Here is a 66,848-nt window from a genome sequence, read left to right on the forward strand (position 1 = left end):
ACAGACAAATTACCTCTCATCAACATGCAAAATATTCCTTTGCCGGGGCTCCAGATGCGATAACCCGGCACCATCATCATCATCATCATCACGTATCTATACGTGGGTATACATTTGCGTGTTGGCAGACGTACAAAAGAGCCACACACAGACTAACGCAAGACACACTCGCACACACACAAAACATAGGTATAATTACGGCTAATCGCTCTCCCCCTCTTATCTTTGATACGGACTCTCTCTGTGGTAATGATGAAAAGTCGTGAGTTCAAAAGTGACGAATCACCCTCAAAAAGCCGAGCTTTATTACCAGACATAATGGATGAGATTGCCTGTGATTTTTCATTTCTTTATACCTTCTTCTTACTTTTCTTCTTCTTTTTGTTCTTCGTTGACCAGTTGATTCAATTAAAGCGCACCAAACAATACCATTCCATCTATAAACGGAGAAAAGAGTTCCAAAAAATGAAGGGAAGGCATATAACGAAGCAGAAGTGGAGCTTCGAGGTCGGCGTTCCAAATTTTTTTTATTTTTTATTTTTTTTAAAGATAGACATTTGTAATCATTATTTGGCTAGAAACTTACACACATTTAACCAAGACAATGTTAAACGAAGAGCGAAGCGAGACGAAACAGCTACAATCATGTGGATGGCTTCCAGCTGGCTGGTGTTCGCACTAATTCGATTATGAGGCGATACAACCCACCTGACAGCTATTTGAAGAAGTGAAGTTCACTTAACTTTATATCCAGAGACAACTTGGAGAAGTTGCAAATGAAACAAATGCGGCAGTTGAGCCGTCGAAAGCTAAAAAAAAAAAAAAAAAGGAACAATGCATTGAAATTGTTTTGTAGTTGTTGTTTTTTTTTTGGGGGGGGAGGGGGTTTAAATATAGTCTCTAATTATCTTCTGTTGGCATTTACAAAACTTTGTAAAAAAAAATTGTTCAAAACTCTTTTGGCTGGTGAATTTTCGTCGGCAGGTGAACAAGTTACAAAGATGGCTGCGCGGCAGGTGTGAAACTGATGCATTTACGTGGATCCACCCTCGTAAAAAGAAAAGGAAAAATGTTATTAATCAAGTGACGGCCATTTATAAGGGGGAGAGGCAAAAGAGCAAAAGGTTTCCCAAAAAAATGCCCACTAATTTCGACACGAATTAATTGGAGGGCAGAGTGTTTTAGGTCGGTTGATAAATGGGACATGTTCCTTTAAGCTGCGTGTATGTTTTTCAGAAAAAGATTTTTTTTTTTTTTTTTCTTGCCACAAAGCATTCCGTGAACGTCCTGAAACAATTTAGTTCAAAATTATTGAGTTAATGTAATTCTTCGGGTTTTTCACTTCATGACGAGAAAGTATCAGATAAAATGAAGCCGATTAAACATGAATTTTCGGCCAGTTATTTGACATGTTTCGGAAGCGATGTGAAAAACGCAAATGGCATTTCCGTTTGCGCCCACCATCTTCTTACATTCCAAAGTGGTGGCGAATAGAAGTAAAGGCAAATGCGAAGGAAGGTCGCCTGTATACTCTTACACAAAACACAAGAGGCATTCCTGCATGGCCAAGTAGGCAGACCATCTTCTTAAATAGAATCAAATTTTCAGTCGGTTAAAGGTTAAAGCCTCGTAAAAAGATATTATACAACAGTTTTCTTCTTTCTTGTTGTATATCAATTCTTGTGGTGCCCTCTTCTTCCAGCCCTGTCGACGTTGACGATAAAAACTCGTCGCACATAATGCCCACTTTTGACTTCGTCTCCTTCAAAAGCATAGAGAGGAGCAGGCAAACTGAGCCAAACATCTCTTCACATCAATGAGCGCGATCCTCAAGTTCATCGGTGCTTATCTAAATCAACCTTCAGGAATGATAATAAGCGCACTATTTTGCGTGTTGTTTTTATATCTTGTGGCTAGGACGCTAACGCTTTCAATCGATTGAATGTGTGCCGTTGTGCGTTGAAGATAAAAAAGAGAAAAGGGTATAGCGACAGGAAGAAAAAAAAAAAGACGAGAGGGTACTAGGGTTCTAGCAACCGGAGACGCACGGACACCGGCCATTGTTCCCAGCTCGACGACGAACGACATGATGGCGGCTTACAAAAGCTCCATTATAATAATAACAATCAAAAAAGATGAAACAAAAGAAATTCGAAGAGAAGTTTTGGGAGGGTTAGACTCTTCCATCCGATTATTATGTGAATGTACGCCACCCCTCCAGCCCTTCTGTTCCTGGACGGCTATTGAAAAGGACACTGGATAGGTCGGTTGTCGTCATCGTGAGCGCGTACAACAGCTTTTCTTTATTCCGATGAGAAGGAGGAAAAAAAAAAAAAAAAAAGAGGAATATTTATAAGAGAAGAGGGAGCTACTTATTTCACCGGCCGGATCGGATATCCCCCCCCTTCACCCTCGATTGCCGCATCTCCGATGAGAAGCTCCCCATCATTCTTCCGTACGCTTTGTATGGCGCACGTAAGAGAATTTTGACGGAGAAGTCCTACATAGATTTGAAAATTTCCCTTTGGAGTTTTGAATAACACAACAATAGACCAAGATACGAATAAAATGGATTGACGGGGTTCTCTTTGAATTCCGAAAGCCCTTGGCTGCTCTTTGAGCCCATATTCGCTTGATTCAGAAGATGAACAGGAAGAACCTCTTTTACAAAAGTGAAAACCCAATTTGAAAAAAAAAAATTATAATAAATAAAAGTAGGCCTCTAATAAATATAAGGAATGACGATTAAAGTACGTCCAGGACATCTGGCTCGAGCATTCTCAAAATGGCTCGACCAATTCAAAATTGTCGGGTATACAAAAAGCCTGCGATTATCGTTCCAAACTCCGTCAACGATTCTTCCAAAGAAAGCAGTTTCAACTTTCAAGCTGGTCTTCACACGCTATAGAGTTTGCTCATATTTTCGAAGCTTGTCGAATGCTCGTCAGTGGCAAACTTGCAATTTATGTCAAAGCAAACATTGATGAGAAATAAATGAAACCGTAAATGTATCCGTGAACAGCGTGTGTCCAAAAGTCCTGTCGTATATGGATGTACAAATAGGTTAGTTTACCTGACCAGTTCACCTGCCAGCCAGTCCTATTCAACCCTATCCTCTTACCTTGACACACACACACACTCACACACACAAAAGTAATAACCGGAAACTTGTTAATCCTTCAAGTTGTGGTCAATTATCTGCTTAAGAAAACAAAGATGCTGCTGCACAAATAGCTGCACATCAGGATAAGCTATAAGAAGACTGAAGGTGATAGAAGGGGCAGAATCCATTGACGAACTAACAGAGCAGATGTCCTCTTCCATGAATCAATAGGGTATCTTCTTATTGTGCTCATTGCTGTTGTTGTTGTAGAAGACAAGGAAGTGTTGAATGCTGATCTATTGTTTCATTCAATGCTTGAAAAAAAGAAAGGGAAACGTACTCAATCCTCTCTTCCATCACAAACAACACCTTTCAAAATACTTCCATGTACGGAAGGGGGCAAAAAGGATGTGACAAAAAAACAAAACAGAGAAAAACAAGAATAACAAAAATAACAAACAAGTTTATTTTCCGATTGTTATGGTGGGAAGATGCACTTTATTTTTTCTTTCTTTCTCAGACGATGACTATTAAGAATAGAGAAATTGCAAACTTGGGTCCGAAAGGTATCCCTGCTGTTAGGATTTATTCAAACTCGAGTTTGTGCTTGTCCCATGGTTTGCGATAACGACTAAGATGCGGAAAAAAAAAAGAAATTAATTAGGCTGTGACTCCCTACCGAAGCTTTGTATTAATACGTTACTCTACGCGTACGAGTCCATCTTTTTTGGCAGCAATGACAACAACAACAACAGCAACAACAATAGGAACACAAGTAAAACAGCAACAGCGTTCACCCGTTATTCCCCACAAGTGGAAAGGCGTCGCCACAATGTCGAGCTGTAACAATAAAAACACTTGGATAGATTAATAAAAAGAAAATATACATGCAAGTGCACAGTAAGTTTTGACTGTATTGAAACAATTTCGTTGTTACGCTCAGCTTTACAAACAACCTAACGGATGTTGGGTGAATCGTCAAAAAAAGTGGAAAGAGGTGGACGAAGGCAGTGCGCGTTGCGCATTCCACGAGAGACAAACAATGGATCGCTTGATTAGGCCCTCAAGCGCAGAAAGAGACGCGGGAAAAAAAAATCGATTCGATTCGATGTGGTTTGAGAGAAGAAAAAAAAAAGGAAAAAGGAAAAAAAAAAAAAAAGAACAATCAATGTTGTTGATGGAACTTTTTCTTTCATAACACAACATCTCCCCGTTTTCGGTTACATCTTCATCGCGCCCAAATGAACAGCCAAACACCTGTTGAATGCTGCAACAACACGTCCGCGTTGTTGTGGGATATTTTTAAGATGACAATTCAAGATGCCGCGCCCCGTCGATTCAGTTAGGGAGTGGGCTGCCTCACTGAATCGTCGCTAATTATTCGACTCTCGTTCAAAAAGATCGTGACTGGCAAACTCTGGACAACAGTCATTTAGTCTGGTACGTCGAAGATGTTTTCTTCCTGTAAAGATTGCTGCACTCTTACTTCAACAAAACACGAGAAAATTCTCAGAAATCGCTCACCCACTATTTAACTTTGTCCGAACCTCCATAGTGTAGTAGGTACGTCTTTAGTGCGCTACCTTATATACAATTCCAGGTTTAACTGCCACTTTTGGGGGAATCCTCTTGACGATAATACAAAAGAAAAAATAAAATCATCGCATCGTTAAAGTGAAGTCTGAAAGTGAAATATTTAGCGAATGTTGCACAAGAAAAATGCGGACCAAAGATATTTCTATGAAGATCCAGTGGGTCGCGCGACAGGCCTGTTTGGAGCTCGGAAAATAGGTCATGACATTCTTCAAGTAATTCTGTGAAAAACACCTCCGTATGGAGCTTACACATCAGTGTCGTCAAAGAGTCAGATGATTTATCGCGCTGACTGCGCTATTTCACTCCCCCTTACAGTTCTTAACTTTTCTTTTTCATTTTCTTTTAAAGCAGACATACATAGGTTAAGTGAAATACTAACAGAGCAACGGCTCTCTTCCCCTACCTACCCCCTCTACCCAGAAATCTATTTCGTATCAGTAAGAATCTATGTAATCATTGGAGTGCGAATGACGCCCACCGTATAGTGGTGACCGCATACCTGCTTCCCATTCATTCGTAACACATTCCAGTGGTCATCCGATACGAGTTGGCATAGGATTCCATTATCCGTATCTTTTCCATCAATGATTCAAAAATATATTATTATTGCAAAGCCTCTTACCTGAAAGGTCGTCTTTCATTTAGATTACACTGAAATTTCCCGATAGGGATTTTCTATCAAAGTTGTCAACCTTTTTAGAATTTCCCGCTAGATGGCGTCTCACTAGATGGCGTGTTATTTTGATGGCTTCTCGATTATCGCGGCGATTTTCTATTATATGTGTCATCTTCAAAATCGCCAAAATCGATGTCATCTTTTAGGCGACATAAAGATACGTACGATTGCCAAGTTTTTGCTACGATCGGCTTGATCTAGACTCGTTCAAGAGTGTAAAGTGACAAACAGCGACATCTAGTTTTACATATCTTAACGGGAATGGTTTCTTTCACGTCCCCCATAGGTGGTGTTGTTATTTTGGTTGGTTATTTTTGTTGTCGGCTGAAGGGTGAATTTTCTATGATGTATGATTAGATTCAAAATTCAACGAGATATCACAATCACAAAAATACACTTTTTTTTCATTTGCGACTTCTACTTTTTGAGTAATAAATTACAATTAAAAAGGTATTTGCGCTATAACTACTTCGCTTGCGTTTTATTAAAAAACGACATAGTTAACAGGAAAACTAATATTCAAGCCGAAATCAGCGTTGTATTTCGAGTATAACGCGTGTGTTTTCATTGAATTCTAAGAGATGTCGATTTTTGTGGATTTTGACGAAAATAAGAAGGCTTTCCCACTTTTTAATTTTTTCTAAATTTTAGATTTTGTATAAAATACATGATTTTTATTTTTAATTTAACCACAATCACGACACGCAAGTTTTATTTAACGTGAGGCTTATAGTTTTTAAAATAAACGTTTAAAACGAAGCGGCAGTGCTGGCGCGCCAGCAATGCGTTGGTCCTATTTATTTAAAAAAAACTGGCTTGATGAGAAAACAAATAGTTTACCCGCATTCAGCGTTAAATTATGATCTTAACGTGCAATTTTTAACTGTCCCACGTGAACAGATCTGTTTTCAGGTTGTGACTATAGAATTTGATCAAGTTTTGAATTTCATGCTTTCGATTTGGAACGTCTCACTATCGGAAATACAAATCTCAAATAAAAAGGACCTGATTTTCGTGATCCTCACATGCGATTTCGGTCTAAGGACGTCTGAATAGTGTTTGGTTATCTAAAACGTACATTTTGGCTTTATGAGACAAAATTCAAGCTCTCTTCGCTCATTTCAGGCACTCCTCCATTTTTACGGTACTACTCCAGAGAAGGAACTATAGTTGAAATCCTTCGTCTCGGAGCAGTAGCACGACATTTAGTTGAACAACAATATCTAGACAAAAGCTGCATGGCCTTACTTGTTAACTTTTATTTGATCACTGAACGTCGACATTATTTATTATGCACACTTTGTATGTTCCGTAATGACTCTTGTTGCATTGCTCAGTCAAGCGACATTCTTTTCAATTCTGGTAGCCTTCATCTATTCTCCTTACGAGATCCGGCAGTTGACAGATGAGGTATAATTTGTAATCATACTGATTTAGGTAATCAAAATCGTAAACGTGCCAGCATCCTTGAACAGTTTGTCCTTCACGGAAGTCTTTGACGATTAAAAAAAGACGATCTCTGATACAACCTGTGTTCTTTGCGGCGTCGCTTTCCTGACGTTTAGCCTCGCGAATCATTTCATTATAGTATTCGATTGTTCCGCAGAAATTTTCGTACTCGCTCGCATTATTGGCGTTACGGTCGATATGCGTTCGAATCTGTAGCTCTTCAATGTCCAATAGCGTTTTTGTATCATCTGCCCAGTGAACTTTGGTTGGATCCTCGGATGAAACATTAAAATAGCCGCCGCTCCAGATAAGTGTTCGTCTCTGTGGGTCCCCATTGTCTTCTCCGAATATCTCAAAGGAATGACGCTCTACGATCTTGTTGATCTCAGTATCACGTGCTAACGTAACAGGGGACAGCATTTGAGCTCCAGGAGCGAAGTTTTGACAGGTCTCAACAGCAACCCTGTAGGAAGCTCGGCCGGAAAAAATTGCAAACTCGTTTGCCAATACTTCGTTGTTTGCCTCCTGCCGAAAATCTCCGATGACCTTACGTTCAAACCTAAAAGGAAGACTGGTTGTTGAAACTTGGCAGACAAAATTAAATTCGAGATGTTCTGTTTCGTAAATCAGTGAGCTGTATAGTTGCCAGCAGCCTTTTTTCTTAGATGACCGATAGTCTTTGACCACGTAAATCAGAGTATTGGTGATTGCTCCTTTCTCTTTTAGTTCGCTCATTGAAATTTGAAGAATTTCACTTGCCTGATTGGGATTGCAGAAATTTTGATGCCATTCGGATACACTGGTGTCATCAATCCAGCGCATTCGATTGATTCCGTCAAGCTCCAAGTCTATGTATCCACCAGTCCACAACTGCTTTCTGAATCCAGTGAAAATATTATCGTCATCTGCAAACAGCTGATTATAGAGATCCTCGATACGCTTGTTAAACAGTTTTTCTTGTTTTTCAGACTGTATGGTCGACAGATTGCCACCTCCACCAGGTAGGGATCCACACACCTTCTGAGCTTTCGAAAAGGACATTCTGCTGGCATAGAAATAATATCTATAGTTGGGTGAAATTTGCAAGTCCTCTGCTAAGAAAGTATGACCCGTTGTACGGTTTGCTATGCAACGCAGAGGTACTGCATTAGAGCTCGGTGTTGTTTCTTGTTCTTTTCTCACTGCAGAATCATTAAAAAAGAAAACTCCAATAACGATGAGTGCAATCAGGAACACGATGCTGCAAACAACGCCGATAGTTACATTCCGATTCCATTCAGGATGGTTCCTTATATGAGAACGATGATGGACTCCATCCTGGAACACATAGCTATTCCCTGGACGACGTGTATGCTTATTGGGAATTGTTTCTTCGACCATCGTGTTCAAGAGCAGTGTGCGGAAGCAGAGTTAGCAATGAATCGGAAATGCCTCATATGTGTCGAAATTAATGTCAGAGTACCTAATGGTTTCCAAATTTTACAGGCTTTTTCATTTGAGAATAACAACTAACTACGAGCCTGATGTCTGCGTTAAAAACAATGTTGACAGCAGATTATAACCCACAAAGTTCATTCGGTATAACTGACTTTCGAATAGTCATAAGAACCAAACGTGGTGTGTTCGTTGTTGAAAACTGTTAGCGACACATTTCACCGTTGCTTAAAAAAACATGATTTTTCTGTTGCCATGCCTAAAGAGTAAAAACGTCTGTAAACTTGCAAAGAATACACGTGTAACATGATGTACTGCACGAAATTTGCAAGTCTCCTAGATTGCAACTACTGCTGCGAAATTTCTCGTTATTAATTGAACTGAAAGTTTTGCTAATTCATTCATTAAATGTAGCTTAATACATTGTTTACGTTTTACGTACCCAAACAAGTCAAGTTGTTCAGCAACGCCTCTAGCGACAGCAACAGGAAACTTCAAGTTACAGCGGGATTTTAAATAATAAAATTTCAACATAAGCATGTTGATTAAAGTTTAACTTCAAGATAGCCTACCAAAATATTGATGGAATAAGACAATAAGTGATAACCTTTCATGTAGGTACTGAATAGTGAGCAATTATCAGTTTGAATTGGCACGGTGACGGTGTGGATGCATTCAGTAGAAAAACGTCGATGACGGGTTTTGTTAAATGACAATTTATTGTACGATCTCATTCGAGTTTGTTCCGCGCGGAACACAATCCAGCTCATCTTGACTTTTGCCGGCCCTTCCTGAAATAAAGTGACTGGGTATAGGGCAAAATCATCGTGTTACAACATGTTTCAGAATAAAGATGTCTGTAGGAGGTAAGGGGAGAGCAGATGATGACGAAATGTTTTTATGGGAGTACTGTACGAAACACGCCATTAGATAATAGCTAAAGAATCCACAGAAAATTACAGGCTAGTCTAAATCAATTTACCGGTGTTAATAGATAGATTAGGGTAAACAGATTACGAGATAGAGAAGAGATGTCGTAAGAATGGTAACACAATGAGGCAAAAGCATACAACGATGTCGTTGAGCAACACACACGATAAATGTGACAAGCGCATACACATAATAAAAAAAGGTTTTTTAATCAATTATTAACGTTGGTCATCATTTCTAAGCCGAAAACATTGCAATTAAAACCATACACTATCATTATGAAAGAAAAGCTACGTGACGTCCACTTGAAATAGAAATGACGCGGTCGAGTTAACTTTCGACTTTGGCGCTAACAATTGCACCAGAAATGATTCTGGTATACGTTTCATTTCCTTTCGTATTCAACCGTCTCTTGCAATACACACAAACACACACAAAACTAAACAACAAAAAAAGTGAAATAAAATTAAAGGAAAAACGAGATTACCAAGTGGTGCAAGGTCAGAAGTCCAATAATAGCGGCAATGTTTGGAAAAGGACAAGACAAACGGAGGAAGCAATTTGAAAAGAAAAATGAGACTGGAGAGCACTGATGCGTCAAAGTTGGCAATGTACAAGGGGGCGGGGGATGTGTACACTGGCACATTTGAATGGAGAGGCAGTGGTTAATGAAATACATGGAAATGAATTACTACACTCTCAAAACTAATGCACTTCACGGTAGTTTGGCCAACCCGATGTGCCTGCAGCAGACTTGTCTTTTTAGTTCATCAATATTTTGTAACTTTTACTTACTACCTGGTAACTAAAAAATTGCAAATACCTCTGTCAAGGATGGAGTCGACAACACAGATGGCCAGATGGTTCATAAATAATTGGCCAAGGCGTCGTACAGGAAGGCATACTGCATTGGGTACTCCACCATACGAGTCCTCTGCGAGCGCAGTTTTCTGACTGTGCTGAAAACATCGACGTACTCTTCTGTTTTAGCTTGTTCGATCAGAATGCATAAGGCGGCCATGATTGAGCTACGAATGTTGCCAGTGCTGCAATGGATGCAGGCCGATCCGGGCTGGAGTTGCCGAGCACGAGCGGCAATGGTTTCCGTAGCGACTGTTACAAAGTGGCTGGTCTGTTGTGGTGCCGGAACAGTGTCATCTTCAAGACCATTTGTGCAGCGTCCCCATCCGAGATACTGAATTTGCGTTGTCCGGATCTCTTCCCGCGTTTTGCTGCTTCGGACGATAAAGTCACGCTGAATGTAGCCCGGCAAAGTGACAGTGGAGACATGTTTAACAACGATATGATCGTGAGTGACTTCTTGATCATCATCAGGCCAATATTGTGGACAGCAAGAGCTGTCTGATGCATCGCCCATTTCTGACAGCATGACTATGACTACAATATTGTGCTCCAGCACCATTCGCCAGAAATCACGCTGGGTCGAGTCCATGGGATCCTGAGTTAGGATGAAAGACTCGGAATTGTCGTATCCTTCGATAAACGACGCGTTTATATAAGTTGAATAATCTCGCCCAGCTACTGGGGTCAGAATGACACGATTTCGATCGAACGGGATGGCAGATTCATAACGGTTCTTGGCACGGTTTTCTTCAGATGATGCTACACTCATCGGTTTGCGATCGTCAAATGGCTGTTCAAGCCTATCAAACTCCTCTTCGAGCAGGGATTTAGTCCGGCCTTCCGTTTTCATTCGCAAGTTAATCAGCGCGTTCTGGTATAAGATATAGAAATTTGTAAGAACCTGACAACTTGATGTACTGTAAATAGTGCAAAGAAATACCTGAAAACTTGCTACGGCAATCTCCGTATTCCCAAACTGCACCCATTCCATGAGCGTTCGGTATACAAAAATGTATTGCCGAAGCGATTGGACCAAGAAATTACGCTGATGACGGAGATCGCACACCGTGTTCAATACGGAAATAGAGCCTTCTTCCTCGATCTGCTGAATCAAATGATCAATGGCCACCAAAGTACCCGTTCGCCCTACACCAGCACTACAATGAATTAGAATTGGCCCTCTGTCCGTACTGTAATCTTCGTTCAAACGGCGTAGAAAACGTAAAATTCCCATGGCATGTTCTGGTGCCTGGAAATCTTTCCAGACTAGATAGTGGTATTGAAATACAGGACGAACTTCACGTTCCATAATGCCCAATTCCGGGTCGGTAGGGGTGCCGACTTTTGGTCGCGAAACCTGATACGAAAATTATCGATTAGAACATTCCGTACGCATCTGACACGATAACAATGACAAACCTGTAACTCTCTCACAACGTATTCCGAATAGCGCTTTTCTTTTACATGAATCACACGGATATCGCCAAAAGTCTTGTCTCCTCGAGGACTTTTAAGTGTACCGATCACCGTTTGTTGTTGGATGTCGACGGTGCTGCCGTTGGATGGCGAGTGCGTGGTTCCACCATTCGATTGCGTCTCGGCCACCGGATCAACATAGAGTGGTTCGGGAGTAGATGCATTTCTTGAGGGGTCAGGATCTGGCCAATACTGAAAGCACTTGGTCTTGTTGTACTCTTCTACGTTGGTAAGCATGACGATAATTTCTACACGTTGTTCCCATGCCATGCGCCAGAAGTCAAACACAGTTCCTTCCATCGGTCCTTGTGCGCAAACGAACTTCTTTCGCTCTTTGTAACCCATGACGAAGTTTGCGTTAATATATTCAGAATGCGTACCTCCGTTAATGGTGTTCAACTTAACTCGTGTCTGGTCATACGCTAGCATAAAAAAAAAAAATAGTTAAAAAGTTAGAGCTTAACGTTTAGCAGAATTCATGCGATTTTCGACAAATATATGCAGCGCTTACCTTTAATATCAGGATACCGATTCTTGGGCATGTTCTCCCTTGCATCCGAAGCTCGTGTTGTACGATCAGCGAATCGCTCGGGTAAGAGTTCATATTCGTGCTGAAAGCCATAATCAGCATTCTGATGCCGATCCATGTATGCTTGAAGTATTTCCTGTTTAGGTATTGGGGCTGCGGATGTACTAGGAGGTGATACTAGTAAATGGCGACCGTCACGAAAACGACTCCATAGATGACGACACGAACTACTCAGCGACATTTCAACTCCTTCACTTTGAGCAACATGTTTGGAGTAACGACGTAAGAAGAAGAGACTGCTGACAATCAACAGCAGGACAAATGCCAGCCCGCACAAAATCCCCAGAGCAACCATAAGCACAACAGAGCGATCGGCTGCTTGGTAAGAGGGGATCGGTTTCGGAGTCATGGGTGCTGCATACTGACTGTAGACGCTTTCAACCTGCCCACGGATACTCGGAGAAAATAGCTGCAAAAATTTCAAGTATTCTGAGGTTAGCACACGTTGATATTGTAATGGCAATCAATGAGAGTACCCGAACAAACAATGTATAGTTGCTCTCTGGAACCAAGGCTCCATCGTCAGACAGCACCTCAAGGTTAATCATATTAGAAGGCGAATCTCGGGAGGAGCTCCTTTCAACACGGTCCAATTTGTCTTCGTCATCTAGCTCTTCTAATTGAACCTCTGCTTCAGAAACCTTCGGCCACTGAATGACAGAGCATGATTTGCAAGGTGGATTTCTTTTATCGATGCGACTGCCATCACCCAAAGAAACATAGTCAGAAGGAAGCCGATCGTAATCAAACAATTCGGCTATATATGCTCCGGCTCCCTGCCTATGAACTTCTTCGTACGTCGACAGCGGCAGAAGATGCGGCTCTGGCAGCGAAGTAAGTAGCTTGCCCTCTAACATTTTAACTACCACAACGGAGTAGCAGCAAATGGGGCCTTTTCTCTGTGATATCTTGGGAAGGCTAGTCCGTAGGCCCCACCTCTCAGCCCTTTGGTAACGCGTCAACGCAAGCCCACCTAAGTTCTCTTTATCCGGAATGGAAGGTGGCATTTGGCACGTGGCGTGTGATGCCTGTCCATGTTGTATTCTTGTTTCGGCTTTTACTTGGACACTGTAGTTTGTATTTGGAGGAATGTCATCAAAGAGCGCTGTAAATTTCGTGCCATCCACGTTCTGGGTCATGGGACCAAAGTCGTCCCGTTGATGTTGATTTAGCTCGTTCAAGTAGTGTGCAACTCCGCTTAAACTTACCTATAAAAAATACAAGTTCTAGTTAGCGGGAAAAAACAAAAAACTAGTTATATCCACTTCAATGGTACAAACCGAGAAATGGATGAGTTGTCCATTTGGATGAGCTGGAGCTTCCCAAGTGACGGTAACGAAATATCGATTTCCATTCCGGTCACACAGCATCTTTACGTTACGGGGAGGGGAAGGCTTGCCATCGATGGTCTTGTCCTTGACGGGCTCAGAGAAGTTTCCACAATGACCAGTGTACCTATGACATGCCTTGACCTTGAATAAGTACATGGTAGCTGGCTTCAGATTGGTAAAAAGGTGGACAGGTGAACCATCTGCTGCCGGTATTCGGATGATTGTATCTTTGCCTCCTTCGGTATCTTTGTAGGATGACACATAATATCCGATGAGATGGCGAATTTCCTCTGGTGGTGCGGTCCAACCGAGTGTGAACGAATTTGATGTTGAACCTTTAATGTCAACTACGGGGGTGTACTCGGCTTCTGCGGATATGGTCCTAACAGCCTCTTTATATTTATCAGGGTGACTTCTACCCATCATGTTTTCTGCTTCGATTTGGATATGATATGCTACATCGGGCTCGAGATCATTGATCACCAAACTTGTTGCCGATACATTTGGTGCAATACGGCTATACTGCCAGCTCTCTTCACCATCCTTCAAATACTTAATTTGATAACTGCGAATCGGAAGATTACCATTGTTTAGAGTCCAATTAAGGTAGATACTACCATTTCCGACTCCTAATGCAAAATCTACCGCCACTTCAGGTTTAGTTTGGACGAAAAGGATTACGGGTTTGCTCTCCATTCCGGCTTTATTAGTAGCATGGCATACGTAAGTGCCATTATCAGAACGTCCGACATTTTCAAATTCTATCTTGGACGAAACCGACGTTCCCTCTTGCAGGTGGGTTACATTAAGTTTCTGCGAAGTCGATTTAATTTCAACTCCATTTAAAGTCCACGATATGTTGGGTGCTGGGTATCCATTAGCCGAGCAATATAACGAAGCAAACGAGCTAATATTCACTGTTGCATCTTTTGTCAGGTTGATCTTTGGAACAACTGGAAAGAGTATTTGGACACTTTTCTCAGATTCTTGTACACCATTCTGGTCTCTATCAATAGACACCTGGCATGTCAAATTCCCAAAATTGGAAATGTCACAGGGAAGCATTAGGTAGTATATGGCAGATCCATTAAAGTCTTCAGTGGATTTAAATTTTTCTTCATTCACTTCCTTGCCGTTGAGTAGCCAGGTTGCTCTGATTCCACTTGTTTCATGGTGCTGTGCAAATTTTGCTTCACATGTCACAGTTAATGGACAGTCGCTGGAAAATTTGAGGTTTTCCACAGTCAAGCAGTCTGCAGGAAAAATAAATTCATCTATTATCTTCAGTGACAAAAGGTTGGAAAAGGACTCACCTGCAGAACAAATAATTCCGACAATGACTATGAATACAACAGTACAGGAAACCAATTTTGAGATTCCTGAAGATTCATCTGAAGTAAGAAATGACGGTTTCATTCTGGTCTTGATTTTGCCCATATTTGCAGTAGCTCCAATCAGCTAGATGCAGCTGACCAAGTTACTCCTGCATAGCAACAACAAAATCAATGATCAGAATCCCATAAAAACTGTCAAAAGTTTACACTATGTTTGATCAAGATGAAACAATAGACACCAATTTCACTTTTACGCCGGCTTTCCAGTTCTAAGCCCACTATGTACAAGTTGAGTTCAGGTGGATTCAAGACTATAGAGGCCAAGCTAAGTAGCTAATGTCATTAAAAAGCGGCAGAACAAATAAGAATGGGAGGCAAATCAGAGAACAACTTACGTGACAATATTTAGTACTTCAAATGCGGGCACAATCATCAAATGTCAAAACTGTTTCATTTGATGCTGACGATTATCCCACAATTCTTGCTAGAGGGAGAAGCAAAAACGCAAAAAAACGAAATAAATTGAGGACGCCATGGTAAGAGTTAGCCACCTAGCGATCAAACCGGAAAGAATGTTTTTGCCAAATTCCAGCCGGCTTTTTTCGGCGACGCACACGGTTGTATGTTTATTAATACAATGTAATACATTCCTTATTTGTGTTTACTGCGACGCAGTTACTACATCTTGGGCGAAATTATTCGGCACCCTAACCGTCCTGATACCGATGGATGTTTCAAGACCTTGAACCTTGAATTGCCATTGTGTTTATGTCTCTACTTTTATTCTGTTATTAGGCCGTCCACACTGCCACATTTTGGCATTCTTGCGTAGTTTTGTTGCATGTAAGTACACGTAAAACAAATCATCAAAGTTATTTCTCATCCGACTAACGTAGGACCTAGAAAGCCAAAATCCTGGTGGCGAAAGTGATCACAATAACCACATAATTATTTATCCGACACACGGGGAAAATCTGCGTTAGAGTGTTACTAAACCAAGCCGTAACTTCCACGACGAATACAAAATACAACTTCACAAGAAAAATATGGATTCATTGTTTCAGCATTACGGAAAGACGACAAGAATCTATGATTTGAAATTTCTTCTATATTTAAGAATGATAAAACTTTATCCGCGTTCTCAACAATATAGTTCATAGGTCATAGTTCTGATAATAGATTCTGTAAGCATTTTAAGAAAAAAAAGAAGGGAAGTAAACTCTTTAAAAGCCTACAAAACCTCGAATAGTTATGTAGAAGCTAATGATGGAGGAACCTTTACAATTTAATCATAAATTGCGTGCTTACCTTTTAGTAGTGGAAAATGACATAGTATTATTCTACGATCATGAAGATTGCTGAATGTCCCTGGAAACGTCCCTGGAAACGCAGCTTGATATTAGGTCTGTTTATGTTAATGCATGTTTTTTTCAATTGAATTACTGGTCTGAGAGACCGATACGCTATGCTGTCATTTGTATACATCCGCACTGTGATGAGTGTGATCCTTCAACATCCCGGGCGGCTGGCTGTAACTGTGTTCGGAACTAGAAAAGCACATGGCTGCCACCCTTCTTCCCGTCACTTTTCAGATTGAACAAACAAAAATCGAAGACGGAAACCACAGTCCGCATGGCCTACGATGTTTATCAGGAAACGTGTAGCCTGCGCTCATTCTCTGAATGTTTACGCAATTCCGCCTCTAAATGTTGTATAAATATAGAACGGATGCTGGTGCAGGACCATAATGCCATGTCGTTGAAGGCGGACTTGATGTCGATTTCATACAATTATGTTGCTACATTTTATGCAAAGTAAAACCTGCTTCAACCATGGCACGTTGAAGCAAGATAACTTTCCATGATAAGGTTGAAGGTTAAAAGTAGAAAAAAATAAAATAAAATATTCATCTCGTTATTACGAAACAACTCCACGAAACCCACCCAAGAATGTTGGAACGCTATAGTTTGACAAAGTATACTGCTAATTTGCGCCTTGTTCACGTTGCCAATGCCAATCGTAAAAAGAAAATGAATCACAGGGACTTGAACAATTTTATTCGTGACGGCAGAAAAACAGGTAGGCGCTGGATATAAGTCATTCGTTTCTGAGTCAGATAATTTCGTCACGTCCCGGAAACGAGAAGGCGGTTAAATTTGTGGTACTCGATTGTCCTTGGACGTTCTCGAAGGGCTTATTTGACATGAGCTTATTAGGTATACAGTATGAGTTACAACACCCGTTGCAGACATATATCATAGTTACCAGAATATACGCCCCGTTCCCTTCCAAAGATTGTCGAGACATCGAAATAAACAATCATTGTCTTTCCAAAGTCTGATTGAAAAAAAAATATACATACATAAATTGTAATTCCAAAAACCATGTAGAGCCTAGTCTTCGTGGATATCTTGGGTATGTTGAGACAACACAATAGTATTTAAGAACCATTGCTCTGTTTTCTTTAAAATTTTAGAATTTGCCCGTCATATCATATTGGGCCTTGCCTAACAGATCATCCCTGCTGAAAATGTTCAGCGCTGGATGAGTGAACGGGATGAGCGAAAGAGTCCGGTTGAAGGTAATTTGGTGACTAAAAAGAGAAAACAACAAAACGAAGAAAATGTAAAATCAACTCTATATATCAACGTAAAATAAACCACATTTACTTGATACAATGCAATAGTTCCACTTTATCTAGATGATCTTCTACACGATCTTCGACGGATAGCAATCTCCAGTTGCTAGATAAAGAAGACGGCGTAAAATCAAAAATCTCCGACCACCGATTAGCGATTTTCGCATTCAGTCTGGCATTAGCAAAGTCATCTTTTGGGTACCAAGTTTAATGGATTTAGTTTATGAACAAAAGCCCTTAAAGTAATCGGGCTTTCAGATTACCACGCTGTCCCGGATAGTCGAGCGAAATGCATTGAAACTTCATCGCGTAAGACACCTCGATGCTTGGTTGACTGGCACAGAAAATATAGCAGGTTATTTCGTTACAATCTCGGGTTCGAAGTTGTCCACAAGTCGTCACTACGAAACACTCGCTGCAGCTCCTCAAGAAAACGCTGCAGTATAAACCAAAAATTTTTTATTACGTTGGTCCTTATATTTGATTTGCTGAAAACAATTTATGATAGATCAATACCTGCCTCTAACAGGCCCCAGAATGATTTTGCAATCTATGCAATCATCGACAAAGACGCTATCAAACGACCCTGTGACGAGAATTAAGGATCGCTTGCATCCCTCAATCGTAAACTGTTGTCCTTGGTTGACGAGGGTTCGACAAATGAATTGACCGTTCAGATTTTCTAATCGAAATTGGCTCGCATCAGTGTCTGTTTTTCTATCCCTATGTTTTGAAACAAACATTCACGTCGTGGTCATGTAAATACAGTAAAATACTAGCGTAAAAAATGTTCAAACATTGTCTAGAAAACCAAACTAACCAAGAATAAACGGGCGGATGAATCGGAATCGAATTACCATGACGTATTGGGATTGTTACGTTGTTGGCATAATCGTCACACCGACTGCTGATCCAGTTGTGAATTAAGTTGAACACGTTACCCATAATAAAGCGTCGATTTGTCAACAACAACGAGGCCGGAACGCCGTCCAAAAAGAACGGATGTCATTGTGTTGAAGAAGCCGTTGTGGTTGCCTAGCTACCCGAATTCCCACCCACCTATCGACCCATACGGAGGCTAGAGGTATACAATTGGAAGCCTTTTATTTCGAATTTCACGTAAACTAATTCACTTATTCATAGTCTTATAATTGTTTGGGAGGATGGGCACTGTAATCTAAGGACCAGAACGAAAGACTTTTATGAAAAAGACCTAAATGAAAAAATACCTTTTCTTTGTTTGAATTTTTACAACGCGAACGTTAGAATTAAGAAGAGGGAAAAGAAAGAATTAAAAAAGAATGAAACACCGATGCGTTGAGCATCACTAGGAGCCATTGTAGTGCTTGTAGTTTTTGTCACTGTAGTAGGTGTCGCTGTAGCCGAACTACTGGTCGTTGTAGGACTCTGCGTTGATGTAGAAGATGTCTGTACAGTAGATGCTACTGTGCTGGTTCTTGTGGTGGTAACAGTTGACGGAACGGTAGTGGTGGTAATCGGTGGGGGCTCCGACCCAGTAAGATAAACCATAGGTGCAGTGTAAGATTGAAACCCCTAAATCAGCAAATGATACGTAATATACGTCAATGAATTGCATTGCTAAATATTTGTTGTAATCAATCTTCATATTTATGTCCTAGGCGTACCGTTGTACTTCCCGAACTAATTGTGAAATAAATCGTAGGAGGTGAAGGTCCAACTCGTTGCATTCTGACGGTCACCGTTTGTGTCTCGTATGGCTTCGCAGGTGTTAAGGTTCCGCCGACAATGTCACTATCTTTGACCAATACAGCCGACGTAGGAATACTTCCTTTATCGTCGATGATGTCACTAGGATAACTGCTATAAGCCAGCCTGTACGACGCAACGGAATCTGCCAAGAAATTAGGCAGATTAAAGTCGTTCGTTGCACTGTTGAGATTAGGTACTAAACTCGTATACCATTTTTGCCGTAGCTATTTTGAGGAGCAGTCCATTTGAATGTAACATTATCGTTAACCGAATGGACGTAATCGATCATAAAATCCATAATACGAAGTGGTTTCTCCTACAAATAGATCGTAATAGGATGTTTCATTTAAAAAAAACCTAAAAAACTAGAGAACAAAAGTTTACCTCGTAAAAATTCGCGGCCTGTACTTGAAGATTTTTAATATAGGGATACCAACGCTGGAAAGAGGTGGTAGAACCTCCTTCGGTGAACGACGGATCTTCAGCTACACCGAAAATTATATTCGTAGAATGTTAATGGAAAAATCACGTTTGATATTAATGCGCTAGGTCTACTCTGATCGATGGGCATGGAGCGACCCGAAGGAGGGTTGAATGGCGCAAGTGGATCGTTTCTTCGAAAACCGTCCAATCGAACAGAAATGCGGTAGTTGCCGTTGGAAGGACTTGTTGGTGGCCTGTAGAATCCTGAATAGATCCCGTCTCTCTCAAGTAAATCAGGATCTGATTTTAAAAAATGTCACGTTAACAGAGAAAAAGGAATTGTGGCTTCTACGAGATCACAACGACGTACAAAGACCGTCGTCACGCAAAGAGATGTTCTCTGTGATTCCAGTTGGTCCGTGAATCATGGCAACGGCAGACTTTAGTGCGCGAGAAGCCATGTAGCCTTTACGAACTGAAGCGTAGACCAGGAAAGACGTATCTTCGTTAACAGCAGCCATGTTAAGAACACCTTTAAAGTTGATGAAACAAAAAACAATTGAGAAATTCTTTTTTTAAGTTGTTGAAACAAGACAAAGTCATACCGTTATTTCCGCTGGTGTAGACTTCAACCTCGACAACCCGAGTTTCGGCTTGGCCTCCTCCGCCAACGTGAACGGCAACATTGTTACCCAGAACTTCAATAGCCTCCACATAGCCTGTCATTTCAGCTCCAGACGTGCTAACCGAATATGTGGCAGTCACGCTTTTTGTTAGCTACTCAGAAGAGAAGAACCTTTAGAACTTTTTTCCCGCGGATTGCACTTTGAAAAATTCTCATTACCGGTGTTAGTTGAAATGTGTGAACTTTGTATTTTTTATCCCAACTCAAATACAATTGCTTGTGTTCTTGTGACAGCAATGTATAGGTCGTGCCATCCGTGTTGTTAACACTGATTTCGTAGTCACTGGTTCGTGAAACGGGCACGAAAAAATGCAATTCTATCACGCTATCCAAGTAGTCTACAGTGTAAAATCCCCGGAAAGGTTTTGAAGCAAGAGTCGTGAACTGATCACGCACAAGCTGTAAAAATAAGAATAAATGGTCATTGATGGGAGTATACCTCATAATAAGCTGTTGGTTTTGCATTTTACTTGTATTCTTCGGTTTTGATACCGCGACTCCCCGGTGAGCTCAAGAGTCTTATTAATTGCACTTGAGAAAACGGACTGATAGTTCGTAGAATCGGCAGGAAAATGGGTTCCACCAGACATTAACGTGCTCCTGACGAGCACATTATTACTGCCGAATTCGAACGTTACCAGGCGTGCACTGCGTGAATTAAGTAAGTGAGTAGCCTCGCATTCCACGTTCATTTGTTGTTCTCCGGTGATATCGTTCAGTTTAACCAGCAGGGCGATTGACCCCGACAAATGAGTGAACTCGGTCAAAATATCACCGACGTCCAGAATTGCTTTCTCTAATAACAAGCCTTGCCCAGCTGATCTAGTCAATGCTGTCACCTTATTAACCAGAATTTGCTCGTTTTCAGACACCTAATTTGTAACAAAATGCGATTTTTAAAAATGTATGAAATATAATGTTCAATTCGATATTTATTTTTCAGCCTTACCAATACGGGAGATTGTATTTCAGTTAGATATCCACCTAAACGACCATTCGAGGTAACGGTAGATCCGCCCATAGTTGCGATGCCTACAAAAGATCTGGGACTGAGCGCCGCTAGTTGTGGAATCATCCTTCGCGCTATTTCTGTTTTGATGTTATTGAACACAGTCTAAAATAAAACGGATTCACGTTAGGGTGGCATATTCCACTTATTCTTCCGTTAACAAAATACATTATCGGCTAAAGTGTGATTAGACGTGTCCAGGACTATGTAAACTGCTTGCGATGCACGGACTAGATAACTGAATTGCGGTGTCGTGGGGGTGTTACTAGCCAGAGGACTCAGGTTGCTGAAATCGGGATTCTTTGTAATGACCGTTTTGGTACTCCGATTGCGACACCAGTAGTTTTGCTTGTTCGGAGCTGCTCGGTCGTGATTATTTTCATCGGAAAACTTGGAAACCTAAGGAATAACAAATCTTAAAATTTAAGACGAAAAAATGAAAAGAATTTCTTATACCGTAGGTAGAAATGGCATAAACATCAAGGATGATGACGGTCCAGTTGTGGCAGTCATATCGGCGATGAATCTGCATTTGAGATCAGCACCTGGCGCATCTGAGGTATTTGGATAAGTACAATCTCCTCCCGTCCTACGCGTCAACGAGAAACCCGTCAATAACGTTATCTGAGGTGCAATTATTTTGATGACGTGACTCACGCATTCTTGTAAGATCCCTCTATCTTGCTGTCGTTGGAGCCTGTAAGCTGCCATTCGCCTCGAGGATTTAAGTAGGTGTAGGGAAATTTGGCACCTAGGTCGCTAAAAGTCTCCGGAATTCCATGTTCATCATGAACTCCGTATCGGTAATGGGCGAATTCGTGAAGTATTACCTTAGCTATTGTAAATTGATAATCAAATCAAAAGAACGCGAATTTTTATTTTTATCGATTTTAGACTAGATGTTACTCCGTTTGTTATAATTTTAAGCTGAATCAGTCATGAATATATACCTTACGATCTGATAGCCATGAATACATGTTTAAACGTAACAACCTTGAGTGGCTTAATCTTAAATAATTTACAATCGTCTCCAAAACCCACCAGCTATATAGCTTACCTTTATCGCCATACTTGGCAACAGTTGCGCCATTGACGTCGAGGAAAAACTGGGGCGGCGCAATGATGTATTCACCTGGCTGGCCACACATTTTAGAATTGTAGGACCGTGCTGGTTGGATCAGAGATTGCGCTTCATTTTTTGTGGTTTCGATTCGCATATCAGCGTTCAAGTAATTATGCCTTAACGTTCCGATATTAAAATAAATTTTCATCATTCCATTCAAATTGATCAAACATTTTTTACTTGGATGTCGCCGTGACTTGGGTGCCACTGAGAATACTGATCCATGAACTCGGCACTAAAATGTTGACTTTTTGGAAGTAGAGCATGTTATCGGTCGCGTCAAAAAGCATTCTAGACGTAGATGTCAATGTCGCCTGTTTTTAATGGAAAAAAAAGTTAAACAGCTTCCTAGTAAACTCGTCTAATTAAGAGTTAAAACAGCAAAATCACTTTGAGAGCGTCAAGGAAGGGAAGTCGTTGATCGTCTGCCATATCCATTGCATCCTCAGAGATTGCAACGGTGAATTCGTAACCGTTTCTGTCCAAGCTGATGGCTGCGCTCGTTCCCAACAAGATCCCCAAAACGAAAAATGCGACAGCCAATCGAATCGTTGTTAACGACCTGGCCGACATGGTGTTCTGTGGTAAAATTTTAAAAATAATTAAAAAAACCTGAAAGAAGACACAATAAGGTCTATTCTGTACTGTCACCGAGAATAAACTAAAATGATTTCAGCTCAGTTTGCGGCTTTTACACTTGAGCTTGGCTGTAAAAATAAAAATAATAATGTTCTCATTTGACCACCTCCTATACAGCTGCAAGATAAGATGGAAGAATGGTATTCGTATCAAAATCCAGTGGATCGACGGTTAAGCTTTGTCTCAAGATGTCTGACTAATATTGTTCAACCTTTTGAGATAATCAAGGGACTGACTTGAAATAGAAAAGGCGATGAAATGTGCTGGAAGAGCATCTCTATTACCAGACTTATAGGCCATAAGCTTATTTGTGTTCTTTTTGAACCATTTTAATCGGATGACGCACTAAAAGACGTTTTGCAATATCGTTCTTTTCACTTTTAAGGATATAAGCCTGTCGTAAATCCCACAATCCAAAATCCGCATTCATAGGGTAAATAAGATTTGTTCGGGTATTTTACTTTATCCTGAACTTACAGTGCATGCAAGCGCAGGCATAGTCAGAAAATTTGCGTAATTATTTAGTGTTGCAATGTTTGCAAACACCGAAATGATCCAATTTAAAGAACAAACTTGTATGTAAACGACTCTTCATTTGTCATGTGGTAAAAGGATAGAATGCTGCGATAGCGTTTCAGTGTTGATGCTTGTGGATGTTTGACTCACTGGTATGATCTCGACAGCAGGATTAGGCGCTGACTTATGAAAACGAAAGCTTATTCTTTTGCGTCACTTCTTGTCGACCACCTGCTGATAAGTTGGCTCATTTGTATTTCAATTGTGTGCCGTCCGTTGTGAAAGAAGGGTGACGCAAGTGCTAGGAGACCAAGGGTCCAATAAAAATATGAGAAGCGAACTACTAAACAAGCATTACATTGCATATGAACAAGGCTGTAATAGGTTTTACTTGCCACCAGCTGCACATTTTGCCGAGGTGTCTACAGCACATTATCGCACACATCCTTTGAACAGCTCTCACCTGTTGCGTCCTTGGAAATTAAAATAATAAAAAAAAAAACTCAGCCAAGTTAACATTATTTGTATAAGCCAGGCGGTTGGTCATGTATACGCGATGAGTAATTATTTTCTTTTGTCGGCGTTTTGTTCATCATGACGCCATGTTATAATCTCCTGCAATGACACCGAAAAACTTCCTACGGTATCTCAACAGCTTCGTATTTCCGGATTTTTCTAACAACAAATGTACAATAAAAAGAAACTGTTATCGCGTAATGATGGTGTATTGTTGAGTACGTTCGTTTGACACTCATCGACTCGGAGAGAAAATGAAAATACCATATCGGCCAAGCCAATCCAGCCTTCTTTTCTCCACTTTCCTGCCAGTGCGACGTTACAAAAGATGATGAGAAATCAAACGTATTTCGCAAACGAGTTTTCAAAAACAATCAAAGGAGAGAGGAGTGGGAGAGACGGAGCAGGCATTCAGGGAAGAGGCATACATTCAACATTATTCAAAATGATGTTTCCAAAATGCACCCGATTTCTGAAAATTAAGTTCGAAATTCTTTTTGTTTTGTTTTCTTCGAACAGGGATGAATAAACTTTAACAATTTGTTTTTTTTTTTCCTATTTTCTCTCCTCCTTCATCGAAATCAATAAAAAACAAGTCGCCTAACTATCACAGCAATGAACCCTCGGATAGTTTGAGCTGGTGTTTTTTTTTTCTGGGATATAAGAACAGATTAGTTTCCCCTTACTATGAATTAAAAAAAAAATGATTTGGCGTTTAGAAACAATTATCCAGAATTTCAACTAAGCCTTCGTACTAACACAATAGAAAGACAAAATTCTAGAAGAGATGATACAAGAAGACAAAAGAACGCGTGTCCGCAGCATCGGAACGCGATGGCACTTCTTATAATAAGTCGTTCAATAATTGGCAACATTCAGAATTATTATTATTTTTTTTTTGTTTTTGTTTCAAAATTGGGGAAGATCCCTCAGGTATTTCCTGTTGATTGGAACATCCGCACTGTCTCTGGCGCACGATAACGCTAAGCTTATAGAAACGCGTCGGACTTTCCTACCTAATACAGGTGAAAGATTGAACCGTCAAGTCAAGGCACGTCAATGTACAACGTAACACACTAAACAAGATACATTTTGAACAATCTTCACCCACGCCAAAGCAAATATTAAAAAAAAAAAAAGAAAAACCGATGATTTTAAAACAACAAATGCAGGCAAACGAGGAGATGAAACTAACGTAAGTTATACGCTATTATCAACGAAAAAAAAGCAACAACGGGGGAAGAAAAAAAAGGAAATCTTCTAGCATTAGCTAGAATCGAATACGTGATCCAATTTAAACAGTTTCTGAAGAAATTAGAAAGAAAGTTTGGACTTGAAACTAAAAAATATGGCCATAATTACAAACGAATCGTTGTAATTTAGCAAGAAAAGAACATCAAAAATTAGGCTGAATCAAAGACAACGCAAAAGAAGGTAAATGAATGGAAGACGCAGGACTTTGTTGTTGATAAGGCTATGGCAATAAAGGAAAAAAAAAACTGGTTCAATCCCCCCCTCCCCTTTCCCTGTCTGAGCGAACGAATCCAATTCAAAGTAAAAACAACCAACTAAACAACCATTTAAAAAACAGAGTAGGATATGACGATCTGATAAATCAAGATTCAGACGGAGAAGATGAAACGGACCGTGTCCTTGCGGAAGTTGTCTCTTCATTTTTATCGCCCATTTCAGCTTCTTCGTTTCCTTCTTCTTCTTCCTTTTTTACAACAGATTTCGATTTGTCGTCTGTATCCTCCTGATCGGCACAACTCGTATCGTCTTTGGGCTCCTCTTTAACCTTTTCTCGCTCTTTCCGATGATTACTGAGGTGTATATGAGGTCCTGGAGTAAATAATGGCGACCGCAACGGATTGGAGAAGGATAGCGGTGCAGTGAAGGGGAACGCCGGAACAGGGAAAGTAAAATGAGAAGGCGATAAAGATGGGAGAGCAGATGAGCTTGGGAAGGCACTAAGCAATGCGGCCGAAGAAGGTGGCCCTTCGCTTCCACTCTCCCCGCTCGCGCTTCCGGAAGAACCTTTACTATTGATGGGATAACGAGGGCTACTGGCGACGGCCAAAGGGCTGAGCGAGCTCCAAAAATGAAGTTGAGCCGTATTCAGGGCATGACTGTGCGGGTGAGGCAACGGCGTAGCCATCGGAATAAATGGAGAGGGGTAGTTTGGAAAAAGACTAGGTGACGGAAGTGGAGCTGGGAAGTTGCTGAAGAATGGCGTTTGCAGCGAGGGTGAATGAGGAGGTTTACTCATGGTGGCGTGATTGTGCGACGACATTGATGGTGATGAAGACGGAGCTGGCGAATGTAAGGTAGATGGTGATAATGAAGAACACGGTGAAGAGCTCAGTGGACTGGAAACGGGCGGCATATTTCCACCTCGGAAGTGTGAAAGAGACGAATCGGGAAGAACTAATGGCCGTGGTTTAGGTCTAGCTTTTGGCCGAGATAACCGATTGCCAGCGAAATCGTTGCTCGCCTCCTTGTACAAGAAATAAACAAACACAAAAAAAAAAACATTTTAGCTAACGACATAACTAATCTAAAAAGCAACCTTTACCGAATGGCTAGTGAGGCGACTCTGTGAAGCAGTTGTAGTGTTTTTCATGCTTAAATCTGTGGCTTCGGTTTGTTCGCTTTTGACCCGCTTCATACGATCCATTTCTGCGTTTTCCGCGTCATTCGCTGCACGCTTGACCTTCTTGTCATCAGCCGTATCGGCACTTAGATTGAGTGGCACAGTTGCATCTCTGTCAGCTCTTTCATTAGAGTTCTGTCCACCATCCGGGAAAGCTGCTTTTTCAAAAATCAGCAAAAATTTTTAGTGGTATAAATAACAATTCCCCGTTTGTCATACTAACCAGAACTGATGGCACTACTTTGACGAGCAGATGTTAAATCTTCACTATTTTTCTTGGCCGAATCTTTGACATCACATGATTTGGCGTCTGACAGTTTGGAACTTAGATTTAGTCCGTAATCAGATGGCAGTGTGTAGGCAGGTAGCGATGGGTTAACAACATGAACACTATTGTTGTTATTGAACTGTAGAGGCGCTGTAGTAGAGGTGGGTCGAACTAACCCGGGGACTTCTCCGCTTGATGCATACGCTAACAGAATAATAATATATACATTTTCGGTTCAAGAAATGGCGTGGTAACATGATCACTTTACCTAATCTAGCAATGGACTGCATTCCCATTCCATTGAGATAGTACCCCGGTAGGCCGATGGCTTGTGGGCTTGATGAACATACTTTCTCTGCATGTTGTTTGTTGCTATCACGAAAAGCAGCAGCGTTCTCTTCTTCTTCCTGCTTCTCCGATTTCATTATCATCCGATTCGCCAATGACGGCGAGGAATATGATAACTTGTCTGCTTTCATCACTTCCGGATATGACACAAATCTAATTTTTTAAAAAGAATTACATTTACGGTAGATTGTACAGCACGGGTACGAGGGTAATCAAGTGGCATGTTTTACAATGAGGTTAGTGACACTTAATTTCCTGTTGACAATTCAGAATGCGCAGCTTCTCTAGATTCAATTCCAAACGTGTAACAACACACGCACACCGAAAAGTACAAAATTTACTTTGAAAATTTACCTGTAGACAAATTTTTGGCCCATGACTTTTCGGATGATGTTTTTGTCATAATAATATCTAAGAGCTCTGCTTAATTTGTCGTAGTTCATGTTCGCCTTGTTTTTACGCTGACCCCATAAGCGGGCAACAGCTTCGGCGTCTAGTAGTTTGAATTCCCCTTCTTCTCCTGTCCATGATATGAGATGAGCATGCTGTGATCCACCCAACAATAACTCCAGAAGAAACTGCCATAATGTCACATTGGAGTCTGATGATATTGCACCACTTCCACTGCTAAGCGGGTTCAAGCCACTACTTTGGCTCATTGCATTTGAAGCACCTGGAAAACCTGTAAACAATAGCACTCTATTAACACTGTTTGTAATAATATTCTTTGAGTACCATTTAGTGATCAATAATCCTCAAAACCAAACTTCACCTGATGCCTGTTTGGAAGTATTGATACAACATTGCAGACAACACAGACACACATGTGCAACGGAAAGCTAAACAGGACTAAGCGGAAAGATTGAATTGGGCAAATTCTTAGATGGAGAGACAAGAAAGAAAAAAGAAAAAGAGAGAGAGGACAGACTGGTTGGATCCTGAATGAAAGCTAAATCTTTCAAGTGCCTGAGGACATCAATAAGTTTCATTTAAAGACCCATCCATGACTGTAGTAATTGGCTCAATAGGTCCCTTCCTGCCAAAATGAATCACACAGGAAAACCCGACAGTTGAAAGATAAATAAAAAGACTCAGTCTTGGATAGAATATTTGGAATAAGAGAAATTTGTCTTCAACTATGTCTAGTTTCCTGTCACATACCTAACAAGGCCTCACCAGCTGAAACATCTTCGTCTTCAGCCTCTTCAACTCTCATCTCAGCACCTAGGATAACCGACACGGTGCCTAAATTGATTTTTGCTTGGGAAAGTAAAGCAGCTTCTCTTATAATAGTAGACGATGGAAAAAAGATTCAAGTGAGGCACAAACGAATAAAGAAGCACACAAGCTCATCACTCATGGCAACAAATAATGCTATGATGAGAATCGGAACACGCACAAAGTAGACGAACTCCTTTTGATAGGCTTTTAATGAATACAACGAAACATTCCAAATGATGAAGACTCACTGAAATCCCTTTCGGACGTAATATTTACAATTTTTTAATGAGCGGAAAAAGTAAAGAAAACGACATCGAGTTGAAGAACGACACCTGCTTTTCAGGCTGAAGGCTTTCAGTCCTCAACCAAAACGCTGAATACAGCAGCGACACCTATGTGCCGTAAAGAGAACCAAAGTGAAAAAACGCTAAGAAGGAAATGCAGGATACAGCATAGCACGCTGTGACAATCGCTTTACAAACTTTATAAGAAAACAAAAATAAATAAATAAAATAAAATAATATATATACATAGAGGCTTGAAGTTGCTTTTAGTACATTGAATTTTGACTTGAATTTTTTTAAATAATGCATTAATCCATAACGCTTACATTTTCCCGTCTCACACAGTTCGGTTCTTACCCGCGTTATTTCCTGAAAGGAGAAAGTTTCCTGATCAACAGGTTCCGTTGTTTGTCGCTTGCGAAGACAGGCAACAAGTAAAGCAATGCACGTCCTTGCCTTTTGAAGAACACCGTTAGACAAGCAGAGCTTCAACAACAAGCAGGGAAATAGAATAAATATGGATCATGGTTGCTGCCATGACGAATAAGTCTGAACTTGCGCAGATGTTATCAAGTGACCAGAACATATAGATATTATGTAAATAAAAGCTGTTTTGTGAGAGAAAAGTGTCCTGTTGATGTCGAGCGACACGACGCCTATGTCACATGTAGTATCATTTGTGTTCAACATCATGAAAATCAATATCAGTCAGGTTACAGCAGCCAAGCCTGTGCGGCGCGTGTCTGCGATATCTCCCTAGAATCCTATCAAAGCATTATACTAGTAGTATCCCACGCATTATCCCATCACAAAACTTTACCAAACTCCGTTTATTGAACCAAGTGATTAAACATGAATTAGCAAATCGTAAGCTATAAGGCGATATTGATTGATGCCCTTATGGCAATGACCTTTTGCACGTACTACTTACTACTGGACTGCAGTTGGGTAGAATCCAAAGCATATAGGATGACAGCTCTTAATATTCGATAGTCACACATTTAGTCTTTAGATATTCGTTCAAGGCTTCCTCTCCTGTGCGAGAAATAGGGGAAAACCAAAAGCGCATTACCAGCATATGCTAACTTCAGTCATACTTGTATACATCGTAATACCCAAGTCTTTTCCGAATCCAGATTGTTTGAAACCGCCAAATGGAGCTGCAACGTCTGTTTTGTTATAAGTATTGACGAACACGGTACCTGCCTGCAGCTTTTCCGTGACGTAAAGAGCTTTGCTTAGATCTCGCGTGATTACACCAGAAGCTAAACCGTATTCGGATGCGTTGGCACGACGTAAAACACTATCCACATCACTATGAAAAAGAAAAAGAAATCAAGTACTAGACAACTAAAACTGCTAGCTTGCAAAATAAATAAATAAATAAATAAAAATCCAAATACCCGCTCTCGAATGGAGAGATGATCATTACAGGTCCAAATGATTCCTCTTTGGCAACGTACATATGATCTTGCACGTCAGTGAAAACAGTTGGGAGAAAGAAAAAGCCCGGCCGGTCTGCGCGTTTGCCTCCAGTGACTAATGTTGCTCCTTCTTTCACGCCGATATCGCAATACTCGATCAACTTGTCCAAATGCGCTTTGTGATTCTGGGGGCCATGTTGAGTTCCACGATCCAGCGGATCACCGATAGACTGTCATGAAGCAAAGAGATCCTAATTTTTTTGTTGAATTTGTTTTATCGGTTGGCTACAGACCATTTTGCCTATCTCGATCAGAACTCGTTTAACAAACTCATCGTGGATGGGCTTTTCGACAAACAAGCGGCCTGCTGCAATACAGTTTTCACCTTTGTTGAAAAATACGCTACTCATGCCCTGAAAAAAAAAAAAAAATTATACTTAAACATTTTTTGTCTTCCTTCATTTCTGTACAGGCCAATTTACCAAACGAACAGCTCGATCGATGTCACAGTCGGAGAAAATTATGAAAGGGGATTTGCCACCCAATTCTAATGAAGTCTTTTTTAAATTGGAATCAGCACAAGCTCGCATCACAATTTTGCCTGTTTCTGTGCTTCCCGTGAAACCCAGTTTACGCACCACTGGATGTTCGGCCAATGCTTGTCCGATAATACTTCCTGGAGGCGAAAACCAATTCAATCTACGAACCAATATTGTTGCTAAACAGCGTAATTTACCTTTCCCGGTAACAATGTTGATAACACCAGGAGGAATTCCAGCTCTGGCAGCCAACTCGGCGAACTTCAAAGCTGTTAAAGGGCAAACTTCTGCTGGTTTATGAACCACTGTGTTTCCAGCTGCCAAGCATGCTGCCATTTTCCACGAAAGCATCATCAGCGGGTAGCTGAAAGTAGTAGAGCTTATTATTACTGTTATCATAATGCGGTTCAGTTTTACTCACTTCCAAGGCGTAACTAAGCCACAAACACTGAATATGAAATGAAGAATTAGCTTTATAAATGACAATCCTGTTTAACGTGTGCAATCAAAGAGAAACAAACCCGATAGGCTCTCGTCTGGTGAAGGTAAAATTCTTGTTAGGGCGCGCATTGTTTACTGGGATAGTAGAACCATGAATTTTATCACACCAACCTAAAATTATTGAATATTTTATACATCGAATTTTTTTACCTCTCGATGTAAATAAGCGCATATTTAGTTAATTACCTGCGAAATAGCGCCATGTATCGATGGACATGCCAACGTGGGTTTTCAAAGCTAACGTGTACACGGCTCCTGAATCAATTGATTCAATAGTGGCTAGTTCTTCTTTGTGCTCTTCCATCAGGTCAGCCAATCTAGAAACAATTTTCTTTCATCAGTTTCTTTTTAAATGTAATTCTCAGTCAAGATGTTTACTTAAAAAGAAGTCGTCCACGGTCCCTGGCGTTCATTTTCCCCCATTCACCTTCTTCAAATGCCATTCGAGCAGCTTCCACAGCTTTTTGGACATCTTCAATTCCACCGCTAGATACCTGAAACGTGTAATAAACATGAGCTTGTAATTGCCAAAGTGAGCTAAATAAAGGAGACATTTCCTACTTGGCAAATGACGGACTCGTCCGTCGGATTAATGATCGCCGTTGTTTTTCCGCTGGCGGCATCCATGAATTTCCCGTTAATAAATTGCTGATGGGGAAATCGAATTTCTCTATTGTTAACTGTCATCACAATAGCATCGTATTCGACTTTCCCCGAACCATCGGATCCATCTCCTCGGAGTTTGGAGATAACACACTGGATAAGCTCGTTAAATTTCGTTGCCATAAAAACATCTTCGTTTTGCAAGGTGACACCAATTTTGTCCTTCAGCTCTTCGACTAGACGTACGACATCCATGGAACCGGCTCCAGCAGCGAAGAAGTCGGTCTCATCGCTCACGTCAGCGCTTAAAATGCTTTTCCACACTTGACGGATGATTTCCTGTTTGGCTTTTTCATCTTCCGTCAACTCCACAGCCGCTGAAGAGGAACTTTCAGCTTGGCGGCCATAATTGGCGGCTTTCATCACTTTTCCTTCAGCACTTATACGTTGCACGTTTACCTAATGTCAAATGAAAACAAGGTTTAGGATCTAATTCATTTTCAATTTACTATTATCCGCATTACCCATTTGCCGTCTTGGCCTGGTATAAGCAATCCATTCTCCCATTGTATCCCAGGTTTATCGTTTCCTTGAAAATAAACCGATCGTCCAGTGGGTATGGAGGAATCTTTAAACAGTTGGGAACCGTAAAGACGGATTTCTTGCCAGGCCGTCGATTCTGTTGGTTCCTCCAAAGAGACGCAAGTCCAAGCACCTGGTGAACTGTCCAAACCGCGAATAAAATTGTGCAACTGTTGGCCACTTAGTCGCCATTGCACCTGCAAGCCAGAATATAATCGTCAGAAAAGAGCTTTATCTTTCTTCGTTTTAATATGCGCGGGTGAGCTGCTTACCTGTTGAAGATCTTTCTTGTTAAGCGCAGGGTCGTAAGTCGCTCCATCGACCGGTTGCTGAAGTACTGGGGCTGTACCCAACGCGATCAATTCAACGGCGTCAACCTATCGATTGACACAGGAAAGTTGCTATTTATTAGCATAAAATTCGTTCGGTTTTTCGCAGCTGTTTCAAAAAAAATAATCTGAGGTAAATTTTTTCTTCTGGCTATAGATTGTGAAGCCGTTAAAAAAAATCGCCACAACCTGCTTGACATTTTAAGCGAAACGCTATCTCTAAAAACTCTATTAACTTCTTCTTTGTAGTTTACCATGCACGGAATGGAAAAGTTTTATGGTCATTACGGAGAAGTTACTTTCCAATCGTGCACTGCAGGGTGTACTGTATGACCAACAACGATGGGATGACTTTTTTTTTAGGGGAAAATATAATAGAACTTATGATCCTTCGTCAAATTAAAAAAGATAAGTAAACAAACAAACAAATGAACTAAAGTACTAAAAAATCTAATAAAATTAGAACAAAATTGTTAAGGTCATTGCTCTGAGTTTAAGTTCAACAACCTATAAGCAAGTTTCAAGTTTACCGTAGCTTTGATTCCTTCTGGATACATGAATCTCTTGTACAATGAATCGAGGGTATCGTCTTCGAGGACATCGCATTCCCTTTGAAGTAGAACAGGTCCCGTGTCAAGTCCCTTTAAAGGAACGAAATAAAACAAATAGCAATATTATTGCCTTTCCAGTCCAACTGATTTACGGGTCATTACATCGTCAGCCCAGAAAATAGACAACCCTGCTTTGGCATCTCCTTCGATCAGAGTCCTATGAAAATCAACATTTTGCATAGAATATTAGATAGTAAAAGTGAATCGCAAACAATTTGGTACAGGAATGTGGCTCACCAAGCAATTGCGTTAGCACCGCGGTGACGCGGAAGGATAGAAGGGTGATAAACGATACTCTTGTATTGCGGATAGTCAATTACTTCCATCGGAATGAATTGTGAGCAAAAAGGAAGAACATTAAGATTGGCCCCAACCGATTTGTATTGCTCCAGCACCTCTGGAATGATTTGACCTTTTTGTCTCCAAGCCTTGAACTTGAAAGTAGGCACAACATCTTGACTAGCAATCGTCGCTGTAAAATCAGATATTTTTAAAAGATTAGTTAAACTCTCATATTGCTAGATAAGCCATGACAAGAGGAACAAAAGTAGGATGCATTTTACAACTCACAAAAAGCTAAAAACATTTGCCTCCCCGACGGGGAATTGAACCCCGGTCTCCCGCGTGACAGGCGGGGATACTGACCACTATACTATCGAGGACGTACAAAATATCTTCTAAAGTATCAAGAAATAATGCTGGAAGAAAATTAGATAAACATTTTTGTTTGAACACTAACGTCTAATTTTTTTTTTTTTTCTTGATTACCGAATCGAAAAATACTATTTCATTATGTGTTTTCATCATTTCATCTCTTCCTACTTTAAGAACAGCGTATCGAAACAGTCATGTATATTACCAAGAGGGTCCTCTTTGCTTCCCTGATCAGGGATAGTGAAAACGCCGACTATGTGATGTCCATTACTTTTGATTGCTTTGTAAACTTCGACAGCGAAGAGACTCTGGCCGATGATGGCAACGCGTAAGGTTTCTTTTCCCTGAGAAGTAAAAGAACAGGAAGGAACAGTAAGCGTTAAAAAAAGAACAGCACAAGTTCATACCGGTATATACTAGATATTCCTGGTTTGGAGTTTCATCCCTTCAGGCTTTTACCCTCGTTTTCCCCCTCAAGAATATGGCTGAACCCTATGGCCCAAGCTAAAATCTCTCAAACCGACTAGTGCCGGACGATTTTTTTGTTTTATTTGTTTATTTTTTTGTTTGTTACCCAAGATAAAATTTCCGTAGATTATGGATGATAAAATATTATTATTACTGTCTAATTTTTAAATAGTTTTAGATTTTTTGTAGTTGAAGAATTCCGTATTCAATGAAAACGCGATATAGATAAGAATCAACGTCCCATTGGAAATGACACACCTAACTCCCCGACATGGATTAACATTAACTACACAAGCAAGTATCTACGTATTTGGCCGGCAGTAGATCCGTTCCTCTGCTACTGCGCAATTGGCTAGCTTTAAATTTCCTTAGTAACAGACATGGCTAGAAAGAAAACAAATTTACTTACAGGTTTGTTGTCGCTCATGGTAGAAATGTGACAGCTATTGGTTTCTTTACTTGGAAAATCAAGGTATCAAATTATTACGAATTTACGTGAGTCTTTCTCCAGGAGACTTGGCAGAAACCGATGAACCGCTTCACGATATCTGTGGTATCTCTATAGGTCCCGGTACACGGGTGCAGGCACATGTCATGTCAGGAAGAAAAAGAAAAGAAAAACGCTTCTACAATAACATTTTCGCCATCTGACGGTCGCAGAAAAAGCTCTTATCTTTTTTTTTTTTTTTTTTATGTGGGCCGACAGATAGTCGTCTTAGTTTTGTAAATGTAAATGAAAAATTTATCAGTTATGATTTCGCAGCAGTAAAATAAAGTATTCTGAAGGAAAATCAAACGTAAACCATGATTATAGCAATATCGTTTTATATATCGCTCATAGCCTCGATGCAAAACACGGAAGTTTAAATTTAAACGGGGAATAATCCAACCACCTGAGCAGCAATTAATTTGTTAAAAGAAAAATTGTAAACTCAACAACGTCAAACACGTTCTGCGACCCTTGCTTAAGAATGAAAACAGGTTTTGACGAGCCCTTTTTCACTCCATTTTCTCCAAGGACCTACACAACTTGAAAGAATATATCACTTAACAGCTTCCAAAAGACCATATATGGAACCTCACACCCAATGGCCTGGAGAAGGTCACTTCGAAGTTTGGGACTCGGTCGGGGATTCCTCAAGCTGTGTAAGTCCATAACCCTAAAATAGGTCACGCATTCAATAAGATGATTCTCTTAGGTAAATAACATTTGGAATGGATACGAAAAAACTAAAAAAAAATCAAAGATCTAAATAAAGGGAGAAAGCCTGAGGCTCCCTGCCTGAAGATTCACCATGCTCTCTGCATTATAGCTGTCTTCGTTACCTAAACACAACTTCACCTGAACAGAGGAAAGCTACCTTAATTTGCATTGAATATAAGGGTCTTCCCAGTCCCCACGGGCAAGGGCATGTACGTAGGACTATCCGAAGCTTGGCGTTGTAAAGTTTGTAGGTCACCTATAAAAGAAAATCACGTTTTAGCTACCAATTTTAATTCATAATTTTAGACAACGCATTTCCTCTTCAAAGTGAAATTTTTAACAAAATCAATTTCTTAGAAAATGTGGAGTTAAGTGGTTTTGGTTGTTTTCGTAAAATCGGGTGTTACCCGGAAGTTGCTTTTTATTATACCCGTTGAAATGCGCCGTCACGTGAAACCACAACCACGTTTTGAAAATTCCTTTACATGAAATATCTGAAGCTCCACCGTTGTTTTTGTATAATTAATTTAATATTTTGTGATGAAGGCCCAAGCTGACCCAAGCTAAAAATATGATGAATTAAAACGCAAATTCACGGGCACATAGCGACAAAAGGGAAAACAAAAAAGTAAAAATAGTCAATAAAATATTTTGCATAACGAAAACAATCAAGGAAGATCTCAAGGGCGTTACAACCTTTTCAGGAGGAAAATTGAACAAAGCATTTTTATAACCACTAGTTTTGGCACGTTGAATGTAGACAAGGCCACGTAGGTTACGCATAAATTTTGAGATAATCGTATACAAAAATTTAATTTGAATTGAATTAGTTTAAAAGTGACGACAAATATTGTCCGTTTTGTAAAAATGGAATTAAACAGCTTGTGAACGAATTAGTCAAAAATCAGATAAGACTTTAATCACCGGTCTACGTATATTAGCCCTTATTCCGTTGCAAACGAATGGGTTTTCCACTTTCTTCTTTCGCAAATACACCAACAAAAACTTTCGTGTCCTGGAGAAAAAAAGCTGCAATCCGTCATAACTCTCAGATGTTTGACGTAACAGTTACGCTTTTTTTTACGCCACATGTGCGTCGGAGCAACAACCTTAAAAATGGGCGGTTAACCATTAGAAAATCTTTTCTTTATTTCTGCAACAAACTACTCAGTTCCACGTCTGCTAACACTTGTCCTTGTCCTTGGAAAATTACTCGAGTAATATTGCCGTGCAAGCGAATGTATTAAATGTAAAAGGAAAGCAATTGTTCAATCAAGCAATGAAAAACTATGCTTTCTTTTTCTAGAAATGCTCGATTACATTATCAGATTGAGAAAATTGATTGAAAAGAAACACGACATAGTCTACCACAATTTCGGTACTGAAAAGTCACCAACAATTTGGCTGAATTTAGATCGATGCTGAAACCGTATAATCGACATACCTGACGCGACTGTTGGTTTACGTATCGATTTCTCTAAGCCCTACGAAAAGCATTTTAAAATAGTTCCATCACGATTTATTTTTTAATATTTGTTTTTTAACGTACCTGCACCAGATTATTTTTCCTGCTCCATAAATATACTTTCCCGCTGAAAATTTATAAAGTTAAGGGGATTCCTCTAAGGTAAATATTCAAAGCTGCTGCCGTTGACGTGTGACATTTCGATGCCTGCATTCAGACGCATTGACGAAGCTTTTTTTCGAGTCTGATGTTACAGCATACCTGACATACGTATGGATAGAAATGCACTGACCTTTGATCTGTCAGAGCAGCTTATGAATACGTAATTGCGTGTTACTTGCCATAATAATTACTGTATACAAACGTTGAATTCCATTTTGGCAATGAATATCGACTGCACATTTAGGAACGCAAAACATCTACGATTTTTTGGCTCTTCATTGAATTTTTTTAAAGTTCGTACAAAATAACAGAACTGGCATTGGCTTTCCTTGCAATCCAAAGATCTTGTAAAAAAATGTATAATTTCTCTGGCAAGTGCCATCGGCACATCGCATAAAAGGGAATCCAATTCTCGTCCATGAGTCTCCTGTCGCCATCGGTGGAAATTCTGGTTCGCTTTTCAATTATATTGCCATGATCATGTTTCCTGTCAATCGGTTTACAATAGAAATCCGGTCATTCGACGATATCTCAAGTTGGCGATGCTTACGTTAGAAATTATACAACTGACACTATAGGCTACCGATGGCCCTAAAAATTTATTCATTGATTGCATTTGCCGAGAAAACTAGTGAGCAGCATCTCGATTCTCCATCATTAAGGCAATAAATTGATACAAAGAGAAAGGAAACGAGATCGATTGTCAAGTAGTCTAAAATCCAATGAGTTTTTTTTTTTATGTTTCAAAGAAAGTTGCAAAAACATTAAAATAAAAGGAGTTGTTGTGCCAATAAGAAAGTGGCCCATCCATGGACCAAATTCTGTCTTAGATTTTTCTTGAAATTCTGAGAAATCTTTTTCATTTGTCTTTCTGGACTGTTCTGTGCTCTCCAAGGGTTAGTAACCCTCCGCCTGTGATATGGATTTTCATCAAAACTGAGCATTCCAACCGCAGGGTCTTACAGGGACAACGGAGGCTACCGGAGGGTATAGAAAAGGATCACGGACTTTACAATGCCACGGTTTTTCCCATTTTTTTCTCCTATCCCATGGGCACGCGACTTACCCGATCTTCAGGTAGTTTGACTCTGATGATTCCACGGATATAACCTATTATCACTTGGGGACCTTTTGACATTGATTTTGTAACGTCTACGAGTTTTTAATTGGTTGGCAGATTTCTCGGCCTTAAATTTAACGCATGGGACATGGGAAAAGTATATGGCGTTCATGAGTAGGAAAAATTCTAAAAATGGAATTATAGAGAATTCTTGATCATGTCAAACTGCCTGAAATTATTTGTAACAATTTTCTAAAGAAGAACTTAAAATACGACGAGTCTCCGAAAAATGGGTGATGTCACAATTGCGCATTTCGCATCTAATTTTTGACCTACCAAACAGGCCAAAGCCTTGAAGATGAACGATTCATTCGCAACGATCATGTCGTAAACGTTTTCACTAATAGTTTCTCGCCGCTGAAAACATGGAAAACTGGTGCTTGGTTGACACGAAAATACTTTTTGCCTTAATAAAGATTCAGCATCAATCCGCCATAATAGACAACCGGGTTTCTCGAGCTGTTTTTACCGCCACCATGAAATCGTCTGCACGAGTGCACAAGCCGTGCGAAACCACCCGCCTACAGACAACCGTCTTTTTCGTTACTTTCTTCTCTTTTTTGACTACTTATTTTGAAAAGATTTCCCAAAGAAAAAAAAATTGCCTTGTCCGTGTCAACGACCGATTCCCGTTATTTCTTAAAATAGAAATCGTTTGAATAATACTGTCAGCAGGTTTTCCGGCATTATCTATTAGCTGGTGTTCATTCTCGTTTGTATTGCACGCCACTGTTATCTGATGGCAGGTACCACTTGAAATCGTGCTCATTTGACTTTTTAGGTATACTGTCCATAGGACTGCGAGCCGTGCCCCTCCATTTGTGGGCGTTGCTCTATTTCTACTCTTTTTTTAGTCTTGATGCTTGGGATACTTTATGTGCTATAATGCAGCCTGTTGTTGTGTTCTCCGGTTCAGTCAAAAGTTGACAATGATGGCTTCTTAGCTTGAATTGACTCAATTCAAAGTTGGTTGTATGTACAACCTGAGGATATTCACTAAAATTACTCATCAAAATTCAAATGCAAGTTTAACAATTTTTCTGTGCACCACATTCACCGTTTGACAGTTGAAACCCCAACGCTTCGACGTTTTCACCATTTCGCTATACCGTCTGATATAACGGTTGTGAAAACCCCACCTAAAAATGAGTGCTTTGGAAGTGATTGGTCTACTCTTTTGCCTATATTTATTGTGGAGCATTGTCAGTGCCTTGTTCAACTTGCTATACACGTGCTACTTGGGGAATGCACTAGGCCGTTCTATCAACGTCAAGAAACTAGGCTCATGGGCCGGTGAGTTCATTGCCCCCGACCCTCACATTTCCTCTTTAGTCATAGTTGCACACCTGTCTGTGGGTCACAACGGTAGTTTTCTATTTCCTGCTGAAGAAGACTAAAACAGCAAAATAGGTCTATCTTGGCTCCCTTCCATTACATCCAGGTAAAAGTGCCGTACTGCACTGAAGTTTCCGTTTTGCTGCGGTTACGAAATGCAGAAGATTCGGGTCGCCGTCTGCACCAGCAGGGTTTCTCCACAAACTCTTTACCTACTTTTTTTTTCTGACCTATATTACACTAATAGTTCCAAGATAATATCTTCGCCGTGGAGGAAGAAGACGCTATCTCTTTATAGAACCATATGTCTTGCCTATAAAATCAAACGATTCTTAAACTTTTTTTCTTCTTTATTTTAGTTGTCACGGGAGCCACAGATGGAATTGGTAGAGCATACGCCGAGGAGGTAAAAACAATTCTAATCGTTGCAAAGTTTCAATCGGTAATAAAAAAATTTTGCATTTTCAGTTGGCCAGAAAAGGTTTAAATATCGTGCTGATAAGTCGGTCACTCTTCAAGCTTCAAAATGTTGCTCGTGAAATAGGTAAGTTCTGGATGCCTTTCTCAACAATTTTACCTTAAATCCCACCCCACCTTTCCACCCCCTTGTACGATCCCTTTAAACAATACGAGGGGAAGAAAACGCTAGCAGCGAGCAGACGGGGAGTCTCGAGTATAGTGGAAAAGCAGGTCATTTAAACCGGACTGAGAGGGCAATGACCCAGTCCTCGGAAAAGAAGAATGAGGAAAAACGTTTGGCAGCAAACGAATGAAAAAAAAAAAAAAAAAAACTAAAATCATAAAAAAAAAACTCTAAATTTTATAAATTGCATATTGTGAGACATGGCCAACAGTCTAACACAAATCTGTTTCATAGTATGTCACGATCCGACTATTCGCTGGCCTCGTTCGTTCATCGTTTCTTGTTAGTCGTCTCTTAACTGGTTTTTGTTGATTGTCCCTATACAGAAACCCAGTATGCAGTTAAAACCCGAGTGATTGATGTTGATTTTACGGGTGGACGAGAAATCTACGATCGCATTAGTGCCCAGATTCAAGATTTGGATGTTGGTGTGTTGGTCAACAATGTAGGCATGTCCTACAATTATCCAGAATTTCTCTGCTATCTACCTGACGCGGCAGCCCTCTGCACACGTCTGATGCACTGCAATATATTGTCCGTCACGGGTATGACACTCCTCTTACTGCCCAAAATGGCAGAAAAACGTAAAGGCCTTATCCTTAACGTCTCATCCGCCTCGGCTGTCCTACCTTCGCCTCTACTCTCCATGTACTCCAGCACAAAGGTAAAGGATGTTTAGAAAGTATCACAGTTGGCTCTGCGCCAGTACCACCACTGTTAGCCTATTGACCTTTATCAGCAAACCGCATTTTCCTATTTTGTATCAAGGAAATGCATTTTGGTGAATGAGGAAGTTTAATGATAACAATATTGTTAGGAACATGCTATCGGTATTGAAAGCTACATTGCAAAGCTCGTACAAGCTATTTGATCGTTGTTTGCCCTTAGCTCCGAGTTATTACGTTAGGCCTAGAATATTAAACGTTAAAATTACTTTACAATATATAAGAAAATTGGAAACGTGTTGACGTATAAAACCGTCCGTATCGATTTCCAAATGACTGCTCCGTACGAACGATATGGACATTAAAATATGCATAGACCTTCAATTATCCCTGGAGTATTTCACATCTTATGACGTAATGCCTTTGAAAATGAATGTTGTTTTTTTATGCAATGAAACGTCAAGGACCAAGCAGGTTTTTGCGGTGAAACCTTGAAATTTTCAACTTGTTTCGATATATCTTCAGGCAAAAAAACAAACAAACTGGCTTTACGAGACTTTGCAAACAGCTGCGTGTAGAAACCACACGCCGGGTAGTCTTGCATTTGTGGGGCCTGGGGATGTTCTAGATGAGTGGTCAGTTTGATTTTCTACTTATATATTTTTGAAACTTCTTATAAAACAGGCTTTCGTCGAGAAATTCAGCCGCGATCTGTCCTTAGAGACTCGACACTTTGGTGTGACGGTGCAATGCGTGCTGCCTAGTTTCGTGTCCACAAATATGAGTAAATTCAAGTCCAGTCTGACCGTACCCAGTCCCACCCAGTTTGTCCGTGGTCACATGAAAACACTCGGTCTTGAAGTATCTTCCCCTGGATATTGGGTGCATAAGATTCAGGTATTCTAGTTGTGTTTTCTGAAGAAACCTTGGAGTCAATTTATTTAATTATTTCTCATTTGATTTGTATCTATAGATCGGCTTTTACAACGTAGCGCTAAGCTTTTTCCGACCGGTCGTTGAACGCATCGCTTGGTATGGTCTCTTTTCCATCCGCACGCGAGCTGTCAGACGCCAACAGAGACTCAAGATGGCGGAAGTAAATTCCGATAAATTACGTAGCGGCACAAATGGTGTAGGAGTCCAGCCGGTGCATTAAAGTATTTTGTTTTTTTCATTCAATGCTTCTTCATCAGAAAGAAACCCATCAAAAGGACAATACCCTTCACGCTTTCTGCTGCTCATTGTTGTGTTATATGGCTATTTTGGTACCAGGCACATATAAATTGTTTTCTCTCCCCTCACCTGCTGTTTATTAATACATCTAGTTGTCAGTATTTTATCTTTTAAATATGTTTCAAACATTGTGTATTCCATAGCACATGAAAGTTAAGGCTGCCTAAGCACACTAACTATATAGTAATGATAATCCAAAATGATGAATTGACATAGAAGCTCACGTTTTAATTGTTTTTTGTACCTCTTAACTTATTAAGAGCACGTAACACTTAAGACTGAGCAATTTGCACGTTTAGTGATTGATCTATTCTTAGGCATGGCTCATAAGACAATTGAAATGAAGCTCGGTAGAGCGCTGTAGGAAGGACAAAGTCTTCACAAAGATGAGACTACAACACGAATCGTTCTGGCCAAATTCGTATGAGGGTGTCACCCAATGGTTGCCATTTCCCCTAGTAAACGTAACTTTCGATTAGGAACGATAACAAACAGAAGGAAGAGCGATACAGGATTTAAGCAAATGAATTTAACATGCGACTATTTTCGAATCCTTTGAGGGAATGTTTCCCCCAAGAAAGAAAACAACTGATAAAATCTGCGAGGGCCCAGGATTACAAAATAATTAGAATAACCTTCGTTAATTCGCATAGGGGAATGGATTTAAAAAGAAACAATGCGATTTAAAAACCCGGTCGAAAGTTGTTAGACGTCCTTATACTGAGACAAGGTAGACTGCAGATGATCGACAATCTAGAATGAATAGAGAAAAACAAAGACATTTATATAGTAGGAGTAGGATTCCAATTCCAGCAAAAGCTTGTAACCTTTTGGTAGTAGGCGATTTGTTCCTGAAGGAAGATTTTGGCCGCTGCATTATAATCGCGTACCCGTTCTTGATGAAAGTATGACATTTCTGCCAGAAGCGTGTAGGACACTACATCAGTTCGTTGTTGAGCACGAATGACAACATTGCTTTCAGTTTTTCCCTCAGTTGCAGAGCGCTCCAGTTCACGCCGTTTTTGGAGAGCTCCCTAAAACATACCACTTTATACTATAGTTATAAAAAATTAAGCCAACGCAAGGGGCTACCTTATGAACAGTGATGATGTCCGGGAATGAGGCAAGTAGACCACGATAATCATGAAGTAAATCACCCATTGGCTCAAAATCCAAACGTGGTTGGTCTTCGCAAAGAAGAGCAATTTGATCATATGTATCGGCAGTATGGGCCAACGCCCTGGTTAGCGGGGCCGTCTCTAACAATTCCATTGCCGTGCTTAGGGTCCTATACAAGCATGCGATTGATAAGCAAACAAAAAAACAGCGTGATTGCAATCTGATTGTTGGAAACGTACCTAAACGACTGCCCAATGCGTTGGTAGTCACGTTTGTATGGGCCTTGTTGTCGTTTGACTTGTTCAGCAAAGTTACTTTGCATCGTACGAACAGCAGTATCAAACGATTGTACAAAACGGCCAAACGCTTCGGTTTGCGAATCTCTGGCAATTTTCAAGAAGGTAAGAAAAACACAATGAGGCAAACAATCAATGAAATGAAGAAAGAGACTTACAGTTGTAGGGGGTCCAGTGCCTTTTCCGGAACTTGAACCACGCTGAAGATTGCTGCACCAATCACTTCATCTTTTTCAGCTTTTCGTTTGCCTGATTTCCATCGCTTGGCATCTGTGCACGTTAGGAAGTGCAACCAGACATCGGAACGTGACAGGATTGGGTGGTTACTTACACGACTAACGAATGACTGTAACTGAAGGCGCCTGCGTTCGATGAATTGCTCTTCATACCGACCTAATATGCAAAAAAAAATGTTTTGTACATTTATGTGAAACTATTACAACTATAGAGACCTAACCAGAAATTTGCTTATCAGGTAGCGGGGGAATGGGAATGATGCAAAATTTTTCCACGAGCCGTTCGTGTAACCAATCAAAATGTTTGTAGCGCCGAGAAACTTGGATGTTGTTTAACGACGGTGTAAGTTGATAAGCTATGAAACTTTTCAAACCTGTACCAAAAGAAACCTCAGGGAAATTTTAACTCCCATTAATACAACGTTATTTATACCTTTCAATTTAGACTCTTTTTTAGGTGAGGCTACGACACACGAGTACGGTTGAGGATTCGGAGCCCAAGTGATACCATCATTAGTTTCGATAATGTGAATATAATCGCTATCAGTGGCTGTCACTTTGCTAGCTCCCAATATGTAGGCCTCTCCTCCAGTTTTAACGAAATGAGAGAACCGGTTCAAGTTTTTACGAACAGTTCCTTTGCCGTCACCCAATTTCAATCCAGCCAAGTTAACGTCAAGGGCACTACCAACGTCGCTATTGCTTCTTCCTCCTGGTGCAGCGTTTGCATGACTGGCTGGGTTAACTTCAGAAACGTCATCGTCCCAGTCATCATCCCAATCATCATCGTACTGAAATTTAATTACCCATTCAGATATCAGTGAACTATCCTGGAGTGCAGTGTAAAATTAGACATCTAATACCTGTGACTGTTGTTGTTGAATTACTGGAGCTGTATTTTCCTCCACATAAATCTGGGGCAATGGAGGAGGGGGCATGGCAGGTGGTACATTGTAAGTTTGTACAATAGCCTGTTGTTGATAAGAAGAGGAAACTTACCATTAGCTTGACAATTCATTTAGTTTGATAATTTGTTGATATCATTCCTTTAATTGCTGTACTTTCAAGGACCTCTACATGATTCAGTAAATTAAAAGAGCTACCCTCTTATCAACATTTTCTTAGTTTTTGAAGTCAACTGTTAAGAGTGTAAGTGTCATATATACCTCAACGTATGCAGCAGGGAATATTCCACTAAGTCCACGTTGGTTACTACCCTCCCACCATCCTTCTCCAACATCCTTACTTGTAACATTTAAAATCTCACCAGTGGTAATTGATAGTTCCGATGTGCCAGGCTGGCCTTCAAAATCGTAAAGGACGCGCGCCTGTAAATAAAAACGTTTCATATTGTTCCAAAAGATTGCATCAAAACAGGATTTGGTTAACAAAAAGACAACGGCAACCAAACGGTAAAGCATAAGCTACATGAATAAACTACATTACTTAGAGGTTGAAATTCACATGTAGCAATGGAAATATTAGAGCAAACATTACCTGACCGGCCATCTCAACGAACAATACACCTGTCAGATCTGCTTGTTAGGTTTCGCCCCCTTCAACAGCTGACAGGAATAAGTCGAATGAGTCAATTTACTTGAAACTGAAACTGTATATGTGTTGTGTGGCAACTGGTTTTACCTTATGTCAATCAGGCTACGGGTTTATGTGGGACCGGATATAACGTGTACTTGGAGCGTGGAGCGTATGGCGTGGAAATCATCGTGGAAATGGGAGCAGTCGTCAACTGTGGAAATGGCCGTTGGTACTTGAGAAGGTTATATCATCGTGGAAGGAAACTAATGAATTTGTGGAGTATAAAATTTCAAGCGCGGTAATAATATTTTGTGTTCATTCAATTTAGTTGGTAGAAGAGATTCAGTTAATGAAAAATTCACCAATTCTTCTGTCATTATGTTTGCTTAATTTGTCAGAGGGGACATACACTCGACAAACATACATACAACATACAATTAAATTTAAATTAAAAAATAAATTAAAATAAAACGAGGGAAACTGTGCGTATATCCTATGTTTGAATGTAAAGAGATCGCCTATGTATGCAAGGGAGAAGATGGCTTCTGGAAATAAAAATTTTCCACAAAGGCTATGCGTTTGGGATTTCAGTAATTTTTCACGGGATTTCTAGTAAACCGTGGAAATAATGTGTTTTGCTCGACTCATTTTCACGGTGATTTCCGTGCCCCACCGTTCCACTTTCCAAGTACACAAAATACATGGTCCCGGTTTATTTTTTGCTGGCCACTAACTTTCGCCATCAAGCGGCACCACATATTACTACGTTTAACTAGTTTTTTTCTTGCTTGAATTGATACTTTAAACTTTAAACCTAAAAAGAAACGAAGAAGAACGTAACCAGCTGTAGCAAAGAACCCAAACAGAGATTTTGTTTTGAACCGTAAAACGGAGTGATGCAAAATCTTAGAAACGCGCCATCAGACACAGTAAGCAACCTACTATCGCACTAAAACATGCAAAATGCCTGGTTGAACTTGCATGCAAGATAAAATCATGTTGGTAAGATGGTAAATTGGTAACAAACTACTTTCTGGTAGAGGGCCCTTTTTTAAAACTTGGTGCCATTCAAGCCGCCATCTTTCAAGTTGGCCGATTTTAGACTGAATTTGCCCAGCAAAACTGGCCCAGCCTACCCGAATTGGGAATCGGATCGCGGATTGACCAAGATGGACTATTTTAGGCGGTGATCTACGGGTTACCCGGGTTTACTAATGTAAACCGGGGCCAAGCCCTATTTACACTCATTTTGTCAGGAAACAAATGAAAAACGAATTCGTCTGCAACAATTGAGTCTGGAACATTGTAAATTAGAAACACGCGGTATCTTAACCGTACCCGCATGTAGAAATTTAGGCAAGATCTATTTTTATGATGTCCCAAACTAAAAGCAAAACTCTAAGTGACAGATTAGCTGAACTAGCTAATCCAACACCTCAGTTCGCAGACCCGGAAGATGAATTCAACGAAGGTAATTAACAACTTTGAACAATTTTATGGCAATTGGTTTCATTTTTCTCTGCATTTTTTATTATGTTGTAGAAACAAAAGCAAGATTAGATGTCTTTGATGATCAGTATGAATTACAAACCACTTCAAAGAAAACATTGAAGAACAAAACAAGCCTTCGCCATAAAAATGTTGGACTATTAGCAGTTACAGACAAAAGATATGCTGGAAAACATGTAAACCGTAAAGAGCTAGAGTTTCAAGTAGACGAAGATGAAAATGAAGATTTTAGCTCTGTGTCATCCCTAGTATCCGGTGGTGAAAGCGAGGAAGATGACATCTTAGGATTCAAAGACAAATTCATAAAAACCACTAATGAAAAATCAAAGAAACTGGATCCTCATTCAGATGAAGAATTGAATGATGAAAGTGCATTGGAATCAGATGTTGATGACAGAAATTCTTTCAGTTCTGAAGAAGTTGAAGGAGACAAAGATGAAGAATTGGGAGAAGAAGAAGATGGGGAGGAGGAAGAATATGATGGAGAAGAAGAAGAAGATGGGGAAGAAGAAGAAGAAGAAGAGGTTGGAAGTGTAGATGATAATGAGGAAGATGAAAGTGAGATCAGTGTTCAAAAGATGTCAAAAACCTCCCAAGGAACTGACATAAACAAAGGGAAATGCGTTCAAAATCAGCTCTCTCTATGGGATCATCTACTTGAGTGTCGAATAAAAATGCATAAAGGGATAAATTTGTGCAATCAGCTACCCCAGGGTCCAGTTTACAAACAATTTACTAAAATAGCTGGAGAAAACCATTTTATGACAGCAGGTCAAGGAGCTCAGATAGCTATAAAATCATTGTTGGATAACTGCCTTGAATTGCAGGTAAACAATAGAACTACCACCTATATGCAAGCCCTATTTAATCATGGGGAATCATTTCTTTTTCTGTGACATCTAGGATCTTTTACTAAAAGCTAACCCACAAACGAAATCGTTAACTAAAGGAAAATCTGGAGAAAGGGAAAGGTAAATTTTTGCACTTTACAGTTTCGATTAAATTAGATGAAAAACCAGGGCATGTTACAATTCCTCAAACAGTGACGAGGAAATCGCGAGTGATACTGGTGAAGAAGTTTCAGATGATGATGAAGAAATTGAAGATGAAGGCCCTAAACACAAAAGGTTAAAAATGGCTGGATATGAAGCTGAAATTGAAAAGCGGCACGATAACTTTCGTGGTTTTTGTCATCGTACACTGAATATGTGGAATGAAAAAACAAAAATGGCATCGGGACGAACGGGCTCCGGAAGCAAAGCTGGATTCGGAGCTTTTGATCAATCAATTTTAAAACAAATTGAAGGAATCCTTAGCGATAAGCAGCGGCTGATCAATCGTACGCGGATTAAGAGGGCCAGTTACCGCGTGCTTGGATCTGTTCAGCAAATGGTTATCGATGGAAAAGAAGAAGAATCGACTAAAGTAATCCAGTTGAAAAAACAAAAATCTTTCCATAAATGACATCTAAAAAAATATTCTTCTTAAGCATGAGGAACATCCAAATAAGGCATGTGAAGAATTTGATCCGGAAATCTACGACGATGATGATTTTTATCATCAATTACTTCGCGAATTGATTGAAAAGAAGACCGGTGAAGCAGGCTCCAATCAAATTGCTCTTGGAAGGTTAGAGTTCATTCAAGCATTGTTTCCTTATTTTGTATCTAAGTAAGCGATTTAAACACAGGCAATGGCTCGAAATTCAAAAATTACGGTCGAAAGCAAAAAGAAAAGTAGATTCTAAAGCCAGTAAAGGGCGAAGACTGCGATATCAAGTGCACCCTAAACTTGTTTCTTTTATGGCTCCTTACCCTGAAACATCATGGAATGACATTGCGAAGAACGAACTATTTGCATCACTATTCGGGTCCCAACCATTGGCTAGCTAACAATGTTGACCGTTTTGAACCCATTCTTTTCTCATTCTAAGACATTATATGAGTTTAAAATGTGTGGTATCAATTTTACGTTCTAGCTTGTCCATGTAAATTTTCATCGAGGAGAAATTTTCTGATTCAACATAAAGCTATCATTGCTTCTAGGTGGTTAGAGTTCATCATTCGTTTCTGTGCGAAACGGTGCTTCATACTGTTTTTGCTTTACCATGGAAAATGGTTTTGTTACGTGTTTAAATTATTTTTAAAGCGATAGTTGGGAATGTGGGACTAGGACTTGCCATATTGCTTATCAAAAGAATTTACAATTTAGGCGAAGTTCTAGCTGCTTGTGTATGCTTATTACAGTATCCTGTACAAAAAGGTGAACACCGATTTATTTTGAAAAAGCCATCTGTGGGTAGAAAATATTAATATTAATAGTTTACCTTTATAAGGAAAGGTAGGGCGGTCTTTGCGCAAAATCATCATAAGGGGGGTTGAGTAATGTTAGTCCAGACACTTTTTTTGCCCTAGGTATTAAATGTCTGGAAAAAAGTGTAGACTGTATTATCGGTAGACTTCCCTATCCCCCGGCTAAGTAGAACACTTTTTACAATACAAAATAGAGTTTTTCCCCTACTCGTTATTGTCATTATCGGGTCGAGTAATCGGGTAGCATATGGAAACACCAAATTATTTTCATTAGTATGCTAACTGTCTCACAGTAAATTGTTGGTGGCTTAGTGGATACGTTTCCGTCGGCAACTCGGGAGATCCGCGTTCAAATCTCGTTTGCGTTAATGGTTTTTAGAGCAGAACCAGCTAATGAATATAATTAAATATTTCTTTGATGAAATATATTATATCAAAAATTTTGAAGAAAGTATTTACATTTGATTAGTGATTATTAAATTCGTAAACAATTACACTATTTTCATGACCGAAATAATTTTATAAATAGTTATTTTATCCGAGTCTTTTAAACGCGGATCTTCCGCGTCGCCGACGGAAACGTATCCAATGAGCCACTAACAATTAGTAAATTGCTCGAGGTCGCGAAGCGACCGAAGAGCAGTTATGATTGTATGTATAATAAAGCGAGACCTTAACTTATAGTGTTGACACTTGTATTTAGCCCTTTCAACGCAAACAAAAACAAAAGAATAACGATATGGTCCGCCTCAGGACCTCAACGCCCCCTTTATCCTCAGACCTTTAAGGCTCGGGAAATCTTCTCAGGGCCGCTGATCCGAAAGAGTAGGCCAACTCTTCACCTTTTCTGTTGGTTACTGCCAAATCCTCTTCCTCTGAAAGGAATGAAGAAAAACGATTAATAAAGTTAGGAGCGGGTTGGGGGGGTACCTTAACCTAAGTTAAGGTCTCGCTTTATTATACATACAATCATAACTGCTCTTCGGTCGCTTCGCGACCTCGAGCAATTTACTAATTGCATGTAAATCGCTCGACCTTAACTTATAGTGACTTCAAAGCACGTTAACCAGACAAACCACTGGCACCACCTAGCACTTGGCTAGCCACGCTTTCTTTCTCGATTGGCCGACTGTAATGCTTGGCGAATACGCTTTCGGACGACCAGTTGCCCGAACGCAAAATTGTTTCGATTGATAAACCCGTCGCCACCGCCTTAGATGCGGCCGCCCCACGGGTGGAATGCGCTGAATAGATTGACGTGTCAATTCCTGCGTCGCCCAGAAAATCTTTGATCCATCTGGCCACCGTTGAAGCGCCGATCGGAGCGTGGGGGGATTTAATACTTAACATGAGATTAGAGTTAGAATCCTTCCTGAACTTGCGTGTTTCTTTACAATAATAATCAAGACACGAGACTGGACAGACGTTTGACAAAACCGTGAGCTTTTTTAAGGAGAAGATCGCTCCTGCTGAGCTAGGTGTCTGCGACTTTCTGAGCTTTGACAAGGCGAACTTCACCGCCGGCCCTGAGAAAACCATAGACGAAAAATCAATAGATGCAATTTCCGAGACCCTAAACAAGGAAGTGAGAGCCAACAAAATTACTAATTTCTTTGATAAAACTGCTAGGCTCAACCCGCTATCGGGGCCTAGCGACTCGATATAATCCAAAACTGTATCTGTGCTCCAAAACCCAGTATACTTTGGTTTGGGAGGGGAAGAATTAAAATTCCTTGCATCAGTTTGACAACCAGAGGGTGTTTACCTACATCCCAGCCCTCTATCTTTTCCAGCGTACCGGACAACATTGACCGATACACATTTATTGACCTGTACGCTTTACCTTCTTCGAAAAGATCCGATAAAAATTTCAAAATCAAATTTAGAGTAGGAGACAAGGGATTTTCACTCCTCTTAGAGCACCAATGGAACCAAACGTTCCAGGCACTTTTGTAAGTAGCTGATGTGGTTTCGCGATTGCTGGCCAGGAGTAATTGCACCACTCCTTCCGAAAGGCCTCGGTTTTCATATCGTCGCCTGATAAGGTCCATGCGGCCAACAGGAGGGACCCTCGCACTAGGAGTGGGTGGCTGGTGCCCGTCACGTCCAGCAACAGGTCCTCGCTCGGTTTCAAAATGCGGGCCGGCCGACAGGACAGCTCCAAAATCGTTGGCCACCACGGCTGGGACGGCCACACTGGGGTTACCATCAGCACGTCCGCTCTGTCCCTCCTGATCTTGATCAAGCATCGGTGGATCAGATTGAACGGGGGAAACGCGTATCCTTTCAGATTCTTCCAATTCTGAGTGAAAGCGTCCAACGCCACCGATTCCGGCTGGGGATTCCAGCTCATAAACCGCGCCACTTGCCGGTTCCAATGGGATGCAAATAAATCCACTTCCGGTGCCCACAGTTCCGACAGCTGGGAAAAGATGGACGTCTTGAGCTTCCAGTCGCTGGACTCCCGTTTCCATCTGGATTGCAGATCTGCGAGAGAATTCAATATTCCAGGGAGATGAACTGCGTGGACCGAAATTTTTCTACTCTCGCACCAACACATAATGTCCGCCGCTATATCGTTAAGACTTTTCGAACGCGTCCCTCCAGCTTTGTTTACATAACAAACGGCCGTGGAGTTATCCATCATTAAACGAATAGAAATTCCCTCCAATTGACTAGTGAAGGCTTTGAGAGAGTATAATGCCGCGAGAAGCTCTAATTCATTGATATGCCTCAGCCTATCTACTTCCGTCCAAGGGCCCCTTGTCGAGACCCCATTAAGCACGCCACCCCACCCTGAGTTTGATGCATCCGAATAGATGGTCAGATCGGGATCCACCGCCAACATTGGCTTTCCGTTACATTTAATCAAATTAGCAACCCACCAGGACAAATTGATTTTAGAACCATTGTCTAATAAAACCGAAGAATTTAAATCATTTTCGAACCGGACGCAACCATCAATATAGAGCCTCTGCAAATCTCTATAATGGGACTGGGCAAAAGGAACGGCCTTGATCGCCCAAGCAAAAAGACCGAGGACTTTAGCAATCTTCCGTAAAGGAGCGGAACTTTTCGACAACAAATTTTGACACAGACGAATGATTTCGTCAACTTTTTCCGTGCGTAAGGAAAGCGACAGGTTACGCGAGTCTACAATTAACCCCAGGAATTCGATTACTTGGTGGGGGGTGCCGATAGATTTCTCTACATTCATCACAAAACCACATTTTTCTAAAAGCTCCGTGGCAAACAAAATTTCCCGCTCCGCCTCCTTTTTGCAAGAATTTAATAGCAAAATGTCGTCTAAATAGATGACAAGACGAAAACCTTGGGACCGTAGGAAGGTCACAATAGGTTTAAGAATTTTAGTAAATAAAAAGGGGGCGGATGTCAGACCGAAGGCTAGCGTTTTGAATTGGAAAAGTTGCCCCCCCACCTGATTTGAATAAACTTTCTGTCTTCTTGGTGAAGAGGCACGGTAAGATATGCGTCCTTCAGATCAATTTTTGTAAAAAAATCGTCGGGACGAATGATCTCCTGTAAAGAACTAACCCCTTCCATCTTGAAATGAGGGGAACAGACAAATTTATTTAAAGCTTTCAAGTTTACTATCGGCCTAAACCCACCCGATTTTTTGGGAATAATAAACACCCCACTGACAAAACATTGCTCCGATTCTTCAACCGGCTAAATAGCTTCTTTTCTTACAAGATCCTGAATTTCTTGATTACAGAGCGCCCATTGACTCTCCCCCATTTCCATGTTGCTTTGGTTACGAGCTTGAAACGGGCTCGCCAAAAACTCTAACTTTACACCCTGACTGATGCTTTGTACGATCCATGGATCACTCGACAAACATTTCCAGGAATCCACAAAATGTCTTAATCTACCTCCCACAATGGGCGGAGACTCTAAGGAATAATTATGTAAAGATAAATTTTCCGACCTGATTGAGTGGTTTCCTCTGCTCCTGTTAAAGGTGCCGGATGATCCGCCGTTATAGCCGTTGCTATAGCCTCCTTGACCGAAATTTCCTCCACGATGAGATCTTGAGGAGCCACGATAACCGCTGCTGCCCGCTCTAGGCCTTGATGACGAGCCATGGCTGCTACTAATGCTTCTAAGAGTTTGGTCGTCTGTTGCCTCCTTCACCATGTTCTTGATGAAGCGTCGACCAAAAAGCGAAGCGCACTCCCGCGGCTTGAAACGGTGGGGCTCCTTCAACAAGGAGAGAAATTTCGGATCCGAAACTTTCAGCAAGTTTTCCCGTCGGCTGGTAGTCACATTGTGAAACGTGTGGCCCCAGAGACGCAGGGCCGTATCCGCTGCTTCTGCCAATGGAGAATCTTTCAAATCTGCGGATTCCGCAATTTTTTCTCTCAGGAATAAAAGCGGACGCGCTACATCCAAAATTTTATACTGTTCAGCTTTCAGGGACCTTTCCGTAGCCTCCGCCTTGGACATCTCTGGAGTTTTAATGTCTTTGAAGCGGCGCGAAAAAGAAGAGTCTACCTGGGGACAAACTAAATCAAAACCAGAGTTAGGGAAACTCGGAATGAAACTATCACGAAGATTTCTGGCTTCCGGCGCGCTTAAAGAGGTTGTCATCCAGTTCCTGAAGACTTTCATTCTCTTCCTGGCCACCGTGAATTTGAACTGCTTCGATTCTTGACCCGGCGGCTGAACTGGCTGCCTATCTCCTGGCTGATCTTGCTGAGCTCGCCGTTCTTCTGACTGCTCTCTCCTTAAACGATCTTCTTCCACGATTCGCTCCAACCTTTCTCTAGACCGTTCCCTCCGTTCACGCTCCAACCTCTCCTGTTCTGCCTCGTCTGGAGCTCGAGATCCGCGACGTGGGCTGCGAGAACGATCCGGCCTATCTTGGGCTGGACGACGCTCTCGTTTTGAATGACGAGAACGGCGAGAGACTGAAGAATCACTTTCCGAAGATGACGAAGTTGAACTATCTGACGGCATGACCGTTTTGCGTAAGAGCCGAAAAGCGTCTGAGGATAAAGGGGGCGTTGAGGTCCTGAGGCGGACCATATCGTTATTCTTTTGTTTTTGTTTGCGTTGAAAGGGCTAAATACAAGTGTCAACACTATAAGTTAAGGTCGAGCGATTTACATGCAATTCAGTAGCAGATAGCTGCATACTGATAAAAATAATTTTGTGTTTCCATATGCTACCCGATTACCCGACCCGATAATGACAATAACGAGTAATGGAAAGACTCTATTTTGTATTGCAAAAATTGTTCTACTTTGCCGGGGGGTAGGGGAGTCTACCGGTGATACAGTCTACACTTTTGCCAGACATTTAATACCTAGGGCAAAAAAAAAGTGTCTGGACTGACATTACCCAACCCCCCTTATGATGATTTTGCGCCAAAACCGCCCTACCTCTCCTTAAAAAGGTAAAATATTAAAATTTTCTACCCACAGATGGTTTTTTCAAAATAAATAGGTGTTAACCTTTTTGTGCAGTATACTGTACTTACCGATGGCGTATGTGAAGAGGTTCTTACCTCTATATTGGAAATCCATGTTCGATTCCTGATACGGTGATGAATAGTGGTTGGTAGGTTTATAAGCATTTTTCGTTCGTATATTAAAAAAAAATTCATAAAGTTTTACGTGATTTTTCTTGTCTATTAAAAATCATCAAAATAACAATAATTCCCCTCATTCTGGGGTCGAAACTAGAGAAAGAAAAAATAAGAACAGAAACAGTTTCCCGATAGGGATTCTTGCAAAACGGAATTCATCATTTCGTCTCAACCAACCCACGTTTTTTCTAAAATTTTTCCCGATAGATGACGCCATTTTCGCAAAGGGTCCTCCATTAATGTTTTATAAGTTTTCTTACCTTCCAAGTTCCAAGCTAGAACACGGACATTGGTATCGTCTTGTAGAGCAGATAACGCTGGAGTTAACGTCGAGTACCCCGTAATTTTAGGCTTTAGGGTGAGAGGTTGCCGAGCAATTTAGACGACCGACCCGAGTTTTGGATATGATTTTGTTTTCGATAGATGGCGTTTAGACAAAAAATCACGAAGACTAGGTGAAATCAGGCCGCGAACTTACTTTTGAAGGTCGGGCTTCCACCGTCGCCTAGCAACGGATTTCATATGAAAGGCCGTGTATATGAGTTATTTCGTTTACGTTAGGTCTAGCGATCGGCCCCGATTAGTCATAATCGGGTTAACCGCTCCACCCCGGGAAAAGGCAATCGGGGTGTCACTTCGTCATCCGGGGCGGGGCGGGGAAAAGATAGAGGTTAACCCGCTTGCCCCGACGCCATTTGCGAAAATGGCGCCTGAATTCAAACTACGAATTTGGGTCGGGTTTTTATCGGGGCAACCAGGGCGAACTCCCCGATTTTCATCATAATAATCGATTTCGACTTGATCGATTATGTTTTTACGTCGATCGATTGATTACAATCAGGGTTGCATCCCCGATTAGGCACCCCGATACAATCCCGATTGAGATCGTGGTTCAAAAATTTTAGCCCAATTCCAAAAGTGATGGGTTATCCGAATCAATCTGTGAAGATCGGCGTGCGACAACGAAATCTACCGCTAGATGGCGAAAAGTTTGATCGTTAAAAATAATCAGATCGGATAAATTTTTTTTGATCGCAGATCCGATCTCCGATTTCAACTATGGACATACGTGTACGACAATTCGACTATGGCAGGACGTGTGGAACGCCTGCACTTCCATCTTCTACGAATTATTAACGTAAGCAACGTTAATTCTATCTAGTTCAGAATCTCATAGTCATAATCACGTTTATTAATTTATTTTTTATAGAAAAATGGAGCGAGAACGAGTCCTGGATCGGTTCTCTGAAGTGGATATTTATTGCCTTCATTTAGTATTTCTACCAATTATGCAGCAACATATAGAAGAATATTTCCCTGAGAGATTTACCTTGGTAAAGATGGAAGGCTATGCCGTGGTTATTTGGCCCCAAAATGTTTATTGTTTCCCCAGGGGTTCCAGCCGGGTTTTGATTGGTTGAAAATTATTGTGTGTAAACAGGGGAGTTGTTCGTTTTCATTTATTTTTTATCTGATTCGCGTATTAAACTTCGTGCCAATGGGTTGTTTCTAAATATGTAGGTTTGTTTGTTAATTTTATAAATTTTTTTTATCGAAATTCAAATTTCGGTCGTGAAAGTCGGGTTCTGATTGGTTGGTGGCAGGTTGGTGGATTTAGGGACCCTCCTGTGCCGCAGGTTTTCGTTTTTTGGGTGAAATTTTGTTACAGTTGGATTCTCCATGTAAAACTGTATGGAATAGGGTATTTTTTGTGATGAAAGGTTGGTTTGTTAATTTTTAATTTGTGTTGGTTTAGAAAGGACGAGGGCGGCTGTCATTTGTCATTTGTTTTTTATGCTGTCATGGAGAGAAGCGGAAAACGTCAGGTTTTTCGACGGTTCAGCCCACGCAGCCCCACATAATCTCGAAGGCCGACACCCAGTGGCGTTATTGACTCATTGAATCTTCATACTATCCGCACGGCGCCGTCCTCCATGTCTGACATTTGTCTATTTATAAGGGGACACATCTTTAAAGAGAAGAGCAGCTGCGAAAAATAAACTGTTTAAGGAATTAGAACAGGTGATTAGTTTAAATGTTAAGTTTGATTATTTTAATAATATTTTTCATTTAATCCAAAAGAATATGGACTTTGAACAATCTATCGAGGAAGACGTGTCCATCGATACCGAAGCAGTGGAGGTTCCGGAAATCAGAATACATATTGACGAACGAGTCGAACGACGTCTAAAACAAAAATACGGCCATCTTCTTTGTAGACTTCCAATCGCAAAGAAAAGATACCTCAGACTTCGTGGAGAAGTAATTTCTAGCTTGACTGCATAATTGTTTAGTAGGTCTATTTTCAAAAACAAATACAGAACTTTGAATGCAAAAATTATCTTTTCCCTTACCTTATCCTTTTAGAAAACGCCTTACTGACTTGTCCTGCAGAAAATTGCAGTTTTCTTACCTGCAAAAAATTCAAAATATTAAAACAATACAAATTTTTATGAACTATAAAACTGTTTCCTTCAGCTTTTCCCGACATAGAGTAAAGTGCGAAATGGACTGGAATCGGCTGCACAGCAAACTTTCCGTTATGGACATTAATCGTATCCTTAGGATAGGTTTCTTCTTGTGTGTTTCTGTCATTTGAACTGTTTTTTCCTTCAAGATGATCAAAAAGATTCACTGTCAAGATGAAAATAAGAAGTTTCTTACCATAGGGGGAGAAAGTAAAATTAAGTTTGTTTACGGTTTTTGGTTGTTAGTCTGTCGAAAATGTTGCACCTTTTCCTGTACAACCGGGGGTAGTCTTATCTACCTACTTTGACCTTACTTCGGCGAAAAGAGTTACATGACCTTTACCAGCGGTTGGGAAAGGTTAAAAGCGGAAGTAAGTTAAAATTTAATTAATGAAATGAAATATTAAGTCTTAATTTGTTCTGACCCTTTGGTACATATTTTTCTGTAAGTGTAGAAAATTCCAAGTTTTAGGTGCAGTTAACTCATTGTTAGTGAGAATAGGCCTCACTCATCTTCCATACATCATCCCAATCGCACGCATACTTCATTATTCCCCGAAATCTTTCGTTGCTGTTTTTCTTTATATAAAGGCATGGATTTGTCAACGTCCGATGAGGACATGCCTCATCTCATTTATGAGGGCCGGATGCTGACGGAGTCACGTGACACATTCGGCTCTCCAATTTGGATCGATCGCCTTGATTTGAACTGCTACTCGCAGGGGGCTAGGGGTACTCCGAGGGGTACCCTGACCTGTAGGAGTTATAATGTCCTCCGGGATGTCCACTGCTGCCGCGTAGAAGGTGAGTGCGGTGTGGCCCCCGGAGGGGATCATAATCACAGAGACCCGGTTGCCGCTGAAGTACGGTACCTGCGAGTACGGTACTTGGCCCGAGTCTTCTGTTGTGAAGGGCGAACGGCAGTTGGACTGACAGCCTACCTCGGTGGGCTGGTCGGTATGTACCAGCTGCCATGGACACCACGGGAGGTCATGCGAAGCATGATGGATAGAAGAAAGGACGAGGGCGGCTGTCGTTTGTCATTTGTTTTTTATGCTGTCATGGAGAGAAGCGGAAAACGTCAGGTTTTTCGACGGTTCAGCCCACGCAGCCCCACATAATCTCGAAGGCCGACACCCAGTGGCGTTATTGACTCATTGAATCTTCATGCCATCCGCACGGCGCCGTCCATCATGTCTGACATTTGTCTATTTATAAGGGGACACATCTTTAAAGAGAAGAGCAGCTGCGAAAAATAAACTGTTTAAGGAGTTAGAACAGGTGATTAGTTTAAATGTTAAGTTTGATTATTTTAATAATATTTTTCATTTAATCCAAAAGAATATGGACTTTGAACAATCTATCGAGGAAGACGTGTCCATCGATACCGAAGCAGTGGAGGTTCCGGAAATCAGAATACATATTGACGAACGAGTCGAACGACGTCTAAAACAAAAATACGGCCATCTTCTTTGTAGACTTCCAATCGCAAAGAAAAGATACCTCAGACTTCGTGGAGAAGTAATTTCTAGCTTGACTGCATAATTGTTTAGTAGGTCTATTTTCAAAAACAAATACAGAACTTTGAATGCAAAAATTATCTTTTCCCTTACCTTATCCTTTTAGAAAACGCCCTTACTGACTTGTCCTGCAGAAAATTGCAGTTTTCTTACCTGCAAAAAATTCAAAATATTAAAACAATACAAATTTTTATGAACTATAAAACTGTTTCCTTCAGCTTTTCCCGACATAGAGTAAAGTGCGAAATGGACTGGAATCGGCTGCACAGCAAACTTTCCGTTATGGACATTAATCGTATCCTTAGGATAGGTTTCTTCTTGTGTGTTTCTGTCATTTGAGCTGTTTTTTCCTTCAAGATGATCAAAAAGATTCACTGTCAAGATGAAAATAAGAAGTTTTCTTACCATAGGGGGAGAAAGTAAAATTAAGTTTGTTTACGGTTTTTGGTTGTTAGTCTGTCGAAAATGTTGCACCTTTTCCTGTACAACCGGGGGTAGTCTTATCTACCTACTTTGACCTTACTTCGGCGAAAAGAGTTACATGACCTTTACCAGCGGTTGGGGGAAAAGGTAAGTATGCTACCCCCCTCCCAAATGTTTCAAGGATTTTTCCCAGTTGTTCGAAAGTATAAATTGCAGCAACACGGCAAACCACCATCAGTCTCTTACGGTTGGTACTGGGAAATTCACCAAAAATACCGTTCTCCAATAGTGTTGTAACTGTAATTGGCATGTGTTCGGTGTGCCATAATAGCTACGAGTCTGACGAACGTCCCCCAAAATTTTTTAACTGCCAACATCGATATTGTCTGGAGTGTTGCGTTGTAAGTCACTCTCTTTTGTATTGTTTTGTTTTTTTCTTTTTTGCCTGCGCACACGTGCATTCAACGTATAAAACCTAATGTGATGATTATGCCTGTGATGTCCGATGATTGCACTCATGTATATTTTTTTGTCATTTAGAATCTGGTCGATGAAAACCACATTAAGTGTCCTCAGTGTCGCAGATTCACTCCGGTTAGTGCTGGGCAAATCTCTGTGAATGAGGATCTCCAAACCGATCACGATTTGATGGGTACTTCTCAATTTTCCACATTCTGCTGTTACCACTCAACCACAGCCATCGACTTCACGTTCAGCAGAACTACCGGGTGGAAGCGGTGCCATGAGTCTGTATGATGCAGTAACTGAAGTACAGTATCCTGCACAAAAATCCGAACACCGATTTAATTTTTTAAAGCCACCTATTGGCGGGGTAGCGGGTTTTTGTTTTTTTGTAAAGGGGGAGGGTAGACGGGGTGATGGACACGACAGGGCAGGGTTGGGTAAGTCTAGACCTAAAAAAATGCCTTAGGGTATTACGCTTTAAGGCAAGTTACAGGTCAGGACATTTTTGCAACCCCCAGGGTGGTGTGTTTTTTTTACGACAGTTGGAAATTTAGGGCTTGGGCTTGGTAATGTTACTTACCGAAACAATTTAGCTTATGTTCCAGCTGCCTGTGAATATTTATGTCGTTGTCAATGGCGTAGGTGTAGCGTTTCTTAATGTGATGCTGGAGATCGATGTTCGATTCCAGATTAGGTGATGAATTATTGTGGTTTGCTTACGAGAAATTCTCGTTCATATATAAAACAAATTTTCATCGAGCAATATGTGTTTTTTTTAAATTAAATATCTTAAAAAATAATAATTCACTTCGTTCTAAAAAATTTATATTCCCAGCATATTCGAATGAAAATATTATAAAGATTATCTTATCGGGAATCGAACACTGATCTACGGCGTCGCAATCAGATGCTCTACGCATATGCCATCGGAATCGATATAATTGTGCACAGGCAGCCGTCTGAGTTATTTTGGGTAAGGAATATTACACAGCCAAAATCCAACATTTCCAACTGTCGTTTTTAAGAAACACATCACCCTGGGGGTTGCAAAAATGTCCCGACCTGTTACTTGCCTTAAAGCGTAATACCTTAAGGCATAAAAACAAAATTTCTAGACTTACCCAACCCTGCCCTATGTGTCCATCACCCCGTCTACCCTCCCTCTTAAAGAAAAACAAACAAAAAACCCTTTACCCCGCCAATAGGTGGCATTAAAAAATTTAATCGGTGTTCGGATTTTTGTGCAGGATACTGTACAGTATCCTGCACAAAAATCCGAACAGCGATTTTTGTGGCAAAAGCCATCTATTGGCGGGTGATGTAAATGAATGGAGTTTTTCCCATGCAGGGCTTAGGGCTGGGAAGGTGCAGGGAAGGTGGGCTATGAAATGCATGTTTTGTTTTTGTAAATTTACAGTGCAATAAACAACTTGATGTTAATTTTGAAAATAATTGAAAAATATAAATAAGACTTTGTTAGACATCGATTTTCTATGCTTTTTTTTGGATATTATTTTGAAAAATAAAAAGATTTTAATGAAAACCAAAAAAAAAAAAAGTTATTGCTGGAGCGCGATTCGAACCCGGAATTGCGGAGTGGTAGGCCGTAGCATTAACCCTTTAGCTACACCAACCACACTTTGCAAAATATTGGCCATAACATATATATCGTCGCTTGACATTACTTCGTTTGAAAAAATTAGAAAATAACTATAACAATCAAATTAATTGTTTTCGCGCGAAGTCTTCATAAATCTAAATGATTTGCATACAAATATCTCTGCAAATGCCTTTCACCGATCGGGGATTTGAACCCCTACAAAGATGCCTATCATGCCTTGTGATATGCCAGTATTCTGAATAGGTCTACAAGCGAAAAATTTATTGGCGTAGAAATATTACGTGTGTGTTTCATGTGCCATAGGCATTACACATGCTGATATTCTCTGTCAAGAAAAGCTCCCCAAAAATGTGGAAAAAAGCCTAAGGCGAAAATCGACTTACTTACCGCCTTGGGCACGCTAAGTGCGCCTTTGCTTTACATGTTTTTTTGGGAGCATTTTCGCTTCCATCCCATAGGTTCAATAATTAACTTATACTTTATTAGGTCACACTGGACATAATAGTTTATAAGACGTGCGTGCTAGGTCAAATGGAAAAACAAAAACGAAAAATCACAAACACCTTTTTTTTTTCGTTTCAAACACCTTTTTGTTTTCGTTTCGTGACCCGTACCCCTTCTGTTTGTTTTACTTTTCACCCATTTTCGGAAAAAATAATCACCTTACTTTAGTTTTCATTATTCGCTAGCGGTGCAACAATGTTTCGCGCAGATCGTTGTCTGAAAAAGCTTAGTCCTAAAGAGCGCGCTTCAATAATTGCGCTTGCGGAAGCGGAAAAATCAGTGCGTTATATTATTGCTAAATTAGATATTTCAGTGTCAACAGTAGTTTATTGGAAGAGAAGATTCGAAGAGACAGGGGATGTTGAAAGGCAACCGGGTTCAGGGGAGAAAAAAAAATTAACGGAAGCAAATAAAGAGGATATTGTTTCCGCCGCGCAATCTAAGCCCATAACTACCGAGCAGGAAATTGCAGGTGAACTGTGAACCAATTTTTTATTCATCATTATTTGATGTTATGTCTAGATAATTCAGACGTCGTTAGTGTTGGTGTTACTCCTTCCACAATAATACGTGTCTTGAAAAAGCGAAATATTCATCCGCGTCGGGCTGCGCGGAAGTTTTTTTAACTCCTGCGCATGCGGAACAGCGGCTGCATTTTGCGGGCACATTCGTGAATATGCCGGATACATGGTGGGAAGACGTAATTTTTTGCGACGAAAAATCTTTTGGGTATACGTTAATTGATTTTGTTAACCTCTCTTTTAAATTATCAATTATTTATCAAGGTCGGACGAATGCGAGCGGGTATTTGCTTACAGAGTAAATGGCACTCGTTTCGACAGAGAACACGTCCAAATTAAGGACGGAAGCGGCAGGAAAACTGTGCCCGTCTGGGCATGGTTTTCAGCTAACGGGGCCGGGGATTTCGTTCGGATTGAAGGGAAGCTAAATACCGAAAAGTATCTTCAAATTCTCGGGGACATCCTACTGCCTGCGATTCATGAAAAATTCCCCGGAAGGCGTATAAAATTTATCCAAGATAAGTCCCCGATCCATGAAGCAAACCTAATCAAGCAGTGGTTTGGAGATAACCGGGAAGTCATAGAATTACTGCCTTGGCCACCGAAAGGGGCGGACGTGAACCCCATCGAAAACGTCTGGGGGGACATCGTAAAGGATTCGGAATTTTTTCGACCGCGTTCCGCGGATGAAGTATTCGATAAGGCTAATGCTATTTGGGAAGGGTATAAGGGTAGGCCAACTTATTGGCGTAAGTTAGCTAATTCCATGGTAAACAGGTTGCAAATGGTTATTGAAAACGATGGTTATTGGACTAAATATTAAAACATTTTTCAAAAAAGTAACATATATTTCTTTTTTTATTTCGCGTTCATTTTTTCAGACTTTATTATTATATGGCAACGTCTTTTAAGGGGGATAAAAAGGTTGTGTTTCCCGCCCTGTCGGGGATTTCAAGTCACAGGAGGTTTTGTTTATGGAAGAGTATGTTTCTCTAATGAAGCCAGTTGCAACGGCTTTAGATATTTTACAAGGGGAAACGGGGAATCAGGTAACGGCTGGCCATTTGCTACCTGCCATTGTTGTGATTAAGCGACAAATTAATGACCTTAAAAATTCAAGGAAATTGAAAGTGTGTTCTCCCTTGGCAACTGCTTTACTTGAAGGCATCGAGAAAAGATTCAGAAATTTTTTTCTGTCAGATGAGCTTCGATTTGCTTCCGCAGTTCATCCAAAATTTAAATTCAATTGGTTGGCTGATGGCTTTTCTTCAGTAGAAGAAATTGACGGGATTAAAGCTTCTATCTTGGCTGAATTGAAGAAAAAAATTGAAGTCATGATCCAAGCTGATTCAAAATCTGTTCCAGGCATGGAAAACGATGTAGTGGACGATGACAGCCCAATAGATCCGAAAGACTTTTTTTCGCCCCTTAAATCTATTTCAAACCCGCAAAAAAGATTTTCGCCAGCAGATGATGAAATCAATCGGTTCTTTGAAACGAAAACGTGCAACGATTTCCGGGTACTTGATTCTTCATTTCCATATCTTCGTCGGTTGTTTATTCAACTTAACACTGGTTTGCCCTCAAGTGCCGCCGTTGAACGTCTGTTTTCTCTGGGTGGAAGAGTTTTGACGCCAATGCGTACTCAATTGAGTGATCAGCGCTTTGAGTCCTTAGTTTTTCTTAGAGCTAATGCTTGTCTCTTATAGTACCAATAATATACAGAATTAAAACTAAATTTCTTTATTTTTTTTCACGGACTATCGTTATCGTTATCGGTATCGATATCGCCGATACCAGCCAAAATAAGGATCGGTATCGGTATCGCCGATACAAATACAAGCCAGTAACGGTATCGAAATCGACGATAGTTTTTTTAAGTATCGTTAACAACCCTGGCTGTGAATATTTTTTTTTAACGAAGTAAATTATAATTTTAAAGTTATTTAATAAACAAAGAAAAGCACATATTGCTCGTCTGACATTAAAAAAAACACGTCACCCTGGGGGTTGCAAAAATGTCCCGACCTGTTACTTGCCTTAAAGCGTAATACCTTAAGGCATAAACAAAAATTTCTAGACTTACCCAACCCTGCCCTATGTGTCCATCACCCCGTCTACCCTCCCTCTTAAAGAAAAACAAACAAAAGACCCTTTAACCCGCCAATAGGTGGCTTTAAAAAATTAAATCAGATATGTATCATGCATGATGCTATGCATCATTAGATACAGATACAAAACTTATATTCTAAAGCAAAAGTTCTGACGATTTATGCCAACACGAGCTTGCGAAGTGTCGTTGTTTACAGTCATTCCCCATCCCCCTGAATTTAGATAAAATTTTAAGAAAATATTTGCGACTCAAATATTGGTCAAAAATCAAAATTTTTATAGAATTAGATAGCTCTTAACAAGCACCCTGATTCAGCCCCGATTGCCCTTTTCCGGAGCGGGGTGGTGAACCTGGTTTTGGCTAATCGGGGCCGATCTCTAACCAGAATCATAGAACCCTGCCCTGGTTGGTTCACGCTGAGAGGAATCCCTATACCGCGTTTCGTTGGTGTGAATGTGTAAAATTTCGACGGTTTTGGGGCGGGGCACAGTGGTGGAAACTAGAATCAGAGTCATCTATCGAGAGAAACTAAGTTATTCAACTGCCATGCCATTGTCAGTGTTTCTTTTCGAGCTTCAATTTTTCTGGTATCGTCTGCTCTGTTCGTTTCCTTTATCACTGTTGTGATTGTCTGTTGAAGTTTTCAAACGCTTTCCTGATTGGTGCACTTATCACACATTCGCTGGAGGCTCTGACTGCTTTTTCCGAAATTAGACACAACGACAGACGATTTCCCCATGTCGTGAACCAACCAGGGTTCTATGTTCTATGACTCTGCTCTAAGCCTCTAAGCTCTAACCAGAGTCATAAAGGGGATGGTTCGTTCACTGCGTCAACTTTGGCCATAAGGCTTGGTCGTCAAAATTCTCCTTAACGATGGTGATGGCACCTAGTGTGTTTTAAGTAAACTACATGTCAATCCTAGGCTAGGTTATATCAAGATATTTAAAAAGGAGTGAAAACATAAGATATTCTTTAAATGTTGCAACGGTTTTGTTTCATACATTTCCAATTCCAAGCTAAAGTTACGTTCATAAGCTAAATTCCAGCTACCTAAGCCTATCTTTTAGCGTTTTTCCTTAACTACCCACATAACACAAGGCAGTCCGTCGGATGTCCGACAGATGTCGGGGTCGGATGTTGAGTACATCTTTTTGATATCCTCCGGACAGCCCGATATCCGATTTGGATGTCCTACGGATGTATTTTTTTTTGGTTTTGACCGCCCTAAACAGCGCCGTCGGACATTCTAAGGATATCCGAACGGGCTTTCATTTGGCTATAAATATGACATGTATTGGACATCTATTCATGAAAAAACATTAGGCTATACCAGGATTCGAACTCGGGTCTCCCGCATCACAGTCGAATCTTATTCCACTGTGCCAATCTACAGATATATAATGTATCATTTTCGAACAATACAATCGAATTTTTGTAAAACACTAGAGCTTTTTCGATACCAAATCACATACAGGATTTTTAAGAAGTCAAAATGATGTCGAACTTAGGTTAAACCAGAGGTGTATAAATTGAAATTAAACAATTTATGCTAAATATTTTTTGAATTTTAAACTTCAGCATGATTTATTAAGTTTAAAGTAGTTTTTTATTATTTGAAATTATAATCCTATCATAAGTATACTTGCTTTGAATATTATTAAATGCTGAATAATATTTATTTTCTGTAAGTTAATTTCCAATGGCTTCGTTCCCGTAAGCTAAACGGAAAGCCTGTGCAAACAAAATCACGACTTACATATATTTTATTCATTTTCTGTAATAAATTTTAAAATAAACCATCCGGCAAATAGATAATTACTCCTTATTTTTTTTTATTTTTCGTATTAAATGCTAGACTTAAAATAAAAATACGTTCAAGGGAAAAATTTGAACATGGTTAAGTTCTCCCCTTTTGGAAACAAAGAAATTTTGACAATTAATAATGAAACTTAGTGATCGGCCCCAATTAGTTCTAATCGAGTTAACCGCCCCGCACCGATAAAGTGCATTTAGGGTCCAATTGAGGTGCCACTTTTTCAACCGGGGCGGTGGGGGGAAAAATTTTAGGTTAACCCGTTGCCCCGATGCAATTTTTAAAAAATGCTGTTCTTTCGGTTTCAGAGTAAAAATTGGAGCAAGCGGGTAGAACGAGCTATTATCGGGGTTGTTATCGAATCGATCGGGTGAAACCGTCAATCGATAATGTTTTTTGCATTG

The 66,848-nt window shown here is 40.4% G+C and overlaps 10 protein-coding genes, 1 long non-coding RNA gene and 1 other non-coding gene across 22 annotated transcripts; 3 read left to right on the forward strand and 9 right to left on the reverse strand.

Moving 5' to 3' along the window:
* Positions 1 to 6,429: 6,429 nt before the first annotated feature.
* On the reverse strand, positions 6,430 to 8,839 carry LOC116931850. The gene has a single exon (XM_032939502.2). It carries the CDS (start codon positions 8,202 to 8,204, stop codon positions 6,729 to 6,731), a length of 1,476 nt encoding a protein of 491 aa, XP_032795393.2. The 5' UTR covers positions 8,205 to 8,839; the 3' UTR covers positions 6,430 to 6,728.
* Positions 8,840 to 8,958: 119 nt separating this feature from the next.
* Positions 8,959 to 16,109, reverse strand: LOC116930370 (tyrosine-protein phosphatase 69D). 4 transcript variants are annotated; one of them, XM_032937784.2, is made up of 9 exons: positions 15,178 to 15,339; positions 14,762 to 14,931; positions 13,398 to 14,701; positions 12,594 to 13,325; positions 12,040 to 12,526; positions 11,472 to 11,950; positions 10,993 to 11,409; positions 10,012 to 10,923; positions 8,959 to 9,931 (listed from the first exon to the last, which is right to left on the reverse strand). In XM_032937784.2, exons 2-8 carry the CDS (start codon positions 14,883 to 14,885, stop codon positions 10,054 to 10,056), a joined length of 4,413 nt encoding a protein of 1,470 aa, XP_032793675.2. In that variant the 5' UTR covers positions 14,886 to 14,931; positions 15,178 to 15,339; the 3' UTR covers positions 8,959 to 9,931; positions 10,012 to 10,053. The 4 variants fall into 4 exon arrangements, with proteins under 4 accessions (XP_032793675.2, XP_032793676.2, XP_032793674.2 ...); XM_032937785.2 differs by lacking the exon at positions 15,178 to 15,339 and adding an exon at positions 16,091 to 16,109 and having other exon boundaries at positions 8,959 to 10,923; XM_032937783.2 differs by having other exon boundaries at positions 8,959 to 10,923.
* A 708-nt stretch (positions 16,110 to 16,817) lies between these two features.
* LOC116930372 (protein XRP2) lies at positions 16,818 to 18,376 on the reverse strand. The gene is made up of 5 exons (XM_032937788.2): positions 18,241 to 18,376; positions 17,937 to 18,143; positions 17,684 to 17,856; positions 17,452 to 17,611; positions 16,818 to 17,375 (listed from the first exon to the last, which is right to left on the reverse strand). The coding sequence occupies exons 1-5, from the start codon at positions 18,363 to 18,365 to the stop codon at positions 17,255 to 17,257; spliced, it is 786 nt and encodes a 261-aa protein (XP_032793679.2). The 5' UTR covers positions 18,366 to 18,376; the 3' UTR covers positions 16,818 to 17,254.
* Positions 18,377 to 18,507: 131 nt separating this feature from the next.
* Positions 18,508 to 23,061, reverse strand: LOC116930371 (calcium-activated chloride channel regulator 3A-1). Its single transcript, XM_032937787.2, has 17 exons — positions 23,043 to 23,061; positions 22,782 to 22,970; positions 22,572 to 22,705; positions 22,326 to 22,507; positions 21,926 to 22,103; positions 21,725 to 21,857; positions 21,437 to 21,667; positions 21,209 to 21,373; positions 20,730 to 21,131; positions 20,419 to 20,658; positions 20,180 to 20,351; positions 19,945 to 20,106; positions 19,707 to 19,874; positions 19,536 to 19,636; positions 19,362 to 19,467; positions 19,067 to 19,293; positions 18,508 to 18,974 (listed from the first exon to the last, which is right to left on the reverse strand). The coding sequence occupies exons 2-17, from the start codon at positions 22,962 to 22,964 to the stop codon at positions 18,669 to 18,671; spliced, it is 3,090 nt and encodes a 1,029-aa protein (XP_032793678.2). The 5' UTR covers positions 22,965 to 22,970; positions 23,043 to 23,061; the 3' UTR covers positions 18,508 to 18,668.
* Positions 23,062 to 24,252: 1,191 nt separating this feature from the next.
* LOC116930375 (ETS domain-containing protein Elk-3) lies at positions 24,253 to 29,309 on the reverse strand. 7 transcript variants are annotated; one of them, XM_032937798.2, is made up of 6 exons: positions 29,194 to 29,309; positions 27,686 to 28,013; positions 27,252 to 27,484; positions 26,939 to 27,187; positions 26,638 to 26,873; positions 24,253 to 26,559 (listed from the first exon to the last, which is right to left on the reverse strand). In XM_032937798.2, the coding sequence occupies exons 2-6, from the start codon at positions 27,988 to 27,990 to the stop codon at positions 25,678 to 25,680; spliced, it is 1,905 nt and encodes a 634-aa protein (XP_032793689.1). In that variant the 5' UTR covers positions 27,991 to 28,013; positions 29,194 to 29,309; the 3' UTR covers positions 24,253 to 25,677. The 7 variants fall into 7 exon arrangements, with proteins under 7 accessions (XP_032793689.1, XP_032793688.1, XP_032793683.1 ...); XM_032937797.2 differs by lacking the exon at positions 29,194 to 29,309 and adding an exon at positions 28,801 to 28,944; XM_032937792.2 differs by lacking the exon at positions 29,194 to 29,309 and adding an exon at positions 28,493 to 28,922 and having other exon boundaries at positions 24,253 to 26,556.
* Positions 29,310 to 29,651: 342 nt separating this feature from the next.
* Positions 29,652 to 35,134, reverse strand: LOC116930373 (cytosolic 10-formyltetrahydrofolate dehydrogenase). Its single transcript, XM_032937789.2, has 18 exons — positions 34,957 to 35,134; positions 34,285 to 34,423; positions 33,663 to 33,897; positions 33,528 to 33,582; positions 33,345 to 33,455; positions 32,758 to 32,862; positions 32,428 to 32,682; positions 31,862 to 32,362; positions 31,679 to 31,794; positions 31,487 to 31,617; positions 31,321 to 31,411; positions 31,221 to 31,247; positions 30,997 to 31,163; positions 30,743 to 30,936; positions 30,554 to 30,673; positions 30,240 to 30,490; positions 29,952 to 30,151; positions 29,652 to 29,871 (listed from the first exon to the last, which is right to left on the reverse strand). The coding sequence occupies exons 1-18, from the start codon at positions 34,972 to 34,974 to the stop codon at positions 29,816 to 29,818; spliced, it is 2,772 nt and encodes a 923-aa protein (XP_032793680.2). The 5' UTR covers positions 34,975 to 35,134; the 3' UTR covers positions 29,652 to 29,815.
* Positions 34,016 to 34,087, reverse strand: Trnad-guc. The gene has a single exon. It is a non-coding gene; the product is annotated as a tRNA-Asp (tRNA).
* A 4,252-nt stretch (positions 35,135 to 39,386) lies between the features above and the next one.
* Positions 39,387 to 42,475, forward strand: LOC116930378 (very-long-chain 3-oxoacyl-CoA reductase-B). Its single transcript, XM_032937801.2, has 6 exons — positions 39,387 to 39,791; positions 40,193 to 40,239; positions 40,302 to 40,377; positions 40,803 to 41,140; positions 41,826 to 42,038; positions 42,115 to 42,475. Exons 1-6 carry the CDS (start codon positions 39,644 to 39,646, stop codon positions 42,295 to 42,297), a joined length of 1,005 nt encoding a protein of 334 aa, XP_032793692.1. The 5' UTR covers positions 39,387 to 39,643; the 3' UTR covers positions 42,298 to 42,475.
* Positions 42,476 to 42,489: 14 nt separating this feature from the next.
* Positions 42,490 to 45,683, reverse strand: LOC116930377 (sorting nexin lst-4). 2 transcript variants are annotated; one of them, XM_032937800.2, is made up of 10 exons: positions 45,523 to 45,683; positions 45,192 to 45,353; positions 44,889 to 44,996; positions 44,459 to 44,816; positions 44,247 to 44,399; positions 43,948 to 44,182; positions 43,733 to 43,876; positions 43,467 to 43,662; positions 43,202 to 43,408; positions 42,490 to 43,127 (listed from the first exon to the last, which is right to left on the reverse strand). In XM_032937800.2, the coding sequence occupies exons 1-10, from the start codon at positions 45,532 to 45,534 to the stop codon at positions 43,080 to 43,082; spliced, it is 1,623 nt and encodes a 540-aa protein (XP_032793691.2). In that variant the 5' UTR covers positions 45,535 to 45,683; the 3' UTR covers positions 42,490 to 43,079. The 2 variants fall into 2 exon arrangements, with proteins under 2 accessions (XP_032793691.2, XP_045035089.1); XM_045179154.1 differs by lacking the exon at positions 45,523 to 45,683 and having other exon boundaries at positions 45,192 to 45,389.
* Positions 45,684 to 46,364: 681 nt separating this feature from the next.
* LOC116930376 (protein AATF) lies at positions 46,365 to 49,114 on the forward strand. Its single transcript, XM_032937799.2, has 6 exons — positions 46,365 to 47,032; positions 47,104 to 47,897; positions 47,974 to 48,041; positions 48,114 to 48,495; positions 48,560 to 48,699; positions 48,761 to 49,114. The coding sequence occupies exons 1-6, from the start codon at positions 46,933 to 46,935 to the stop codon at positions 48,960 to 48,962; spliced, it is 1,686 nt and encodes a 561-aa protein (XP_032793690.2). The 5' UTR covers positions 46,365 to 46,932; the 3' UTR covers positions 48,963 to 49,114.
* A 1,051-nt stretch (positions 49,115 to 50,165) lies between these two features.
* Positions 50,166 to 54,519, reverse strand: LOC123475934. The gene is made up of 3 exons (XM_045179174.1): positions 53,332 to 54,519; positions 51,226 to 51,869; positions 50,166 to 50,257 (listed from the first exon to the last, which is right to left on the reverse strand). Exons 1-3 carry the CDS (start codon positions 54,429 to 54,431, stop codon positions 50,166 to 50,168), a joined length of 1,836 nt encoding a protein of 611 aa, XP_045035109.1. The 5' UTR covers positions 54,432 to 54,519.
* A 1,249-nt stretch (positions 54,520 to 55,768) lies between these two features.
* LOC123475918 lies at positions 55,769 to 57,530 on the forward strand. Its single transcript, XR_006651463.1, has 3 exons — positions 55,769 to 56,131; positions 56,204 to 57,015; positions 57,076 to 57,530. It is a non-coding gene; the product is annotated as an uncharacterized LOC123475918 (long non-coding RNA).
* Positions 57,531 to 66,848: the final 9,318 nt, after the last annotated feature.

The sequence above is a fragment of the Daphnia magna genome, linkage group LG9 (assembly GCF_020631705.1).
Source record: "Daphnia magna isolate NIES linkage group LG9, ASM2063170v1.1, whole genome shotgun sequence".
Taxonomy (NCBI): domain Eukaryota; kingdom Metazoa; phylum Arthropoda; class Branchiopoda; order Diplostraca; family Daphniidae; genus Daphnia; species Daphnia magna.

Coding starts and splice junctions, on each gene's coding strand:
- LOC116931850 (XM_032939502.2), bottom strand. CDS start 8,204: ATGGTCGAAGAAACAATTCCCAATAAGCATACACGTCGTCCAGGGAAT.
- LOC116930370 (XM_032937785.2), bottom strand. CDS start 14,885: ATGGGCAAAATCAAGACCAGAATGAAACCGTCATTTCTTACTTCAGAT. Junction 14,702..14,761: donor CGGAATTATTTGTTCTGCAG/GTGAGTCCTTTT, acceptor TTTTTCCTGCAG/ACTGCTTGACTGTGGAAAAC. Junction 11,951..12,039: donor TCGGTATCCTGATATTAAAG/GTAAGCGCTGCA, acceptor TTTTTATGCTAG/CGTATGACCAGACACGAGTT.
- LOC116930372 (XM_032937788.2), bottom strand. CDS start 18,365: ATGGGTAACGTGTTCAACTTAATTCACAACTGGATCAGCAGTCGGTGT. Junction 18,144..18,240: donor CATCCGCCCGTTTATTCTTG/GTTAGTTTGGTT, acceptor TTCAAAACATAG/GGATAGAAAAACAGACACTG. Junction 17,376..17,451: donor GAACTATTGCATTGTATCAA/GTAAATGTGGTT, acceptor TTCTCTTTTTAG/TCACCAAATTACCTTCAACC.
- LOC116930371 (XM_032937787.2), bottom strand. CDS start 22,964: ATGTCGGCCAGGTCGTTAACAACGATTCGATTGGCTGTCGCATTTTTC. Junction 19,637..19,706: donor CTCCATGCCCATCGATCAGA/GTAGACCTAGCG, acceptor TTTTCGGTGTAG/CTGAAGATCCGTCGTTCACC. Junction 18,975..19,066: donor TTAGTTCGGGAAGTACAACG/GTACGCCTAGGA, acceptor TTGCTGATTTAG/GGGTTTCAATCTTACACTGC.
- LOC116930375 (XM_032937790.2), bottom strand. CDS start 28,547: ATGAGAGTTGAAGAGGCTGAAGACGAAGATGTTTCAGCTGGTGAGGCC. Junction 27,188..27,251: donor GCAGTCCATTGCTAGATTAG/GTAAAGTGATCA, acceptor TTATTCTGTTAG/CGTATGCATCAAGCGGAGAA. Junction 26,560..26,637: donor GTCGCCTCACTAGCCATTCG/GTAAAGGTTGCT, acceptor TTCTTGTACAAG/GAGGCGAGCAACGATTTCGC.
- LOC116930373 (XM_032937789.2), bottom strand. Junction 30,937..30,996: donor CAACATTGTTACCGGGAAAG/GTAAATTACGCT, acceptor TTTCGCCTCCAG/GAAGTATTATCGGACAAGCA. Junction 30,491..30,553: donor TGATCGAGATAGGCAAAATG/GTCTGTAGCCAA, acceptor GCTTCATGACAG/TCTATCGGTGATCCGCTGGA.
- LOC116930378 (XM_032937801.2), top strand. CDS start 39,644: ATGAGTGCTTTGGAAGTGATTGGTCTACTCTTTTGCCTATATTTATTG. Junction 40,240..40,301: donor GTAGAGCATACGCCGAGGAG/GTAAAAACAATT, acceptor TTGCATTTTCAG/TTGGCCAGAAAAGGTTTAAA. Junction 40,378..40,802: donor AAATGTTGCTCGTGAAATAG/GTAAGTTCTGGA, acceptor GTCCCTATACAG/AAACCCAGTATGCAGTTAAA.
- LOC116930377 (XM_045179154.1), bottom strand. CDS start 45,374: ATGAAACGTTTTTATTTACAGGCGCGCGTCCTTTACGATTTTGAAGGC. Junction 44,997..45,191: donor TCCCTGCTGCATACGTTGAG/GTATATATGACA, acceptor TATCAACAACAG/GCTATTGTACAAACTTACAA. Junction 44,817..44,888: donor TTCAACAACAACAGTCACAG/GTATTAGATGTC, acceptor ATTAAATTTCAG/TACGATGATGATTGGGATGA.
- LOC116930376 (XM_032937799.2), top strand. CDS start 46,933: ATGATGTCCCAAACTAAAAGCAAAACTCTAAGTGACAGATTAGCTGAA. Junction 47,033..47,103: donor GGAAGATGAATTCAACGAAG/GTAATTAACAAC, acceptor ATTATGTTGTAG/AAACAAAAGCAAGATTAGAT. Junction 48,042..48,113: donor AAATCTGGAGAAAGGGAAAG/GTAAATTTTTGC, acceptor TTCCTCAAACAG/TGACGAGGAAATCGCGAGTG.
- LOC123475934 (XM_045179174.1), bottom strand. CDS start 54,431: ATGGTCCGCCTCAGGACCTCAACGCCCCCTTTATCCTCAGACGCTTTT. Junction 51,870..53,331: donor AGAGGAAACCACTCAATCAG/GTCGGAAAATTT, acceptor ATTCTCTCGCAG/ATCTGCAATCCAGATGGAAA. Junction 50,258..51,225: donor ATCGGATCTTTTCGAAGAAG/GTAAAGCGTACA, acceptor CATTCCTTTCAG/AGGAAGAGGATTTGGCAGTA.